This window comes from Salmo salar, chromosome 24 (genome assembly GCF_965601325.2).
Source record: "Salmo salar chromosome 24, fSalSal1, whole genome shotgun sequence".
Classification (NCBI taxonomy): Eukaryota; Metazoa; Chordata; class Actinopteri; order Salmoniformes; family Salmonidae; genus Salmo; species Salmo salar.
Window position 1 is genome coordinate 37,191,798 of NC_138314.1, and position 68,203 is coordinate 37,260,000.

The following is a 68,203-nucleotide window of genomic DNA, read 5'->3' on the forward strand; positions in this document are numbered from 1 at the left end:
ACAAGATCCCCCACTGCCATAAACCCTATATATCCCCATTACTGTGCCACTAGACAAAATCCCCCACTGCCATAAACCCTATATATCCCCATTACTGTGCCACTAGACAAGATCCCCGACTGCCATAAACCCTATATATCCCCATTACTGTGCCACTAGACAAGATCCCCCACTGCCATAAACCCTATATATCCCCATTACTGTGCCACTAGACAAGATCCCCCACTGCCATAAACCCTATATATCCCCATTACTGTGCCACTAGACAAGATCCCCGACTGCCATAAACCCTATATATCCCCATTACTGTGCCACTAGACAAGATCCCCCACTGCCATAAACCCTATATATCCCCATTACTGTGCCACTAGACAAGATCCCCCACTGCCATGAACCCTATATATCCCCATTACTGTGCCACTAGACTAGACCTCAATAATGCTTGTGTCAGAATGAAAGAAAGTCCCAGAAGCAATGTTCTAACATCTAGTGAAAAGCCTATCCAGAAGACACATTGCTGTTATAGCAGCAATGTGGGGACCAACTCCATATTCATGCCCATGACTTGGGATTGAGATGTTCGACGAGCAGGTGTCCACATACTTTCGGTCATGTAGTGTATATTTGACAAATTTGAGTTTGAGGAATGTAGAAGTTTTGAAAGGTTGTGAAGCACGTGCTTCTTCACTGACTAGACATTTCACATGAAGCTAACTACCTACACATTCCATTGACTCATGACTTCTTACCTTATCATAATCCCAAATTCATCAGTTACATGGAACTGGCACATTTGGTTTGGATAATATTTTTGGAAATGTTGTCAACTTCGTGCACTACAACCAACCGCAATTCAGGAAGTTGTATGCACATCAGCCAACTAGCCTAGTTATAAATTATAATTAGCTGCAAAATGCTGATTAGTAGCATTGCACAATATTTTTACTCAAAACATTTTTACTCAAATGCATTTATATTCCTTTGCTAGTGCGCTATGTAATTGACATTTGGCACCATATAAGGTGGACATTTTTATAATTTAGCGGTGGCCTAGCCCTTGATCATGACTCTCTGTGAGATGTTACCCCACTCTTCCACCAAGGCACCTGCAAGTTCCCAGACATTTCTGGGGGGAATGGCCCTAGCCCTCACCCTCCGATCCAACAGGTCCCAGACATGCTCAATGGGATTGAGATCCGGGCTCTTTGCCGGCCATGGCAGAACACTGACATTCCTGTCTTGCAGGAAATCACGCACAGAATGAGCAGTATGGCTGGTGGCATTGTCATGCTGGAGGGTCATGTCAGGATGAGCCTGCAGGAAGGGTACCACATGAGGGAGGAGGATGTCTTCCCTGTAACGCACAGCTTTGAGATTGCCTGCAATGACAACAAGCTCAGTCCGATGATGCTGTAACACACCACTCCAGACCATGACGGACCCTCCACCTCCAAATCGATCCCGCTCCAGAGTACAGGCCTCGGTGTAATGCTCATTCCTTCGACGATAAATGCAAATGCGACCACCACCCCTGGTGAGACAAAACCGCGACTCGTCAGTGAAGAACACTTTTTGCCAGTCCAGGGCAGGCAGAGGTCGGTAATCCAGATAGGTGGGGCAAAAGTACAGGATGGCAGGCAGGCTCAGGGCAGGCAGAATGGTCAACACCGGGTAAGCTAGGAAACAGGAACAATCGAAAGCCAGGTGCAGAGTGAAAACCGCTGGTAGGCTTGACAAAACAAAACGAACTGGCAACAGACAAACAGATAACCAGGTATAAATACACAGGGGATAATGGGGAAGATGGGCGACACCTGGAGAGGGGTGGAGACAATCACAAAGACCGGTGAAACAGATAAGGGTGTGACAGGAAGTGCAGTTTGGTCAGATGGAGGCACCCATAGCTAGATGGATCTGTAACAGGGTATTGTATGTAGATGGGTGAGAGAAAAATATATTATATATTTTTAATTCCAGCTGTAACACAACAAAATGTGGAATAAGTCAAGCGGTATGAAAACTTTCTGAAGGCACTGTAGATGGGAAGTGAGAATTCAGAATCAGATTCAGAATGGGGCAGTGTGGCTGCGTCTAACCTACAGGCCGGTGTTAATCAAAGCTCACTATCTGGTGAGGTAACCTTTCTGGGCTTTTGTTACCTCAGTGTTTTGCTGAGTTATTGTTGTGATTATTTAACGCAGCAGTCTATTTATTGTAGCTTTTTGTGAAAAATTGTATTCAATTTTAAACCTTTTTGTACAAGTTCCGGCAAGATTTTTGCCTTTTGCTATTTGGAGCGATACAAGAAAACTTTACACTTGGATTCCTCATGGCATCTATTACTTACAAAACTTAGTGCTAGGTCTCTTTCTTACAAAGGCTCTCATAAATATACAACTTCATGATATTTTACAACATCACTTCACTGCACACATGCTGTGCTGTTGTAACTGTCTTGAATATGTTCTTAAAATAGTGAAATAGTTGTTATTATGCTGTTATACACTGTATGAGTTGGCTTCACAGTGAGAATATAGCTCATATGAAACAAATCAACAAGCCAATAATGATTCCCCCAAGTTCCACGCCGGTTTCTAATGAACTGTAGATGTGATGCGAATCACTGATATTCCTCGCAACATGTTTATTTTGAATCTGCCCTCTGTACTAATTAGAGGGTTACCCTGAGTGCTCAGCTAACACACACACACACACACACACACATCTCCACTTCCCGCTATAGCAATATCGCCATCACACTCATCCAACGAATATTGGAATTTTCTGAAAGAGCAAACCAATAACCTATTACAAAACTATAAGAGATCAATAGCTAATTTCTCTGCATTGATTACCACTTGGACATTTAACATGCGCCCCGTGGCCACAATATGCGTACAGCCAACTTGGATCCCCATTGGCCCTCATGAGTATTAAACTTATTGACTCAGAGAGAGGACTAAAAATGTCAAGCTCTTCATTAATCCTAATAAAGACTGGACATGACCAAGGCACCCTCTCTCCTTAAAGCAGGGATACAATCTATCCAATCAGAAATAGGCCCAGGGGCTGCAAAAGCTGAGATATGATGTAATTAATGAATGAATCCACTATGTTGAAACATGTTGTCGCATTATTGTTTATCCATTGTGATAGTTTCAGTAGAATTATAAACAATGTGAATGTAAATCATACATTTACTAAATAAATAGCCTACATTTGCGCTCACATGTTAACTCGGAATAATTACTAGTTTGCATCATAAAACTAGAAAATGTCACCTTTTTTTTAATGGTTTGTTGTGCTTCAGCTGTCTAAAAGTGGAAGTGTGTGTGTGTGTGTGTGTGTGTGTGTGTGTGTGTGTGTGTGTGTGTGTGTGTGTGTGTGTGTGTGTGTGTGTGTGTGTGTGTGTGTGTGTGTGTGTGTGTGTGTGTGTGGCCCCATTGAATAGAATAGAATCTAGATTATATTTCTATGTATAGCCTCTCTACCTTAGCCCTTTACCAGGAGCTAAAGATCATAGTAAATAGTCATATGTTAGGATGAAACAGTCAGAGGTCACCAAGCGCAACATAACTTCAGCGTGTAAATCAGCTAGAAAGATGTGTCGGCATTGAGTAATTGTCTCTGGCCCCCTCCCAGTTAGGGGGAGTGATGAGCTCTACAGCAGAGTCTCACAACTCAATCGCTGGTTGAAAACTGTTTTCTGCCCCTCCCAAAAGATAGAATTTGTAGATAATTGGCCCTCTTTCTGGGACTCACCCACAAACAGGACCAAGCCTGGCCTGTTGAGGAGTCACGGTCTCCATCCTAGCTGGAGGGGTGCTCTCATCTTATCTATGAACATAGACAGGGCTCTAACTCCTCTAGCTCCACAATGAGATAGGGTTCAGGCCAGGCAGCCGGCTGTTAGCCAGCCTGCCAGCTTAGTGGAGTCTGCCACTAGCACAGTCAGTGTAGTCAGCTCAGCTATCCCCATTGAGACCGTGTCTGTGCCTCGACCTAGGTTGGGCAAAACTAAACATGGTGGTGTTCACCTCAGCAATCTCACTGGAATAAAGACCTCCTCCATTCCTGCCATTATTGAAAGAGATTGTGATACCTCACATCTCAAAATAGGGCTACTTAATGTTAGATCCCTCACTTCCAAGGCAGTTATAGTCAATTAACTAATCACTGATCATAATCTTGATGTGATTGGCCTGACTGAAACATGGCTTAAGCCTGATGAATTTACTGTGTTAAATGAGGCCTCACCTCCTGGTTACACTAGTGACCATATCACCCGGGCATCCCGCAAAGGCGGAGGTGTTGCTAACATTTATGATAGCAAATTTCAATTTACAAAAAAAACGACGTTTTCGTCTTTTGAGCTTCTAGTCATGAAATCTAAGCAGCCTACTCACTCACTTTTTATAGCTTCTGTTTACAGGCCTCCTGGGCCATATACAGCGTTCCTCACTGAGTTTCCTGAATTCCTATCGGACCTTGTAGTCATGGCAGATAATATTCTAATTTTTGGTGACTTTAATATTCACATGGAAAAGTCCACCGACCCACTGGAAAAAGGCTTTCGGAGCCATCATCGACTCAGTGGGTTTTGTCCAACATGTCTCCGGACCTACTCACTGCCACAGTCATACTCTGGACCTAGTTTTGTCCCATGGAATAAATGTTGTGGATCTTAATGTTTTTCCTCATAATCCTGGACTATCGGATCACCATTTTATTATGTTTGTAATCGCAACAAATCATCTGCTCAGACCCCAACCAAGGATCATCAAAAGTCGTGCTATAAATTCTCGGACAACCCAAAGATTCCTAGATGCCCTTCCAGACTCCCTCCGCCTACCCAAGGACGTCAGAGTACAAAAATCAGTTAACCACCTAACTGAGGAACTCAATTTAACCTTGCGCAATACCCTATATGCAGTCGCACCCCTAGAAACAAAAAACATTTTTCATAAGAAACTAGCTCCCTGGTACACAGAAAATACCCGAGCTCTGAAGCAAGCTTCCAGAAAATTGGAACGGAAATGGCGCCACCCCAAAATGGAAGTCTTCCGACTAGCTTGGAAAGACAGTACCGTACAGTATCGAAGAGACCTCACTGCTGCTCGATCATTCTATTTTTCCAACTTAATTGAGGAAAATAAGAACAATCCAAAATGTATTTCACTTCAGCAGTGATAAATTCATGAACTTCTTTGAGGAAAAGATCATGATCATTAGAAAGCAAATTACGGACTCCTCTTTAAATCTGCGTATTCCTCCAAAGCTCAGTTGTCCTGAGTCTGCACAACTATCGGCCTATATCGAATCTCCCATTCCTCTCAAAAAAATTTGAAAAAGCTGTTGCGGAGCCACTCACTGCCTTTCTGAAGACAATGTATACGAAACGCTTCAGTCTGGTTTTAGACCCCATCATAGCACTGAGACTGCACTTGTGAAGGTGGTAAATGACCTTTTAATGGCGTCAGACCGAGGCTCTGCATCTGTCCTCGTGCTCCTAGACCATAGTGCTGCTTTTGATACCATTGATCACCACTTTCTTTTGGAGAGATTGGAAACCCAAATTGGTCTACACGGACAAGTTCTGGCCTGGTTTAGATCTTATCTGTCGGAAAGATATCAGTTTGTCTCTGTGGATGGTTTTTCCTCTGACAAATCAACTGTAAAATGTTCCGTTTTAGGACCACTATTGTTTTCACTATATATTTTATCTCTTGGTGATGTCATTCGGAAACATAATGTTAACTTTCACTGCTATTGATAGAATAATTTGTCTGTTTTAAGATAATGGCTAAAGTGATCCACTCTGAAACGGTATGACTGTGTGAAATGTATTAGAATTATAAGACTATAATCTAATAATGTGTGTGTAAGACAAGTTAAGACAAAAAAACATTGTGTTACTTTGATGCAATGTGAACTACTGATGACCTAGTTATAACTCTGAAAACTTACGACAGGAAAGAGGCCCATTCCAAGGCCCCTCTAATCTAGGGAGGAGAGGAACGGCTAGAAACTGCCAGGGTGGTAGAAAAGTGATAAACTAGGAATGTCAACTGTGGGAAATGATACAGCCCACCTAAAAGAAAGGTGGAGTTTCTATTGATACGAATTCAGTTGTGTGTGTGTGTGTGGGTGTTATAAAGACTGTGTTCTCATTTTTGACTTGAGAGTACTCTCTGAATAAAGGATTGATCTATTGCAGATTGGGGGCTTTGTCTAATTCTTCATTAACCAGGGTCTTACAAACTTCTGGGAATTGGTCAAAGTTATAAAATAGTTCAGTTAGAACATTGGGATAAAAATTCTCGTGACAGCTATGCGGATGACACACAGCTGTACATGTCGATGAAACATGGTGAAGCCCCAAAATTCCTCTCGCTGGAAGCCTGTGTTTCAGACATAAGGAAGCGGATGGCTACAAATGTTCTACTTATAAACTCGGACAAACGAGAGATGCTTGTTCTAGGTCCCAAGAAACAAAGAAATCTTCTGTTGAATCTGACAATTAATCTTGATGGTTGTACAGTCGTCTCAAATAAAACTGTGAAGGACCTGGGTGTTACTCTGGACACTGATCTCTCTTTTGACGAACATATCAAGACTGTTTCAAGGACAGCTTTTTTCCATCTACATAACATAGCAAAAATCTGAAACTTTCTGTCCAAAAATGATGCAGAAAAATGTATCCATGCTTTTGTCACTTCTAGGTTAGACTACTACAATGCTCTACTTTCCAGCTACCCGGATAAAGCACTAAATAAACTTCAGTTAGTGCTAAACACGGCTGCTAGAATCTTGACTAGAACTAAAAGATTTGATCATATTACTCCAGTGCTAGCCGCTCTACACTGGCTTCCTGTTAAGGCAAGGGCTGATTTCAAGGTTTTACTGCTAACCTACACAGCATTACATGGGCTTGCTCCTACCTATCTTTCCGATTTGGTCCTGCTGTACATACCTACACGTACGCTACGGTCACAATACGCAGACCTCCTAACTGTCCCTAGAATTTCTAAGCAAACAGCTGGAGGCAGGGCTTTCTCCTATAGAGCTCCATTTTTATGGAATGGTCTGCCTACCCATGTGAGAGACGCAGACTTGGTCTCAACCTTTAAGTCTTTATTGAAGACTCATCTCTTCAGTAGGTCCTATGATTGAGTGTATTCTGGCCCAGGAGTGTGAAGGTGAACGGAAAGGCACTGGAGCAACGAACTGCCCTTGCTGTCTCTGCCTGGCCGGTTCCCCTCTCTCCACTGGGATTCTCTGCCTCCAACCCTATTACAGGGGCTGAGTCACTGGCTTACTGGTGCTCTTCCATGCCGACCCTAGGAGGGGTGTGTCACTTGAGTGGGTTGAGTCACTGACGTGATCTTCCTGTCTGGGTTGGCGCCCCCCTTTAGGTTGTGCCGTGGCGGAGATCTTTGTGGGCTATACTCTGCCTTGTCTCAGGATGGTAAGTTGGTGGTTGAAGCTATCCCTCTAGTGGTGTGGGGGCTGTACTTTGGAAAGTGGGTGTGGTTACATCCTGCCCCATCGTCGGATGGGGCCACAGTGTCTCCCGACCCCTCCTGTCTCATCCTCCAGTATATATGCTGCAGTAGTTTATGTGTCGGGGGGCTAGGGTCAGTCTGTTATATCTGGAGTATTTCTCCTGTCTTATCCGGTGTCCTGTGTGAATTTAAGTATGCTCTCTCTAATTCTCTCTCTCTTCTTTCTTTCTTTCTTTCTTTCTTTCTTTCATTCTTTCTCTCTCTCAGAGGACCTGAGCCCTAGGACCATGCCTCAGGACTACCTGGCCTGATGACTCCTTGCTGTCCCCAGTCCACCTGGCCGTGCTGCTGCTCCAGTTTCAACTGTTCTGCCTGCGGCTATGGAACCCTGACCTGTTCACCAGACGTGCTGCTACCTGTCCCAGCTCCTGCTGTCTCTCTAGAGAGACAGCAGGAGCGATCAAGATACTCTGAATGATCGGATATGAAAAGCCAACTGACATTTACTCCTGAGGTGCTGACCTGTTGCACCCTCGACAACCACTGTGATTATTTTTATTTGACCCTGCTGGTCATCTATGAACATTTCAACATCTTGGCCATGTTCTGTTATAATCTCCACCCGGCACAGCCAGAAGAGAACTGGCCACCCCTCATAGCCTGGTTCCTCTCTAGGTTTCTTCCTAGGTTCTGGCCTTTCTAGGTGGTTTTTCCTAGCCACCGTGCTTCTAAACTTGCATTGCTTGCTGTTTGGGGTTTTAGGCTAGGTTTCTGTACAGCACTTTGAGATATCAGCTGATGTAAGAAGGGCTTTATAAATACATTTGATTTGATAGGGAAAGAGGTTAGCCCCTAACATGATCTACCTAGGCCAGAGTTTGTCCCGGATACTCCAGAGTCCAGACTATATTAATAATAAATAGTGATCATCTCAAATTTACAGACTGGGTAGCAGTATAGTCGCCAGTACACTGGGAGGCAATGGTGTACCATGGTCTGCATTAAAAGAGTCCCAGTGTGTCCCGTCTGACACACCGTAGGCTACTGAAGACGGTGGAACCAGTGGAACAATTGTTCTATTTCTGTCATTATAGTTGCTCTACTCAGCGGAATTGACTTCAGGAAAGCAGTCGAAAATGCCTTCAATAAAAGAGTTTAACTTGAGTTACGATATAATTAATGAACATGATACATTTTCTGAAGGCGACTGTATATCTGGAAGAATTACTTTGGAGTTAATAAAGGAAACCAAAGTGGAAAGCCTTTTCATCAAAGTCAAAGGGGACGCAAATGTCAATTGGACTGTTGACAGTGATGACAACACTTGCTCTGCTCACAACAGATATTTCAAACTGAAGAAATTAATGATTAATGAAAATCCTCAAGGTAGGAGGAATAGTCTTTACTCAGTTTACTACCGGCCTAATCTATCCGTAATCCCAACTATAGTTTTGCCAATATTTATCGCACTCTTTCAGGTGCGTAGTTTGCCCGGCGCGTTAGGTGAGCGGGATTTGTAGGCTACGTAATGCAATATTTATAGTCGAGCAGGCGGTTGGTCATTGTTCGCCAGATCAAGATTTTTTTTTTGTAACGGGTTCATTAAGGTAAATTACTAATTGGATATTATGTTGACCACTGCGATTTTTTGTCATAGGTAACATACTCCCCCCTGGTATCCATATCTATCCATTTAGCTTCCAAATTCCAGAAGGGTAAGTGGAAAAGCAAGTCAAATTCATAGACAGACAAATTATATGCTCTTTTAAATCAACCTCCATGTACAAATTATGATATCTGTTCATGACATAGATTAAGCACCTTAATTAAGGTATGTGTCACTGTTTTTATATTACAGAAGCATGCCATCATCCTTCAAGGGTCCACATGGCAAGATAGTGTACAAACTGGAAGCCAAGCTGGTTAGGGGTTGGCTAAAGACACGCGACTTGGTGAAGGAAATCACCTTTGTCTCCAAGGCTGACTTGAACCATGTCCTACTAATGGTGTGTTAACTCCACTAATCTAGTCCTTTTTGTTATTTATCATATTATATGTGTGAATGTGGATGGATGGTGTTATTCATCACATATGTGTGAATGTGGATGGATGGTGTTATTCATCACATATGTGTGAATGTGGATGGATGGATGTATGGTGTTATTCATCACATTATATGTGTGAAAGTGGATGGATGGATGGATGGATGGATGGATGGATGGATGGATGAATGTGCGTTGTTATTCATCACATTATATATGTGAAAGTGGATGGATGGATGGATGAATGTACGTTGTTATTCATCACATTATATGTGTGAAAGTGGATGGATGGATGGATGGATGGATGGATGGATGGATGGATGGATGGATGCACGTTGTTATTCATCACATTATATGTGTGAAAGTGGATGGATGGATGGATGGATGTACGTTGTTATTCATCACATCATATGTGTGAAAGTGGATGGATGGATGAATGGATGTACGGTGTTATTCATCACATTATATGTGTGAAAGTGGATGGATGTATGTACGTTGTTATTCATCACATTATATGTGTGAAAGTGGATGGATGGCTGTACGCTGTTATTAATCACATTTGTTTTCCTTGTGTCATACTAGTATAGAACATAATGTAATTTCCTCATCCTGCGTTCCAGTCTCCTCAGCATGGTGTGAAGGACAAGTCAATGAGCTGTCTTACCTCAGGACATGTCATCATGGATGTCCATGTTGAAAGGATGGGTTACATGCCAGGTAATGTACAAGTGTTGTTTCAGAGCCCTCTATGTAACACAAAGCATGTTTCCTTTTGGCACCTATTTTCTGTTGAATAACATGGCCAATTCAACAGATTAGTTTACAATCTCACTGGATAAGAGAATAGCAAGTCCACACTACCTCCAGGAAGTGTCCTAAATATACAATCAACTTTCACATGCAAGGCTTTAGGCTTCGTCAACATGTATTCATGTCTTCAACATTCAGTACCTCACCTGTGCTGAAGCACTATTGTGTTGGTTATTTGGAATCTCCGATTGTCTTTAAAGGGGAAGTTCAGGATTTTACAACTTGATGTTAGATGGTTCCCAACCCAGAAAGTCTATGGGCCAGGAGAAACTGTATTCCATGGTTTTGTTTCATTTAAACAGCCACTACAAAATTAGCCAGAGGTGGCTAAAGTTATCTGAAGTTAGTAGTGGGGCTTTTTAGAGAAAACTGAACCATGGATTATAGTTTTTACAGGCCCATAGACAAAACACTTGTAGTCAAGTTGTAAAATCCTGAACTTTCCCGTTAATTTTCTGGGTGGATTTTCCCACGACAGGTGAGATGGTGAATATCTGTGCAAACATCGAGAACAACTCCTCCCGTGACCTTAAGCCCAAATTCAGTCTGAAGCAGAAAATTACTTTCATGGCTTCTGGCTGCACAAAGATAGAAGAAGAAACAGTCTGCAAAGTGGTCAGAGAACCTATGCCGTCCAAAACCCGACAAAGTGTTGCAGGGACATTGAAGATACCTGCTGACCAGGACTTGTCCATCCTGAACTGTAACATCATAAGAGTAGAGTACATACTAAAGGTACATCCAAGTGTCTGGACAATCACTTCATATTCCTGACTAGTATTAAACAAAAAAAGATTGGGGATAAAATCCCAATATTTCTCTCTAACATGCTGTTTGTTTTAAAGGTATACTTGGACATTCCTCTTGCCAAAGACCCTGAAGTCAAGTTTCCATTGGTTATTATCCCTTCCAGCTTTCAGTCTGACCTATCACCAGGCAGTCCTGTCCTCGGGTTTGAAGAATTCGGGAAAGGTGGTCCAAGCAACAGTGACTTCCCTTGTGATACAGCCTTTGGACCATATCCTCCTGTCTCGGCTCCAGGGGGAGGCCTATATCCGCCTGTCCTGCCAGTGTACCCTGAACCTGCAGCCGTGGGAGGAAGTTATCCCCCTGACCCACAGCCAACATACCCATACCCAACTGGCCCAGTTTTTCCTCCACCTACGTTTAATACATTAATATCCACCCCAACAATGCACCCACCCCTCTCTTCTCAAGAGCTAGACCAACCCCCATCGTATGGTTCCCTCTTCCCTCCATGTGCACCTGAAACATCTCACCCTAATACCCTATAAACACTCATATTTGACAGATGTGAGGCCTTATGATTAGTGCTGCTATATAACTACCTACCTGTTACAATAATCAATATTGAAGTAGGTTTGTAATGCCATTGTTATGTAACCCACAGCCTTAACTGAATTGCTATACTGTCTCAAAGACTTTTCTTTAAATAATAATGTGTCAATCCAGATCGGCCATTATGTGTCTGCAGCAAATGAGAACAATAATCAGTAAAGCTACATCTAAGAAGCTATGCAAAAAATATGACTCCAGACATATAACATCTGTATGGCTTTAATGTCATTGTTATTGGTCGAGTAAGGTGATTGTTCAGATCTAGTTTTCATCACCTGCGCTGTTCAATAAATATCTTCTGACTCTGTCTCAAGTGTTGCTGGTCAAAGACCAACTAACTAGTACACCTACGTATAAATGCACACGGTCGTTAACACATTCTGTTACTGGTGTTCTACAGCTCAGTGAGCTCAGCTTGTACTTCTGCTATTAGGTATTAAGGAGTGCAGTAGAACAGTCTATCAAAATTGTTTACATGGAAGGATGCTGCCTCACTCTTATGACCCTCATGGCAGTTTGTGCCAAGCGGGCAATTTGAGATTTTAGTTGGGTTAGCACCACACCTAACCTAGGCCAGTGCTTTCCACATACTGTAGCCGAATCCCTACGGATATAGAAAAATAATCTCAGATTCACACATTGGGTAACAGTACAGTCGTTTTACAGTGGTCATGTCTACATGGGATATTTAGTAAAATTGGACGTCAAAAGTTACATTTAGCATTTTCGCTAACCTTCAACTAATTATCCTAACCTGCTACGAAAAGTCGATTTTGACCTAAACTGTAGCCTATCCCTTCTAGACAAAACCCTTTACACTGGGGGGCAGTAGAGTATAGTCTGCGGTATATCCCTGTGTACAGTCCCACGACAATGACATCACTATTTAGGAGTAGGCTAAGCTAGCAGAAATTGGCTTCAGAAAAGTTCATGTGAAACAGTCGAAAATGCCTTCAGTAAAAACTTTTGACTTGAGTTACGATGTTATTAATGAACATGATACATTTTCCGAAGGCGACTGTATATCTGGAAGAATTACTTTGGAGTTAATAAAGGAAACCAAAGTGGAAAGCCTTTTCATCAAAGCCAAAGGGGACGCACATGTCCATTGGACGACACATACGAAAGACCACACTAGGACTTACTCTGCTCACAGTCGATATTTCAAACTTAAGACGTTTATGATTAATGAATCTCCTAAAGGTAAGTCTAGGCGAGATTTTGTGTTTTTAACCGTTTACTATAACCTAGCCTACCCATCCCAATCTGTGGACCTCAATGACCCCACCCAGTGTATCCTGCCTGCGCACAGGCGCGATGTCTGTTATCCAATGTTTTAGTTTTTTTTTATTAACTGGCGCACAACCATATACAAGTATTTATATGTAGAGGTGCTGACTAACGGCGAATAAACTATAAGCTATAAAATAAATGTAATAAAGGGAGTCGTGCACGCTATATATAAACTCCCAGTAATGTATTGAGTAAATCACTAACGTTTCGGCACCACTGTGCCTTTAATACCCAATCAATTACTTGGAGTTGATATATTGAGTGTGCGACTCTCATTATTTGTATAGCTTAGGTTAGGGGAGGAGTGAACTACATGTACTTCAATTAACTAGTAATTAAGTGTGCTTGCTGAATGCAAATCACAACTGTTTATACTTTGTATTATTATTCCGTTGCCACCTGTATGTAGCGTGCGTAGAAGCTATCAACACCAAAACAACATAAAAACGTCCTGGTCAGGTTGCTTGAAAAAAAACAGTGGTACTGCTAATACTTGTTACACTACAACCATATTTGCATCAATCCCAATGTATTTCAATGGTCATACAATTCAACTAGTCTTCCACTGTTGAAGCTAGAAACGCTATTCAAACTTTAAAACGTGCAGACCGGTCTGGAATAGGTTGTGTAAAAACGGCTAGCTGGAGCCATCTGAGCGGTTGGCTGTAGATGCCCTCACCTACTAGTGACAATGCTGACTCTACTTTGGTCTGACCCCATCACAGGCGGTCCAGCAAGAACCAGGAAGATGTGTCCATATACAGAGTTTTGTTCTCTACTTCACCACAACGCATTAGCAGACATAGACGTAATCTATGTGGTTCTATAAGGAAAGGAAAATAAACTCAGCAAAAAAGAAACATCCCTTTTTCAGGACCCTGTCTTTCAAAGATAATTTGTAAAAATCCAAATAACTTCACAGATCTTAATTGTAAAGGGTTTAAACACTGTTTCCCATGCTTGTTCAATGAACAATAAACAATTATTGAACATGCACCTGTGGAACGGTCATTAAGACACTAACAGTTTACAGACTGTAGGCAATTAAGGTCACAGTTATGAAAACTTAGGACACTAAAGCGGCCTTTCTACTGACTCTGAAATACACCAAAAGAAAGATGCCCAGGGTCCCTGCTCATCTGCGTAAACGTGCCTTAGGCATGCTGCAAGGAGGCATGAGGACTGCAGATGTGGCCAGGGCAATAAATTGCAATGTCCATACTGTGCGACGCCTAAGACAGCGCTACAGGGAGACAGCTGATTGTCTAGAATGTCATTGTATGCTGTAGCATTAAGATATCCCTTCGCTGGAACTAAGCGGCCTAGCCCGAACCCGGAAAAACATCCCCAGACCATTATTCGTCCTCCACCAAACTTTACAGTTGGCACTTTGTATTCGGGCAGGTAGCGTTCTCCTGGCATCTGCCAAACACAGATTAGTCCATTGGACTGCCAGGTAGTGAAGTGTGATTCATCACTCCAGAGAATGTGTTTCCACTGCTCCAGAGTTCAATGGCGGCGAGCTTTACACCACTCCAGCCGGCGCTTGGCATTGCACATGGTGATCTTAGGCTTGTGTGCGGCTGCTTGGCCATGGAAACCCTTTACATGAAGCTCCTGACTAACAGTTATTGTGCTGACGTTGCTCCCAGAAGCACAGACGATTTTTACTCGCTTCAGCACTCGGCGGTCCCGTTCTGTGAGCTTGTGTGGCCTACCACTTCCCAGCTGAGCCGTTGTTGCTCCTTCCACTTCACAATAACAGCACTTACAGTTGACAGGGGGAAGCTCTAGCAGGCCAGAAATTTGACAAACTGACTTGTTGGAAAGGTGGCATCCTATGACGGTGCCACGTTGAAAGTCACTGAGCTCTTAAGTAAGGCCATTCGACTGCCAATGTTTGTCTATGGAGATTGCATGGCTGTGTGCTCGATTTTAGACACCTGTCAGCAACGGGTGTGGCTGAAATAGCCAATCCACTAATTTAAAGGGGGGTGTCCACATACTTTTGGATATACAGTTGTAGTTGGAAGTTTACATACACTTAGGTTGGAATTAAATGTAGTTTTTCAACCACTACAAATTTCTTGTTAGCAAACTATAGTTTTGGCAAGTACGTTAGGACATTTACTTTGTGCATGACACAAGTCATTTTTCCAACAATTGTTTACAGAAAGATGTTTTAACTTATAATTCACTGTATCACAATTCCAGTGAGTCAGAAGTTTACATACACTAAGTTGACTGTGCCTTTAAACAGCTTGGAAAATTCCAGAAAATGATGTCATGGCTTTAGAAGCTTCTGATAGGCTAATTTACATCATTTGTGTCAATTGGAGGTGTACCTGTAGATGTATTTCAAGGCCTACCTTCAAACTCAGTGCCTCTGCTGGACATCATGGGAAAATCAATAGAAATCAGCCAAGACCTCAGAAAAAAAATTGTAGACCTTCACAAGTCTGGTTCATCCTTGGGAGCAATTTCCAAATGCCTGAAGGTACCACGTTCATCTGTACAAACAATAGTACGCAAGTTTAAACACCATGGGACCACGCAGCCGTCATACTGCTTAGGAAGGAGACGCGTTCTGTCTCCTAGAGATGAACGTACTTTGGTGCGAAGAGTGCAACTCAATCCCAGAACAACAGCAAAGGACCTTGTGAAGATGCTGGAGGAAACCGGTACAAACTATCTACAGTGAGGGAAAAAAGTATTTGATCCCCTGCTGATTTTGTACGTTTGCCCACTGACAAAGAAATGATCAGTCTTTAATTTTAATGGTAGGTTTATTTGAACAGCAAGAGACAGAATAATAACAAAGAAATCCAGAAAAACACATGTCAAAAATGTTATAAATTGATTTGCATTTTAATGAGGGAAATAAGTATTTGACCCCTCTGCAAAATATGACTTAGTACTTGGTGGCAAAACCCTTGTTGGCAATCACAGAGGTCAGACGTTTCTTGTAGTTGGCCACCAGGTTTGCACACATCTCAGGAGGGATTTTGTCCCACTCCTCTTTGCAGATCTTCGCCAAGTCATTAAGGTTTCGAGGCTGACGTTTGGCAACTCGAACCTTCAGCTCACTCCACAGATTTTCTATGGGATTAAGGTCAGGAGACTGGCTAGGCCACTCCAGGACCTTAATGTGCTTCTTCTTGAGCCACTCCTTTGTTGCCTTGGCCATGTGTTTTGGGTCATTGTCATGCTGGAATACCCATCCACAACCCATTTTCTATGCCCTGGCTGAGGGAAGGAGATTCTCACCCAAGATTTGACGGTACATGGCCCCGTCCATCGTCCCTTTGATGCGGTGAAGTTGTCCTGTCCCCTTAGCAGAAAAACACCCCCAAAGCATGGTGTTTCCACCTCCATGTTTGACGGTGGGGAGGGTGTTCTTGGGGTCATAGGCAGTATTCCTCCTCTTCCAAACACGGCGAGTTGAGTTGATGCCAAAGAGCTCCATTTTGGTCTCATCTGACCACAACACTTTCACCCAGTTGTCCTCTGAATCATTCAGATGTTCATTGGCAAACTTCAGACGGGCATGTATATGTGCTTTCTTGAGCAGGGGTGTCTTGCGGGCGCTGCAGGATTTCAGTCCTTCACGGCGTAGTGTGTTACCAATTGTTTTCTTGGTGACTATGGTCCCAGCTGCCTTGAGATCATTGACAAGATCCTCCCGTGTAGTTCTGGGCTGATTCCTCACCGTTCTCATGATCATTGCAACTCCACGAGGTGAGATCTTGCATGGAGCCCCAGGCCGAGGGAGATTGACAGTTCTTTTGTGTTTCTTCCATTTGCGAATAATCGCACCAACTGTTGTCACCTTCTCACCAAGCTGCTTGGCGATGATCTTGTAGCCCATTCCAGCCTTGTGTAGGTCTACAATCTTGTCCCTGACATCCTTGGAGAGCTCTTTGGTCTTGGCCATGGTGGAGAGTTTGGAATCTGATTGATTGATTGCTTCTGTGGACAGGTGTCTTTTACACAGGTAACAAACTGAGATTAGGAGCACTCCCTTTAAGAGTGTGCTCCTAATCTCAGCTCGTTACCTGTATAAAAGACACCTGGGAGCCACAAATCTTTCTGATTGAGAGGGGGTCAAATACTTATTTCCCTCATTAAAATGCAAATCAATTTATAACATTTTTGACATGCGTTTTTCTGGATTTTGTTGTTGTTATTCATTTTTTACATTTACATTTTAGTCATTTAGCAGACGCTCTTATCCAGAGCGACTTACAAATTGGTGCATTCACCTTATAATATCCAGTGGAACAACCACTTTACAATAGTGCATCTAAATCTTTTATTCTGTCTCTCACTGTTCAAATAAACCTACCATTAGAATTATAGACTGATCATTTCTTTGTCAGTGGGCAAACGTACAAAATCAGCAGGGGATCAAATACTTTTTTCCCCTCACTGTATATCCACAGTAAAACGAGTCCTATATTGACATAACCTGAAAGTCTGCTCTGCAGGGAGGAAGTCATTGCTCCAAAACTGCCATAAAAAAGCCAGACTACGGTTTGCAACTGCACATGGGGACAAAGATCGTTCTTTTTGGAGAAATGTCCTCTGGTCTGATGAAACAAAATAGAACTGTTTGGCCATAATGAACATTGTTATGTTTGGAGGAAAAAGGGGGAGGCTTGCAAGCCAAAGAACACCATCCCAACCGTGAAGCACGGGGGTGGCAGCATCATGTTGTGGGGTGCTTTGCTGCAGGAGGGACTGGTGCACTTCACAAAATAGATGGCATCATGAGCAAGGAAAATTGTGTATATATTGAAGCAACATCTCAAGACATCAGTCAGGAAGTTAAAGCTTGGTCCCAAGTGGGTCTTCCAAATGGACAATGACCCCAAGCATACTTCCAAAGTTGTGGCAAAATGGCTTAAGGACAACAAAGTCAAGGTATTGGAGTGGCCATCAAAAGGCCTGACCTCAATCCTATATAACATTTGTGGGCAGAACTGAAAAAGTCTGTGCGAGCAAGGAGGCCTACAAACCTGACTCAGACCAGCTCTGTCAGGAGGAATGGGCCAAAATTCACCCAACTTATTGTGGGAAGCTTGTGGAAGGCTACCCAATCGTTTTACCCAAGTTAAACAATTTAAAGGCAATGCTAGCAAATACTAATTGAGTGTATGTATACTTCTGACCCACAGGGAATGTGATGAAAGAAATAAAAGCTGAAATAAATTACTCTCTACTATTTTTCTGACATTTCACATTCTTAAAATAAAGTGGTGATCCTAATTGACCTAATACAGAACATTTTTACTAGGATTAAATGTCAGGAATTGTGAAAAACTGAGTTTGATTAACTTGTAAATTCACTTTTGAGAAAATGGTCTTTGAATATTTTGGTATCTAGTGAAGAGCTCTTCTTTGTCTACACCCATTCAGCATCGTTCACACCCTCTTAAGCTTTAGCCCCACCCATCTCGTTTCGCTCTCTGAGCGTTCAGAGCTCACAACCTGTGGTTACCTAGGTTACCCCATTGGCTCACAGCGAAAACCTAACCTTTTTCAAACGCAATTTTCTTTTCTGCTAGTTTTAGTCAATTACAAAACTACATTTAAGAAAAGTACAACATGTCTAAAGATTACTTTTCAACATTGCCTGCTCCCAAGCGTTCTCACTACTGTAATATTGTGGCTTCCCTCATGCCACGTGAGTAAGTGAGTGCTAGCTAGCTACCCAACAACACAAACAAACTGACTATACAGCTACAAGTAGTGAGTGGAGTTACAAAAGGACTATACTAAACAAGTTAAATGTCTTACCCGGAATGGAATGTTTTCCACACACATAGCTACGTGTAGCCTACTTGGACACTGTCCTCATATTTCCCAAACCGAATAGCCTGAAGCTACAGGTCTCTTCTCACAGGCTTTATTTCCTTATGTGGGATCATTGCAAACCGTAGATTGGGATTTTTTACCTGGTTACATGCAGTGGTAGAAAAAGTACCCAATTGTCATACTTGAGTAAAAGTAAAGCTGCCTTAATAGAAAATGGCCAGTGGCGACTCACTAAACACAAATGCTTAGTTTGTAAATGATGTCTGAGTGTTGGAGTGTGCCCCTGGCTATCTATAAATAAATAAAAATGTGCCTACTGGTTTGCTTAATATAAGGAATTTGAAATTATTCATATTTTTACTTTTGATACTTAAGTATATTTTAGCAATTACATGTACTTTTGATACTTAAGTATATTTAAATGGGTCATTCTTACAGTGTTCTCCCTGTACACCAAGTCAGAACCGTAGGATAAATAAATGGGGCATATAAACAAACAATATTCAATGATTACATTTATCTAAAACAGGTTATAAGCTATTTGTGCACCACCAAGTTAGAACAGTAGGCAAAATTAAGAGGTGAAAATAGACCAAATTATTAGGGTGAGGCACATTGAACGCCGTTTGGGTCTTTGCATGTCAAAGAAGATTCGTCATATAACACTATTTGACGTGTTAAATAGGCTTTTAATTTGACATGTCAAAGAACACAATTATATTATAAAATGTTGTGTGTGCTGAATTTGCACGTGCAAGCCAAGCACCACAACTACTATCAGTAGCACTGTCAAAGCTGTACAAAAAAAAGTAGCCAAACAAGCACACACGTGCCAGGAACAATGTGTTTACAATGCCGCGTTGGTGAAAATAGACCAAATTATTAGGTTGAGGTACATGGGCTACTAACAGCTTACTACACAATATGCACTTAGTATTACTTTCTTAGCTACAGAATACATTTCTCCCTTGCATATTACATCATTTATGCAGCAGCATACAATACATTTTTGGACTCTCCTTGTGAAGGTGGCACAGCGGTCCTTTGTTGGAAAATTTTGTCATCAAAGTCTGGCATTCTCTGGATTTATGGTGGGAACTCAGGGGGGAAAAAACACAATGTTAGTGGTTTCTTTGCAACACTTGCAGTTAGCCACTGATTCCTTCCAAACCACTCATTTGTTGAATTTGCGATTTCCAACTTGTTGTGTAATCTTTATGTACAATGGCCGATGAGCACCGATACGTTTTATCTATAATTTCTCTTCATATGACAAGGATTAAAAGGGATTTGCCAGTAGATTGTCAACTTGATCACAACTGATGATGACTGCTAGCTAAGACTTTGAAAGTAAGATGTTGACATGATCAGTCCAATCAAAGCTACTGTAGATATAACGTGATTTGATGTCATTCTGTGGCCAATGACCTTGAGCCTTCTTGGATGGGCACTTCTAATATAACTCTATGACAGAACCCATAGAGTTCTGACCCTAATTTTCGAGCTCTGACCTTAGAATTGGTGATGACGTACTGTCCCATGAGTGACAGAAAACTGTGCCAATCATGACAGAAAACTGAGCCAATGTCACGGCTGTTTAAAGGATCGGACCAAAGTGCAGCGTGTGTTTCGTTCCACAAATTTATTTAATCCGTGAAAACTATGCAATACATCAAATAACTGAAATATACATTTACATTTTACATTTTAGTAATTTAGCAGACGCTCTTATCCAGAGTGACTTACAGTAGTGAATACATACATTTTATACATTTCATACATTTCATTTTCATTTCATGCATTTTTGGGGGGGGGGAAATCGAACCCACAACCCTGTCGTTGCACACACCACGCTCTACCAACCGTGACGCAGAGGAGAAAGAAACACTACTCACAAATAATAACCCACAAAAACCCAGGAAGAAAACCCCTACTTAAAGATGATCTCCAATCAGAGGTAACGAGGACCAGCTGCCTCCAATTGGAGATCAACCCAAACAACCCCAACATAGAAATACAAAAACTAGAACTAAAACATAGAAATAGAAAAACACAAAACACCCCCTGTCACGCCCTGACCTACTCTACTATAGAAAATGACATCTTACTAGGGTCAGGATGTGACAGCCAATCAGGCGCAACGCTCTGTATTTTCTGCTGGCAAGCCCCACCACCACAGAAAGCACTGAGCTAGGCTGAAACACTTGCATTTTAGAGCTGCCTTACTCAAGAAAGCAAAAAATAGGCCATGTTTGTATGCGGCTTTATTAATTCAATTATTTTTTTTTAAATTACATTGTTTGCAAACTGATGTGTGGCCGGTATTAATGCCAAAAGAACAAGCAAAACAGGCAAGCCCCCCCCCCCCCCCCGACAAAACATTTTTTTGTATTGTTTTTTTTCCCTAAAAGTGTGGTGCTCAAAACAGGTGGGGCTCTGCCAGCACTGATTTAAAATATGAATAATTTCAAATTCCTTATATTAAGCAAACCAGTAGGCACAATTTTTTTTTTTTTTTTACGGATAGCCAGGGGCACACTCCAACACTCAGACATCATTTACAAACTAAGCATTTGTATTTAGTGAGTCTGCCAGATCAGAGGCAGTAGGGATGACCAGGGATGTTCTCTTGATAAGTGTGTGAATTAGCCCGTTTTCTGTCCTGCTAAGCATTCAAAATGTAACAAGTACTTTTGGGTGTCAGGGAAAATGTATGGAGGAAAAAGTACATTTATTAGATGTTTTATTTAACCAGGTAAGACCCATTGATGTTAACCTATTTTCCGAGGGCGACCTGGCAAGAAGGCATAACGGAAATAGCAGCATGTGAATTACATAGTACAGAAAAATACCAAATACACACAAAATACAATCAGAGTATTAAAAACAGGCAAGGACACTAACTCCCCTAACTTTAATATCATCTGAAGCATGTTCCAGGATGAAGGGGCATTATGGGAAAAATATTGTTTCCCCATCTCAGTTCTAGCCTTAGGAACAGACAAGGACAGCAGCGACTGAATGAAAACTGTATTGAGTGACTGATCTGGTCAGTAAGGAACAGAGATACAAAGGGAGTTGTGCTTTGTACACGTTAAAGTGTGCCAGTGCTTTAGTCTCCTGGTGGAGAGAGAGGTCCATTGCACCATAGCATACAGATCACAGTGATGGGTCAGTGATCTAGCGTTGGTAATGAATCTTAAAGCACCATGATACACTGTCCAGAGTTTTCAAGTTACTTGCTGAGGCCTGCATATAGACAATATCAGCATAATCCAGCACTAATTAAAATAAGTGAACAAGATCCTTTCTGACTAACATTGAAAAGCAAAATTTGTTCCTAAAATAGAAACCCAATTTCAACTTCAGTTTCTTGGTCAAGTTATCAATGTCCTGTTTAAAATTCAGCTTTTCATTTAACCACATCCCAAGATACTTATAGGAGGTGACCCTATCAATTTGCTGGCCTTTTATAGTTAACATCTGCATGTGACTCCATCTGTTTACTTTCAGGGAAGAGAAAATCATACATTTTGTTTTCCTTGCATGAAGCACAAGTTTAAATTTGAAAAGCTGCCTTTGAATAACATTAAAAGCCCACTGTAAGTCCTGAAAATCCTTCTCAATATTAGATGCGCTAGAATAAACAATTGTGTCATTAGCATACAGATGGAGATTTGCAGAGTCAACGGTCTTCCCTATGTCATTTATATACAGTGTAAAAAGGATCTGACTTAAAATTGAGCCCTGGGGAACTCCTTTTGTAAGCCTTCGAAACTCAAATTTCATACTCTCATACCCTGTGCTACACACCGTGTTCTGTCAGAAAGGTAGTTTTGGAACCAATCCAATGCATCACTTAAACACTTAAACCAACCTTTTTTAGTCGATACAACAGCAGGGCATGGTCAACGGTGTCGAATGCCTTCTATAAGTCAATAAAAGGTTGAAACACTGTGATTTTTCTTGTCCTGAGCATCTAGAATATCAACTACAACCTTACTTACTGCAGTAATTGTACTATGCTTGACTCTAAAACCTGACTGAAATTGAGATAAAACTGAGGTACGAGATCTTCAGTTTCTTTGCAATTTCTCACATGGAATAGCCTTCATTTCTCAGAACAAGAATAGACTGACGAGTTTCAGAAGAAAGTACTTTGTTTCTGGCCATTTTGAGCCTGTAATCGAACCCACAAATGCTGATGCTCCAGATACTCAACTAGTCTAAAGAAGGCCTCTTCTTCTTTAATCAGTACCACAGTTTTCAGCTGTGTTAACATAATTGCTAAATGGTTTTCTAATGATCAATTAGCCTTTTAAAATGATAAACTTGGATTAGCTTACACAACGTGCCATTGGAACACAGGAGTGATGGTTGCTGATAATGGGCCTCTGTACGCCTATGTAGATATTCCATTAAAAATCAGCTGTTTCCAGCTACAATAGTCATTTACAACATTAACAATGTCTACACTGTATTTCTGATAATTTTTATGTTATTTTAATTGACAAAAATGTGCTTTTCTTTCAAGAACAAAGACATTTCTAAGTGACCCCAAACTTTTGAACGGTAGTGTATATTGGTCATATTGGTCATGGCTCCAGAGTGGTGCAGTGGTCTAAGGCCCTGCATGTCAGTGCAAGAGGCATCACTACACTCCTTGGATCGAATCCAGGTTGTATCCCATCTGACCTTGTTTGAGAGTCCCATAGGGCGGTGCACAATTGGCCCAACGTCGTCCGGGTTAGTACATTTTATAAAATATCGATTATTATTATTAACCCTGCATTATAATTATATAAAAGCCCCTTAGATATTCTCACAGATCAGTTTTGCCCTAATGAAAAATGCCCCTTAGATATTAATTTAGAATCCTACAATCCTCTAAATGTAATTATTGGCGGAGAGTCATGTCATTGAAAAATATACATTTTTAGATATACCGTTGGCCTACCGTGGGTGACATGAGTCTCACTAGTGTTGAGTAATGTGCTGTTAAAAGTGTTGTAGGTCTTATTTATTTCTATTTAACCTTTATTTTACTACATATAGTTATACTTACTCTGCTGGCGTCTTGACCCAGTTTATGCCCTCATTTGCAATACAAACCATAACAAATTACTATGGGAATAAATGGAAGAGGCAAGTGGATGGGGGGAAAAGTAAGGATTTTCTTTGGCCCTAGAGGCCTTTTGAAAACATGTTTTCACAAGGGCTATTAGCAGGACAATAGACACGATGTGGTCCCAAAAACACCTCTCTGACATAGGGTCCAGCATATCTCTTGATGATGCTCGGGCTGCTCTCTATAATTTACATTTCATTATTTATTTATTTTCCCATATGTTCTCATTGTGTAGCCTACAGTAGCCTACAGTGATGCCTCTTGCATATCTCAGTGCAAGAGGCATCACTACAGTCCCTGGTTCGAATCCAGGCTGTATCACATCTGGCCGTGATTGGGAGTCCCAAAGGGCGTTACACAATTGACCCAGCGTCATCTGGGTTTTGCCGGGGTAGGCCATCATTGTAAATAAGAATTTGTTCTTGACTGACTTGCCTAGTTAAATGAAGGTTAAATTCAAAATAATGTTGCAATTTTGTAATGTGTTTTGTTTGGTAAATTCTTTTGTAAATATTAATTCACATTTGTGGTGCCACTAAACAATGAATTATTTAAATCAATATTGTCAATATTTGTATTATTATTCAAATATGTTTTTATAATGGAGGGAGGGTGAGCAGGGAGTTTAAAAAAATGAACCCCAAAAGGTTCTTTGAGGAACCATTATAAGGGGTGCTTATAGGGGTTCCCCCACAGTTTCAATTTGAAGAACCCCTAAAGGATACTCGAGGAACCTTTTATTTTTAGAGTGTAGGAGTAAATGTCAGTTGGCTTTTCATAGCCGAGCTTTCTTCACCAGTTCTCTTACCATTTTGTACAATTGTGTGATTAGCCTACCAGTTGGTGTAACTGTAATGTTAATTCTCTTGAGAAGAGTTTTGCTCTTCACTATCACAATATTAAAAACTTTCAAATGCATTCATGAATTAAATCGCTTTAGCCGACATGTTGCGGTTCATCTGATGAAGGATTGACCCCGCATCTCCATGTCGCCTGGGTTGCGCCCGACGGGCTCATCGCCCCTTTCCCCGTTAGGCATGGCCGCATGGCGCACCCCCTTTCCCCGTTAGGCATGGCTGCATGGCGCACCCCCTTTCCCCGTTAGGCATGGCCGCATGGCGCACCCCCTTTCCCCGTTAGGCATGGCCGCATGGCGCACCCCCTTTCCCCGTTAGGCATGGCCGCATGGCGCATCCCCAATATCAAAGTGCACATGGGCGTATTTATATAAGGAATATGAATTCAGAGGACAGAAATTATTAAATATTAAAGCATTAGAGTTTTAAGAATTGTGTGTATTCAATTATTTGTGACATTGTGGCATTTAAAGCATATTGAAGTTAGAAGCAATAGGATTTGAAGCAATAGCCTACCCGCTTGTGGTCAACTGTTTCCGCACCGTTTCGCACTGCTCTGAGACAAGCATGGGGACTGGTCTTGATAAATCAATGAGATTTTTATTTTCACTGAATCTCCATTTGGGTATTGGTTAGACTACAATTAGGTTGTGGACATGTTAGGATTATTTGCTCTTAGTACTAACGGAAATCCTGAGGGTTTCATTTTTCTTGGAATAGAAACACCATAATAATAATCAAATGAATTAACCTGTTGGGGGTAGGGGGCAGTATTTACACGGCCGGATAAAAAACATACCCGATTTAATCTGGTTATTACTACTGCCCGGAAACTAGAATATGCATATAATTATTGGCTTTGGATAGAAAACTCCCTAAAGTTTCTAAAACTGTTTGAATGGTGTCTGTGAGTATAACAGAACTCATATGGCAGGCAAAAACCTGAGAAGATTCCTTACAGGAAGTGCCCTCTCTGACTATTCCTTGAGCTTCTTGTCTCTGTTTATTGAAGACTGAGGATCTTTGCTGTAACGTGACACTTCCTACGGCTCCCATAGGCTCTCAGAACCCGGGAAAAAGCTGAATGATATCGAGGCAGCCTCTGGCTGAAACACATTATCGCCTTTGGCAAGTGGCCGATCAGAGGACAATGGGCTTAGGCGCGTGCACGAGTCGACCCCATGCTTTATTTTCTTTCGTCTTTTTACCTAAACGCAGATTCCCGGTCGGAATATTATCACTTTTTTACGAGAAAAATGGCATAAAAATTGATTTTAAACAGCGGTTGACATGCTTCGAAGTACGGTAATGGAATATTTAGAATTTTTTTTGTCACGAAATGTGTCGTGCTCGTCACCCTTCTTTACCATTCGGATAGTGTCTTGAACGCACTAACAAAACGCCGCTATTTGGATATAACAATGGATTATTTGGGACCAAACCAACATTTGTTATTGAAGTAGAAGTCCTGGGAGTGCATTCTGACGAAGAACACCAAAGGTAATAACATTTTTCTTATAGTAAATCGGACTTTGGTGAGTGCTAAACTTGCTTGGTGTCTAAATAGCTAGCCCTGTGATGCCGGGCTACCTACTGAGAATATTGCAAAATGTGCTTTCACCGAAAAGCTATTTTAAAATCGGACATATCGAGTGCATAGAGGAGTTCTGTATCTATAATTCTTAAAATAATTGTTATGCTTTTTGTGAACGTTTATCGTGAGTAATTTAGTAAATGTTTTGTAAATTCACCGGAAGTTTGCGGGGGTATGCTAGTTCTGAACGTCACATGCTAATGTAAAAAGCTGGTTTTTGATATAAATATGAACTTGATTGAACAAAACATGCATGTATTGTATAACATAATGTCCTAGGGTTGTCATCTGATGAAGATCAAAGGTTAGTGCTGCATTTAGCTGTCTTCTGGGTTTATGTGACATTATATGCTAGCTTGAAAAATGGGTGTCTGATTATTTCTGGCTGGGTACTCTGCTGACAATCTAATGTTTTGCTTTCGTTGTAAAGCCTTTTTGAAATCGGACAGTGTGGTTAGATTAACGAGAGTCTTGTCTTTAAATAGCTGTAAAATAGTCATATGTTTGAGAAATTGAAGTAATAGCATTTAAGGTATTTGAATAACACGCCACAGGATTCCACTGGCTGTTGAGTAGGTGGGACAATTTCGTCCCGCCGACCCTAGAGAGGTTAAGCTACATTTCTTTAAATCAATCCCATATACTATGTTCTTACAAAAAAATGGTTTAAATTCTGTAATACAGCCAATATTGAAGACTGTCAAATGCTTCTCAAAGTTACCCTCTGGTGGTCAAACTAGCATTGATGGCAGTAATGGCTGACTGCCCACAAGGTGTGCTGCAGTATGACGCAACTTTTACAGGAAGAACTACTGTAGTAGAAAACATGGAATGAAAATAGGAGAATGCCTCTTCAATGTTTGCAATTAGCGCAATCCTATCTCAGTTGCATGCATAAAGTTAATGCACGAATGTCTGCTCATAGAACTGCGTCAAATGTAGTTTGATTATGAACTGAGGGGGCACTTTGGGGATGTTACTGTCTAATGCAAGCAACTGCACAATGATCACTTAAATCATCAGGGAAAATACCAACAGCCAAGTATTTATGCAGATTGCTAGTTAGAATAACATCAATAAGTGTTGACTTAGAGATATCTTTTGGATTGAGTCTTGTGACTACATTTATAATTTGAGTAAAATTCTGTGTATTGCACAGTCCTCTTATAGCCTCGAAGTTTGGAAATAACCAGTCCCAGTTTAAATTGCCCAGTATTGCACAGTCCTCATGGCCTCGGAGTTTGGAGATAACCAGTCCGTTTAAATCACCCATAAGGACCATGTGATTTTTTCCCCCCAACCACGCATCAGTTCAACTAGAGAATCCAGGGATTCTACTTTTGCAGATGAGGTCTATAACATCCTATTAAATCTAAGTTCACAGCTTTCGATAACTGCAGTTTCAATGTTAAAAAAAAAAATCGAACTGTTTTGCCTTAGATAAAGACCATAGTTCAGTAAACACATATGTCTTTAATATAGTATATAGTGAAGTAAAAGTAAAAGTTGTCAAAATATAAATAATAAAGTAAAGTACAGATACACCCAAAAACTACTTCAGTAGTAGTTTAAATATTTTTACTTTAGTACTTTACACCACTGGTTACATATACAATGAACAACACAGAAGCTTTTCGGGCATGTTTTGTTATTTCTTTATTACAAAAAAATCGACGATGAAGTTGACTCTTTTACAATGGGGGTGAATGCAAAATAATGTTTGTTTTCCCCAATTTCTGGGTGTGGTCGAAGGGAATTCCTTATTATTACTTAAATATCGACTTGGAATATCTCAATAAAGACAGTACAGTATGAAGATAAGCAGAAACTGCTTCTCCAATAGAAATCCCCAATCACGCTTGTAGGCGATGTCATGGCGAAATTGGCTAGCTAAGCTCATGCGCAGAAACACATCATCGAGTCTAACGTCGTCTCACGCCTAACTGCGCATGTGCAGGCCGTCAAATCAAAGGCACTCCTTTGATATAAAGTTGTTTTTAACGAAAATGAAAACATGTCAGTTTGTCACTTTCACGAGGTCTGAGTAGAAAACATGTTCAACTACTTAAGACATTGGCTCGAATCTAGATTGTGCCTTTAGATTTAGAGAAAATTAACAACCAAATAATAATTTTTCACTTCTCTCATTGACATCTCAAACCCCGGCCTAGTCTGCTCAGTCTGTGTGAAGTCTTGCGATGTTGTGTCTCTGGGTTTAGAAACTCTGATTTCAACCTTCAATATGCAGCTGGATTTACTGCGGAGTTGCTCAGTGGTTGTTGGAAATAATATTAATATTTTCCATGACACCATGTGAAGCCTTGAAAATAGAATTAGAATTATAACAAAGTAAAAAACAAACATTTAGCTGTTAGCTAGGCAAGTTGTTGTATTTTGAGTCTTAAAATCAAAGCAAGATTTTGTGGTTGGAATTGCAGTATGTACAGTTGAAGTCGGAAGTTTACATACACTTAGGTTGGAGTCATTAAAACTTGTTTTTCAACCACTCCACAAATGTCTTATTAACAAACTATAGTTTTGGCAAGTCGGTTAGGACATCTACTTTGTGCATGACACAAGTCATTTTTCCAGCAATTGTTTACAGACAGATTATTTAACTTATAATTCAATGTATCACAATTCCAGTGGGTCAGAAGTTTACATACAGTCAACTTAGTGTGCCTTTAAACAGCTTTAAAAATTCCAGAAAATGATGTCCTGGCTTTAGAAGCTTCTGATAGGCTAATTGACTACATTTGAGTCAATTGGAGGTGTACCCTGTGGATGTATTTCAAGGCCTACCTTCAAACTCAGTGCCTCTTTGCTTGACATCATGGGAAAATCAAAAGAAATTAGCCAAGACCTCAGAAAAAAAAAATTGTAGACCCCCACAAGTGTGGTTCATTTCCGAATGCCTGAGCGTACCACGTTCATCTGTACAAACAATAGTATGCAAGTATAAACACCATGGGACCACACAGCCGTCATACCGCTCAGGAATGAGACGCGTTCTGTCTCCTAGAGATGAACGTACTTTGGTGCGAAAAGTGCAAAGGACCTTGTGAAGATGCTGGAGGAAACAGGTACAAAAGTATCTATATCCACAGTAAAACGAGTCCTATCGACATAACCTGAAAGGCCGCTCAGCAAGGAAGAAGCCACTGCACCAAAACCGCCATAAAATAGCCAGACTACGGTTTGCAACTGCACATGGGGACAAAGATCGTACTTTTTGAAGAAATGTCCTCTGATCTGATGAAACAAAATAGAACTGTTTGGCCATAATGACCATCATTATGTTTGGAGGAAAAAGGGAGAAGCTTGCAAGCCGAAGAACACCAACTCAACCGTGAAGCACGGGGGTGGCAGCATCATGTTGTGGGGGTACTTTCTGCAGGAGGGACTGGTGCACTTCACAAAATAGATGGCATCATGAGCAAGGAAAATTGTGTATATATTGAAGCAACATCTCAAGACACCAGTCAGGAAGTTTAAGCTTGGTCACAAATGGGTCTTCCAAATGGACAATGACCCCAAGCATACTTCCAAAGTTGTGGCAAAATGGCTTAAGGACAACAAAGTCAAGGTATTGGAGTGGCCATCAAAAGGCCTGACCTCAAGCCATTTGTGGGCAGAACTGAAAGAGCGTGTGCGAGCAAGAAGGCCTACAAACCTGACTCAGTTGCACCAGCTCTGTCAGAAGGAATGGGCCAAAATTCACCCGACTTATTGTGGAAGGCTAACCAAACGTTTTACCCAAGTTAAACAATTTAAAGGCAATGCTAGCAAATACTAATTGAGTGTATGTAAACTTCTGACCCACTGGGAATGTGAAGAAATAAAAGCTGAAAGAAATAATTCTCTCTACTATTATTCTGACATTTCACATTCTTAAAATAAAGTGGTGATCCTAATTGACCTAATACAGAACATTTTTACTAGGATTAAATGTCAGGAATTGTGAAAAACTGAGTTTAAATTTATTTGGCTAAGGTGTATGTAAACTTCCGACTTCAACTGTATTTAGTTTGAGATTTAAACCTGAGCTAGTAACTTTTGACCAACTGGTTTCGTTTGGACAAACAAAATGGCAACCGGATACCAAGGTGTTCTGTGGAGAGTAAAAAGTAAGAGTTCCAATATTTGGATAATCGTTGTGATTGGAGGATAGCTGTGAGGGTGATAGAATTTATTTGACACACTGTATAAACGGTATATCGCCCAAACCTTGATTATATATGTAATTGTATGATTAGGCCCATAAATGTTTTTGGTGTGCACACATAGGATGTCCCATTCCAGGACGAAATTAAATCTACTTTCACCCCTGCTAACACAGCTTATGAAAACCCTATTATTAGCATTGCTACTACTAACATTACTACAACTACTATTTCACAACCTAGCAAGCACACCATATTTTCCTCAGAAAATGTCATTTTTTAGTTTAAATTTGGTAGTAGCTTGGTGGTAGATCAACTAAATTAATCTTGGTTGTGTTTTCAGTAGTTAATTAGCCTACTTTTTTGACATGTAGAGGTGTAGCTAATTACTGGATCTAGTACACAATTTCATCAGCTGTTGTATAATATGATTTAAAACACAGGAAAATGGGTAGTTCTAGTGTAGCTTAACTTCTTCAAGTGTGAAGTAATTGGTAAGCTCTATTTTCAAAGTAGCTTCGACAACACTGAAATTACTAATTGGGTTTCTGTTACAGACAATATCCTCCCCCCTGGGATCCATAGATATCCATTTGGTTTCAAAATTCCTGAGGGGTAAGTGGAAATTCAAGCCAAATTCATATTCATAGCTACAGATTGAACATATTGTTTTACATGGTATGTAACACTGTTTTATATTACAGAAGCATGCCATCATCCTTCAAGGGTCCACATGGCAAGATAGTGTACAAACTGGAAGCCAAGCTGGTTAGGGGTTGGCTAAAGACACGCGACTTGGTGAAGGAAATCACCTTTGTCTCCAAGGCTGACTTGAACCATGTCCTACTAATGGTGTGTAATCTGTGCTACCATAAAACTTAAATTAATAGCCCATGTGTTTATTTGCTTCGATCACTGAACACAACTGGCGCTTATTAGAGACAGGCTTTTATTTGAGCCAAACATCTATTTCCTTAATGAAGACAGCTTTTGTTCAATAAAATGTTGAAGACTGGAAGTATGACCAGTATAAAGATTATAATAACAATTCCATCGCAGATCAGACTTGCAAAGACTAGGCTGCCTATCATACACCCCCGATTTCACGCTTCAGCACCATTATCTCACTTGTTGCGCCTCGTTGTGCCTTGTATCTCAGGTAGTTGGGCCGACCAGATCAAATGACACTGCTGTCTCATCCATGGCAATGATGTTGTTCTCCTTTATCTTATTTTGGGTAATCTTTACGGTACTCACTGAAGTTGTCATAAAATAGTTCTGCAGGAGGGGTGAAGTCAGGCGCAGGAGACTCGGGTACGTTTAACGTGTTTAATAAAGAAGGCAAGTCCAACACGAACAAGAAAGACGCGGGACGCAGCCCAGCAAACCTAATACCCAAACCGCGTAACGTAACTCAGTAACATACCTTCCCCCCCCCAAACCTACAGCAACAGACACGAAACAATCCCGCACAACCCCAAACACAAAACAGACAGACTAAACACCCCCACTAATTACTAAACACAAAACAGGTGCTACTCTAACCAGACATTACCAAACGAAACAGAAACATAGATCGATGTCAGCTAGTAGGCCGGCGACAACGACCGCCGAGCACCGCCCAAACGGGGAGAGGCGCCACCTGTGGACGTTGTGACAGACGTTCACTCATAAACAATTCATTTAGACACTGTGTTTATTTGAAACAGCCGTTTATTTGCTGAATGTGTGCCGATGCCGTCTATTAAAAGGGACAGGTGGATATTTGAGACTCAGCGTTTAATTGAAGTTTTATGGTAATGTAGTCCATTTTATTATAGGATGGATGGATGTATGCTGTTATTCATCGCATATGTGTGAAAGTGGATGGTTGGATGTACAGATCCTGGTTTGTTTTCCTTGTGTCATAGTAGTATAGAACATAATGTAATTTCCTCATCCTGTGTTCCAGTCTCCTCAGCATGGTGTGAAGAACAAGTCAGTTGGTATATTCACCTCAGGACATGTCACCATGGATGTCCGCGTTGAAAGGATGGGTTATATGCCAGGTAATGTATATCCCAGGCACTGTAATGTAGCAACATGAAAATGACTATGAAAGTGTCTCTCATAAGTGTCCTGATCACACAATTAACTTTCACATGCAAGGTTTAGTCAATATTTGTAATGCCTTCAACATAACTGTACAGGACCTGTGCCAATGCACTGTTGTGTTGGTTATTTGAAATCTCAGACTGTCTTTAATTTTGTGGTGGCTTTTTCCACTCCAGGTGAGACTGTGAATATCTGTGCAAACATCAAGAACAACTCCTCCCGTGACCTTAAGCCCAAATTCAGTCTGAAGCAGAAAATGACTTTCTTCGCTTCTGGCAACACAAAGACTGCAGAGCAGACAGTCTGCAAAGTAGTCAGAGAACCTATCCCGTCAAACACCCAAGAAAGTGTTGCTGGGTCATTGAAGATACCTTCTGACCAGGACTTGTCCATCCTGAACTGTAACATCATAAGAGTAGAGTACATACTAAAGGTACATCCAAGTGTCTGGACAATCACTTCATATTCCAAGTATTAAACAGAAGAGTAACGCTTTAACTATAAGCTTTATGCTCAAGTGACGCATATTAACTTGACATTCGTAGTCACACTCACACAGATCTCCCATTGACGTCAGTGCAAAAAGGCAGGTCAGACATGTGCATCTCGAGTTACAATTTGGCTAAAGAGATTTTGATTAATTCCCAATACTCCTCTGTAACATGCTGTTTGTTTTAAAGGTATACTTGGATGTTCCTCTTGCCACAGACCCTGAAGTCAAGTTTCCATTGGCTATTATCCCTTCCTGCTTTCGGTCTGACCTATCACCAGACAGACGTGTCAGGTTTGAAGAATTCGGGAAAGGTGGTCCAAGCAACAGTGACTTCCCTTGTGATACAGCCTTTGGACCATATCCTCCTGTCTCGGCTCCAGGGGGAGGCCTATATCCGCCTGTCCTGCCAGTGTACCCTGAACCTGCAGCCATGGGAGGAAGTTATCCCCCTGACCCACAGCCAACATACCCATACCCAACTCACTTGATGATGCATCCACCTCCAACTGCGCCACCATTTCATACACCCCCGACTGCCCCGATGATGCTTTCACACCCCTCTCCTCAAGAGATAGACCAACCCCCATCGTATTTTTCCCTTTATCCTCCGTCAGCACCTGAAACATCACCCTGATACACCATAAACACTCATCTTTGACAGAAGTTACGCAACTGATTCACTCCCAGTGTCATTGTTGCACACACCAACAGACCTGTAAACATTATGTTAATGAAGGAACAAAATGCCAGGTTTGCATCAGTGTTTCAAGTCAATAGCATTTATGTTTTTGTGTTTTGAGCCATAAAGATATTTTTTTTTACTGTAAAATACACCTGCTTTTGAGTTCTGTCTTCCAGGATTTGTGTCTGATGCAACATTTAAAAAATTATGCAATGTAATGCTCAGATCACACATGGTGCCTTCTTGACTGCCTTTATGAATGATTATTTTGTTTTGACTCCAGGTTTGCCACCACAGCAAAAAATAAAAGGAGAGCAGCACACTCTAGGTGCTCAGTTGCAATCATTTAATAACCAATGTTTCGACAGACAAGCTATCTTCATCAGGGTATAATGACAAACACTGTGCGTCACTAACTTATATAGGTTGGAAAGACACACGGGTGTCTGTAATTATAGCCGGGTGTGGCTTGATGTCATTGGTTTATTTACAGATCTAAATAGAACATATAAAAAGCATGAATGGATAGCATACGATCATAGATACAATGTGGCTGCATAGGCCTACAAACATTTACAATGAATAGCAAAATCACAATAATCACAAGAATGGCTTCAGATCAAAGTCTACGTTGAGACCGAAGGGAGTAAGGGTTTTTAAATCAAAAATCCAGGCAGCCTCTCGTTTTAACAATAAATTGTCAAGGTCACTCACTCTCCTAGGGATATAGGGAAGTGACGAAATAGAGTGGTTCGCTTCCAAATGCGAACCACTCTATTTCGTCCCTTCACTATATTGGCATCGAACACGTCACCCTCCCTATGAGATGGGGTGAACTTGACAATTTATTGGGGGGGAAGACCTTGACAACATTGGTTATTAAATTATTGCATCTGAGCTCCTAGAGAGTGCAGCTCTCCTTTTCTTTTTTAAGTGTTCTACTCCGCTAGCCAACACCTCGCCGAAAGAGGAGTGTGTTTCTTTCGCCTCCAGATTACCACCACAGTGCCCTTAGTTTGGCCATGCAAAATGTATGCATCATTAATAACTCAGTATTGTTGTGATCTAAACCCATGTACCAGGACACCTTTGCTAACACATATTCTGTACAAATGATGTATTCACTGAGATATAATACAGTATTGCACTACTACTGCCATTGCTGTTTAACTATTTAAATATATCACAGGAGGCATTGGCCTACCATTATTTCCTTTATTTATTTACAGTGCGTGTGATATTGCATTGTTTCTATTCTAATGTTTTACAGGCCACGAGGGCAGACTCCTGTTACCTATCACATTCTTTGTTCACAGTTTGTTTATGTCAGACATTTTCAGATCTGTTTCATGTTAGCCTTCCAATCATCATTATTAGATCAATATTCGTTTGCTGTTAGTTTTGCTGGCATATGACCTACTCCACATTTACTCAATTAACATAAATGGAGATGATAAATTGTATCTGTTTGTGCCATTTAATGATGTGGTTAGCTAGTGATGCATATACCGTTAACCAGTTCTGATTGGACGCATGAAGCTCTGTTCACACACCCCTCGCCCCTGTGGGGAACACATCTCTACTCAACACCCCAACGCACACATTTAGGCTGTTGCCACGGGAGACATTAAAGCACCACTTGTCATGGGGAACATGTTTTGGGGTCCCTGCGTTTTCATACTCGTTTTCCACGGTAAGAACTTGTCAGAAAGTTGCTAGCTAGTTACTAGCTAACGTTATCTGTAGTTAATGGGGAAATGTGTTGTTTTTCTCCTTTATTTTTCTATACTAGAAAACATTATAAGCTACCTAGTTTTCTGGTTTAGACTTAACAATATTGTTTGTAGTTAGCAAACTTAGCTTGTTTGCTAACGTTACAGTGGTTTGCATGCATCCACATTTGTTTTTAGCTAGCTAGCTACTATACAGTAGTTACTGTAGCAGCTCAAAAAGTTAGCTTTACAAGTATAAAGTAATCAACAACAAAAAAAAGTATAAAGAAATCTATTAAAAATAAGTTAAGTTCCATTTTAGTGCGAAGAGGCTTGTTGTAACGCAATAATTCAGCATTTAGTTACTGACTGTCTCGACTTCACAGAGTAACGTTATAGTAGGTTCCACCTCCATCACTCGATCTCGTCATTGTTATGAACCTTCTCAAGCCGCCCTCTATCGGCGTCCTAAAGTGTTAAACCCAGTCATTCTTTTATTTGACTAGGCAAGTCAGTTAAGAACGAACTCTTATTTACAATCACTGCCTACACCGGTCGAAGCTGGGTAAATTGTGCGCCGCCCTATGGGACTCCCAATCACGGCCGGTTGTGATACAGCCTAGAATCGAACCAGGGTGTCAGTAGTGACGCCTCAAGCACTGAGAAGCAGTGCATTAGCCCGCTGCGCCACTGGGGCGCCATCCTGGACAAGGCTAACGACTTATGAGTGAAAATTACAATTTAGTGCCTTAAAATACGATGATGTTGCTAAAATAGTCAAATATTTGGTTGGAAACAATTTTGCCAGCATCTTCATGTCGTCAAATGTACTTTAGACAGGTGGCAATGTTGTCATTAGCTAGCAAAGTGCTTCAAACAAATAGCTAGAACGAGAACGTTAGCTACTTAGCTAAAATCCGGTGACCTTCCTTCAATCTTAGCTAAAGTTATACTGCATCAAAAGTCAGTCTAGCGACATCAAAATGATGACAAGGTTTTCCTATTAATTGTTTGCATCCCTTTTAATGTCGTATTTCCAAGCCATTGTAAATGCTCTTTTGATGAAGTCTTCATCAGTGCTCAATAATGATGCATTGAGTAGAATGCTCAGTCGGTCATCTGTACAAAACGAATGTTCAAAACAATATTGTGACAAAACATGCAACCAATGAATAGCTACCAAAACACAACATGGGAATAATCCCTCCACTGGCCAGGACATTGTTATTTAACCAGCTCATATTACAAAATTGTCTAGTTTATAACATGGCTGTAAACCAGAGCCTTTTAGTCCTGACCCTACACCTTATAGCCAACCTCATCTGACCTGGACACATTTGTTTGTCCAAGGAGCTTTTTTCCTTTCATAGGCTAATGCACTGTAATGTTATATTATACTGTTTTTTCCCATAGAGGCGGCTGGCTTTAGCATCAGGAATGAGCTGTTGGGTAAGTGTGTGCAGGTCCTGGTCCAGGATGGGCATCCTGGGAGCAGAGTGGTGCTACAGGAGTGCATCCCTGGTTCAGCACTGCAGGAGTGGCAGTGGCTCCCTGAGCGCCTAGCCCTGAGCAGCCGGCTCACAGGAGAGTGTCTGAGTGGCCAGGAGCATGATCTGAGTGTCAGCCTGCACCACTGTGGCCCTGGGAATGAGGAGGGAGCTGGGGCTGCAGGTGGCGAGGTGGGCAGGGAGGGCCAGGCATGGGCCTGCTCTAAGAAGGGCCACCTCACTCTGCAAGGAAAGGGGCTCCACCTCAGCACTCATCACGTATCCTCTAAGTCGTCTAAGGTCTTCCTCTCTAAAGAGCGTAGACAGGCCAGCAAGTGGAGAACGCTGGGCAACCATACTGTCTGTGGGAATAGAGCCAGCCATCACCACCACCATCGCCACAGGTCCACACAAACTGCTGCTATGCCCCCCTCAACAAGTACCCCTTCCAATACAAACAGCCAACCACAGTCGAGTAAGAAGAACCGTCGACTAGGTTCCCATCATAGAGAAGGGACGTGCCTCATGTCATCCATCAGTAGCTTTCATTATAGAGCTCATTCATTTTCATCATACTGGGATATTTAACTGCCATTTTCATCGGTCTTACATTTCCTCGCTGTCAAGCGCTGAATTACATTAACACAATTGTACTTGTAGGCTACATGTCTAGGGTCATAGTCACCATTATTTCCATTGTCTCCTATGGAGTGCCTACCAAACAACGTCTAACAAGTTATTCTGTCAGTATTAGTTCTACCGATCTATCTTTTGCTATAGAAATACAGTACCAGTCAAAAGTTTGGATACACCTACTCATTCCAGAGTTTTTCTTTATTTTTACAATTTTCTACATTGTAGAATGATAATGAAAACATTAAAACTATGAAATAACACATATGGAATCATGTAGTTACCAAAAAGTGTTAAACAAATCAAAATATATTTTAGATTCTTCAAAGTATCCACCCTTTGCCTTGATAACAGCTTTGCACACTCTTGGAATTTTTTCAACCAGCTTCATGAGGTAGTCACCTGGAATACGTTTCGATTAACAGGTGTGCTTTGTTAAAAGTTCATTTGTGGACTTTCTTTCCTTAATGCGTTTGAGCCAATCAGTTGTGTTATGACAAGGTAGTGGTGGTATACAGAAGATAGCCCTATTTGGTAAAAGACCAAGTCCATATTATGGCAAGAACAGCTCAAATAAGCAAAGAGGAACGACAGTCTATCATTACTTTAATACATGAAGGTCAGTCAAAGCAGAAAATGTCAAGGACTTTAAAAGTTTATATCATATTAACATGTAAATGTTATATATTGGTAACATAATAGCAGAATAATACTGCAGCAGAATAAATAATGCTGTTTTGAAAATTGTACACTCAATGTAGGCTACTGCCCCTTTAAGAGCTAGCATTCATTTTGTGGTTAATGTTATCCGGGATCCTTGGGAAAACCATATCCTAACCAATAATGTGCATAAATCCTGGATGACTGACAGGGGGAGCTGTATTGAAGCCACTGCGCAGACATCTTGGTACTCCTCAATTTTAAAAAAGATTTTGGAACCTATAGAAATGCATTTATTAATGTCTACACAAATTTTTGACACATTTATTATATTGTGAGCTAAACATAAAAAAAAAATATAAAAACATTTTCCTTAACTATATCTTTTTTGAGAGTACTAATGTTACGGTCCCCACTACAACAACAAAAAATACTTAAGTACATGTCATTTTGTTCTTGAAGCATTTCATTGAAATACTATAGAATTACATTAATTCCTACGGAGGACTGCTCCTACTGGGTAGTGCCAATATGGCCCACCGGTGGCTTCAAAGCCTCTCAATGGACAATACATCGCGTCAGAAATCCAGGGTTTATATAGGCCATTGAGCCTCACCCTAAATTTAAAGATGCACTATGCAGAAATACGGCCCATTTCCTGATTGCTAAAATTCTAATAGTTATCTTAATTTCAGTTTATGTGGCAAAACAAGCTAGTGTAGAGAATCATTGCAACATATAAAACCGCTGTGAAATATCTTTTCCCCTAACCAAAAATATTGTATACTGCTCAAAAAAATAAAGGGAACACTTAAACAACACAATGTAACTCCAAGTCAATCACACTTCTGTGAAATCAAACTGTCCACTTAGGAAGCAACACTGATTGACAATACATTTCACATGCTGTTGTGCAAATGGAATAGACAACAGGTGGAAATTATAGGCAATAAGCAAGACACCCACAATAAAGGAGTGGTTCAGCAGGTGGTACCACAGACCACTTCTCAGTTCCTATGCTTCCTGGCTGATGTTTTGGTCACTTTTGAATGCTGGCAGTGCTTTCACTCTAGTGGTAGCATGAGACGGAGTCTACAACCCACACAAGTGGCTCAGGTAGTGCAGCTCATCCAGGATGGCACATCAATGCGAGCTGTGGCAAGAAGGTTTGCTGTGTCTGTCAGCGTAGTGTCCAGAGCATGGAGGCGCTACCAGGAGACAGGCCAGTACATCAGGAGACGTGGAGGAGGCCGTAGGAGGGCAAAAACCCAGCAGCAGGACCGCTACCTCCGCCTTTGTGCAAGGAGGAGCAGGAGGAGCACTGCCAGAGCCCTGCAAAATGACCTCCAGCAGGCCACAAATGTGCATGTGTCTGCTCAAACGGTCAGAAACAGACTCCATGAGGGTGGTATGAGGGCCCGACGTCCACAGGTGGGGGTTGTGCTTACAGCCCAACACCGTGCAGGACGTTTGGCATTTGCCAGAGAACACCAAGATTGGCAAATTCGCCACTGGCGCCCTGTGCTCTTCACAGATGAGCACGTGGTTCACACTGAGCACGTGACAGATGTGACAGAGTCTGGAGATGCCGTGGAGAACGTTCTGCTGCCTGCAACATCCTCCAGCATGACCGGTTTGGCGGTGGGTCAGTCATGGTGTGGGGTGGCATTTCTTTGGGGGGCCGCACAGCCCTCCATGTGCTCGCCAGAGGTAGCCTGACTGCCATTAGGTACCGAGATGAGATCCTCAGACCCCTTGTGAGACCATATGCTGGTGCGGTTGGCCCTGGGTTCCTCCTAATGCAAGACAATGCTAGACCTCATGTGGCTGGAGTGTGTCAGCAGTTCCTGCAAGAGGAAGGCATTGATGCTATGGACTGGCCCGCCTGTTCCCCAGACCTGAATCCAATTGAGCACATCTGGGACATCATGTCTCGCTCCATCCACCAACGCCACGTTGCACCACAGACTGTCCAGGAGTTGGCAGATGCTTTAGTCCAGGTCTGGGAGGAGATCCCTCAGGAGACCATCCGCCACCTCATCAGCAGCATGCCCAGGTGTTGTAGGGAGGTCATACAGGCACTTAGAGGCCACACACACTACTTTTTGACTTGTTTTAAGGACATTACATCAAAGTTGGATCAGCCTGTAGTGTGGTTTTCCACTTTAATTTTGAGTGTGACTCCAAATCCAGACCTCCATGGGTTGATAAATTGGATTTCCATTGATTATTTTTGTGTGATTTTGTTGTCAGCACATTCAACTATGTAAAGAAAAAAGTATTTCATAAGATTATTTCTTTCATTCAGATCTAGGATGTGTTGTTTAAGTGTTCCCTTTATTTTTTTGAGCAGTGTACTTTCAGCTGGTGTACAAAACCTAAGAACGGGAAGCATAGAAATAACGCACACACAACAGATCTACCGCTTCCTAGACTTGCTTTCAATGAGAATGACAGATCTATAACTCACATTTCGATGTGGATTTGGTTGCAGATTTTTGGGGGGGCCTGCGCTACAATAAGTCCACTAATACAGGACGAGTAAAGGCCCAGTGCACTACTTTTGTGAGAGAAACATATATATATTTTGGTATTTCTTATTTTTTTAGGGGGTGCTGCAGCACACATACTTCCCGCTGTTATGCTTTTGAGGGGTCTGAGTTCCTTTGGAGTGTTCACACTGAACAAAAAATCAAGCGAACTGCACTGAGTTCACAAAAATTGTCTGAAAGGGACCAAGTGTGAAAACACCCTTTGTTTCAGAGGCAAGCCAGCAGTGGGATGCAGGGTGGTATGATGCTGGCTCATGATGTCATTACTGTCACAATTTAAGAAATCAACATTTGAAACATATTTCTTGGACAATTGCTCTTTTGGATGGCAATTTATGAGAACTCAGCGTGCAAAAATGACACTTTTTAATTTCCCCACTGTAAAACAGTATATCGGCAGATATCAGTATCGGTTAGATGTGTCCCTTAAAAAATCAAAATCAGTATCGGACCAAAATCCCCATATCAGTAAGGCTCTATGCATCAACATATCAGAATGTTTCACAGTAGCTGTCAACACTTCCTATATTAGTAAGCAAGTATAATATGCATAATTCAGACACAAAAATATTTAGTTACTTTTCCACATTTCAACAATTTAAAATGTCATTTCACATCATATCTTCCATACAAAAGCTGTCATAATACTAGCTCTGAAAATATCATAGTTTTTGCAATGATAACATGATTATTCTCTTCTATTCTCATTTGGCTATATTAGATTGTTGACACCTCAAAACACTAGCAATTGACATCATAGCAATGCTACAAATACATCAGGACTCATACAGTATGTACAATCCACTGCTTTCTTACACCTGCTGGAAGCACATGGACATACAGTACCAGTCAAACGTTTGGACACACCTACTCATTCAAGGGTTTTTCTTTATTTTTACTATTTTCTACATTAAAAGAATAATAGTGAAGACATCAAAACTGAAATAACACATATGGAATCATGTAGTTACCAAAAAAGTGTTAAACAAATCAAAATATATTTTATATTTGAGATTCTTCAAAGTAGCCGCCCTTAGCCTTGATGACAGCTTTTCACATTCTTGGCATTCTCTCAACCAGCTTCATGAGGTAGTCACGTGGAAAGCATTTCAATTAACATGTGTGCCTTGTTAAAAGTTCATTTGTGGAATTTATTTCCTTCTTAATGTGTTTGAGCCAATCAGTTGTGTTGTGACATGGTATGAGTGGTATACAGAATATAGCCCTATTTTGTAAAAGACCAAGTCCATATTATGGCAAGAACTGCTCAAATAAGCAAAGAGAAACGAAAGTCCATCATTACTTGAAGACATTAATCTTACATCTAGACGTTCCGCTAGCGGAACACCGCTCCAATATCCAATGATAGGGCGTGGCGCGAAATACAAACTCCTTGAAAATCCGAAAACTTCAATTTTTCAAACATATGACTATTTTACATAATTTTAAAGACAAGACTCTCCTTTATATAACCACACTGTCCGATTTCAAAAAGGCTTTACAACGAAAGCAAAACATTAGATTATGTCAGGAGAGTACCCAGCCAGAAATAATCAGACACCCATTTTTCAAGCTAGCATATAATGTCACAAAAACCAAAACCACAGCTAAATGCAGCACTAACCTTTGATGATCTTCATCAGATGACACTCCTAGGACATTATGTTATACAATACATGCATGTTTTGTTCAATCAAGTACATATTTATATCAAAAACCAGCTTTTTACATTAGCATGTGACGTTCAGAACTAGCATTCCCACCGAACACTTCCGGTGAATTTACTAAATTACTCACGATAAACGTTCACAAAAAACATAACAATTATTTTAAGAATTATAGATACAGAACTCCTTTGCAATCGCGGTGTCCGATTTTAAAATAGCTTTTCGGTGAAAGCACATTTTGCAATATTCTGAGTAGATAGCCCGGCCATCACAGGCTAGCTATTTTGACACCCACCAACTTTGGTACTCACCAAACTCAGATTTACTATAAGAAAAATGTGATTACCTTTGCTGTTCTTCGTCAGAATGCACTCCCAGGACTTCTACTTCAACAAGAAATGTTGGTTTGGTTCCAAATAATCCATAGTTATATCCAAATAGCGGCGTTTTGTTCGTGCGTTCAAGACACTATCCGAAGGGTGACGCGCAGACGCGTATCGTGACAAAAAAATTCAAAATATTCCATTACCGTACTTCGAAGCATGTCAAACGCTGTTTAAAATCAATTTGTATGCGATTTTTCTCGGAAAATAGCGATAATATTCCGACCGCGAGTCGTTGTTTTCGTTCAAAGACTGGAAATGTAAAATGGCCTCTTCACGTGCACGCGCGCACCCGTCTCATTGTTCTCAGATCGACCACTATCCAAATGCGCTACTGTTTTTCAGCCAGAGACTGCAGAGTCATCATTCAACGTTCTGGCGCCTTCTGAGAGCCTATGGGAGCCTTGAAAGTGTCACGTTACAGCAGAGATCCTCTGTTTTGGATAGAGATGACAAAGAAGGCCAAGAAATGGTCAGACAGGGTACTTCCTGTACAGAATCTTCTCAGGTTTTGGCCTGCCATTTGAGTTCTGTTATACTCACAGACATCATTTAAACAGTTTTAGAAACTTTGGAGTGTTTTCTATCCAAAGCTACTAATTATATGCATATTCTAGTTTCTGGGCAGGAGTAATAACCAGATTAAATCAGGTACGTTTTTTATCCGGCCGTGAAAATACTGCCCCCTATCCATAACAAGTTAAGGTCAGTCAATCTTGAAGTTTCTTCAAGTACAGTCGCAAAAATCATCAAGCACTATGATGAAACTGCTTCTCATGAGGACCACCACAGGAAAGGAAGACCCGAGAATTTTCTCTGCTGGAGAGGATAAGTTCATTAGAGTTACCAGCCTCAGAAATTGCAGCCCAAATAAATGTTTCACAGAGTTCAAGTAACAGACACATCTCAAGATCAACTGTTCAGAGGAGACTGCGTGAATCAGGCCTTCATGGTTGAGTTGCTGAAAACAAACCACTACTTAAGGACACCAATAATAAGAAGAGACTTGCTTGGGCCAAGAAACAACAGAAATTGACATTAGAGTGGTGGAAATCTGTTCTTAGGTCTATTGAGTAGATTAACCTCTCTAGGGCCAGTGGGACGATTTCATCCCACCTACGTAACAGCCAGTGGAATCCCGTGGCGCGTTATTCAAATACCTTAGAAATGCTATTACTTCAATTTCTCAAACATATGACTATTTTACACCATTTTAAAGACAAGACTCTAGTTAATCTAACCACACTGTCCGATTTCAAAAAGGCTTTACAACGAAAGCAAAACATTAGATTATGTCAGAAGAGTACCCAGCCAGAAATAATCAGACACCCATTTTTCAAGCTAGCATATAATGTCACATAAACCCAAACCACAGCTAAATGCAGCACTAACCTTTGATGATCTTCATCAGATGACAATCTTAGGACATTATGTTATACAATACATGCATGTTTTGTTCAATCAAGTTCATATTTATATCAAAAACCAGCTTTTTACATTAGCATGTGACGTTCAGAACTAGCATACCCCCCGCAAACTTCCGGTGAATTTACTAAATTACTCACGATAAACGTTCACAAAAAACATAACAATTATTTTAAGAATTATAGATACAGAACTCCTCTATGCACTCGCTATGTCCGATTTTAAAATAGCTTTTCGGTGAAAGCACATTTTGCAATATTCTAAGTAGATAGCCCGGCTAGCTATTTAGACACCCACCAAGTTTAGACACCCACCAAGTTTAGCCCTCACCAAAGTCAGATTTACTATAAGAAAAATGTTATTACCTTTGCTGTTCTTTGTCAGAATGCCATCCCAGGACTTCTACTTCAATAACAAATGTTGGTTTGGTTCAAAATAATCCATAGTTATATCCAAATAGCGGCGTTTTGTTCGTGCATTCAAGACACTATCCGAAAGGGTAAATAAGGGTGACGCGCCCGACGCTTTTCGTGACAAAAAAAATTCTAAATATTCCATTACCGTACTTCGAAGCATGTCAACCGCTGTTTAAAATCATTTTTCTCGTAAAAAAGCGATAATATTCCGCCCGGGAATCTGTGATTTAGTACAAAGAGAGAGAAAATAAAAACATGGGGTCGCCTCGTGCACGCGCCTCAGTCTCATTTTCCTCTGATAGACCACTTACCAAAGGCGCTAATGTTTTTCAGCCAGGGGCTGCCTCGACATCATTCAGCTTTTTCCCGGGTTCTGAGAGCCTATGGGAGCCGTAGGAAGTGTCACGTTACAGCAAAGATCCTAAGTTTTCAATAAAAAGAGTCAAGAAGCCCAAGGAATGGTCAGAGAGGGCACTTCCTGTACAGAATCTTCTCAGGTTTTTGCCTGCCATATGAGTTCTGTTATACTCACAGACACCATTCAAACAGTTTTAGAAACGTTAGGGTGTTTTCTATCCAAAGCCAATAATTATATGCATATTCTAGTTTCTGGGCAGTAGTAATAACCAGATTAAATCGGGTACGTTTTTTTATCCGGCCGTGTAAATACTGCCCCCTAGCCCTAACAGGTTTATGGATGATCTCCGCCTGTGTGGTTCCCACCGTGAAGCATGGAAGAGGTGGTGTGATGGTGTGGGTGTGCTTTGCTGGTGACACTATCAGAGATTTAATTGGAGTTTAAGGCACACTGAACCAGCATGGCTACCACAGCATTCTGCAGCGATACTGCATCCCATCTGTTTGCTCTTAATGGGACTATAATTTGTTTTTCAACAGGACAATGACCCAACAAACCTCCACGCTGTGTAAGGGCTATTTGACCAAGAAGAAGAGTGATGTTGTGCTGCATCAGAGACCTGGCCTCCACAATCAACCAACCTCAACCCAATTGAGATAGTTTGGAATGAGTTGGACCTCAGAGTGAAGGAAAAGCAGCCAACAAGTGCTCAGCGTATGTGGGAATTCCTTCAAGACTGTTTGAAAAGCATTCCAGGTGAAGCTGGTTGAGAGAATGCCAAGACTGTGCAAAGCTGTCATCAAGGAAGAATCTCAAATATAAAATATATTTTGATTTGTTTAACACTTTTTTGGTTACTACATGATTCCATATGTGTTATTTCATAGTTGTGATGTCTTCACTTTTATTCTTCAATGTAGAAAATGGTACAAATAAAGAAAGCCCCTTGAATGAGTAGGTGTGCCCAAACTTTTGACTGGTACTGTACATTGTAACAAAGTCCATTTTTTTGTATCTGCTTTGAGAATACCTTGGTTTGGTCAGTGTCTTAGGCTTAACAGTGGGTGATCCAAATGGCATCTCAGCGTGGTCACATACCACTAGTTCCATCAGGGATTGTATTTCCACTGTCCTTGCTGGCTAAATCTCATTCAGCTAAGTTCCCTCCAATCAATAGGGTCCTAATATGGGCTGGTTGCCAGCAAGTCCAAAACTCTTCACTTGGGGCTCCTCCCTACGCCAGTCCTATGGGGCACTAGTCTAGACCTATGTGTAAGTCTTTTGATTCAATTCAATCTGATGGTCCTCAGTTAAGTATTTTGGTCTGGCTTTGGTGAGATGACATACTAATTGATGAACAGATGAATAAAACAAAGGGGCTATGGCTTTGAGATAATAACTAGGGTATTACTCCTGTGTTATTACACTCACATGCCGATGTGATGTACCCCCTCCAGTTCCAGGGGATGATGTTGTTGCCCCTAACACCACTGGAATGGACAGTGGGACAGAGCACTCTCATCTGGTTGAAAGCACCATGGGCCCTGAGGGCCCCTCAATGACATTCTTCAACGCTGAGTATGGTGAGTTGGGAAACCTATTGCCAGAGGGGTGTGGAAGAAAGACTATAACTGCCTTCAAAACAAACCCAGGGGCAAAACACATCTCTCTGCCCCGATGGGCTCTGGGGCCTTCTACTCTGTGCCTTATCTACCACATGGTGGTGTTAGAGGAGAAGGAAACTTACATAGGAATCTGTAGAGTGGGTGTATTGATGTCCAAGCCCACTCAGATAATTCCACTTTCTAAAGACCTTTTATATGACATTCAAGAGGTTTGCTGGAGTTTGAAAGTGGAAAGAGTTTGTTTACTCTGAACTGTCGATTATGGGAGTTTCTCCCTCTCTCTTTGTGTGTGTGTTACAGGGTTTGGCTGGAAAGTGGCCATGCTGGTGCTGAGCTCTCTGGCTCTGGTGCTGGGGACTGTCATGCTCTTACTCAACATCCACCACAACAGGTGGGTGCTTATAGTTCTCCTATTTCACACATGTACAAGTATCTATTAATACACGTGTGAATTGGATTTTTTTGGTTTTGCATATCCCACCCTCCCTGAGAGAAGTGAGGTTAAGTGCCTTGCTTAACCTCTCTGGGAAATGTGGGATGCTAGCGTCTCACCCGCGGGACACACTATTCAACAGCCAGTGAAATAGCAGGGCGGCAAATTCAAAACAACAAAAATCTCATAATTCAAATTTCTCAAACATACAACTATTATATCCCATTTTAAAGATACACTTCTCGTTAATCCCACCACATTGTCCGATTTCAAAAAGGCTTTACGGCGAAAGCATAACATTAGATTATGTTAGGACAGCGCCGAGACAAGAAAAACCACACAGCCATTTTCCAAGCAATGAGAGGCGTCACAAAAACCAGAAATACAGCTAAAATGAATCACTAACCTTTGATGATCTTCATCAGATGGCACTCATAGGACTTCATGTTACACAATACATGTATGTTTTGCTCGATGAAGTTAATATTTATATCCAAAAACCCCATTTTACATTGGCGTGTAATGTTCAGAAATGTTTTGCCTCCCAAAACCTCCGGTGAATGAGCACATCAATTTACTTAAATACTCATCATAAACATTGATAAAATATTCAGCTGTTATTCAAAGAATTATAGATACACTTCCCCTTAATGCAACCGCTGTGTCAGATTTCAAAAAAACTTTACAGCGAAAGCACACTTTGCAATAATCTGAGTACAGCGCTCAGACAACAACAACAAGCAATACAGATACCTGCCATTTTGGAGTCAACTAAAATCAGAAATAGCATTATAAATATTCACTTACCTTTGATGATCTTCATCAGAATGCACTCCCAGGAATCCCAGTTCCACAATAAATGTTTGTTTTGTTCGATAAAGTCCATCATTTATGTCCAAATACGTCCTTTTTTATCGCTCGTTTAGTCCACTACTCCAAATGCAGGAAGCGAGCGCAAAATGTCATGCCGAAAAGTCTAAAAAAGTTATATTTACGTTCGTAGAAACATGTCAAACGATGTATAGCATCAATCTTTAGGATGTTTTTATCATAAATCTTCAGTAATATTCCAATGCCTTCAGAAATGAAAAGGAACACAGCTAACTCTCATGGGAGCGCACGCCACTGAACTCATGTCATTCTCTCAGTCATCTGACTCCAGGACCTCTTATTCTCTCCCCATTCACAGTAGAAGCATGAAACAATGTTCTAAAGACTGTTGACATCTAGTGGAAGCCTTAGGCAGTGCAAAATGACCCCACAGACACTGCATACTGGATAGGGAATCACTTGAAAAACTACAAACCTCAGATTTCCACACTTCCTGGTTGGATTTTTCTCAGGTTTTTGCCTGCCATATGAGTTCTGTTATACTCACAGACATCATACAAACAGTTTTAGAAACTTCAGAGTGTTTTCTATCCAAATCTACTAATACTATGCATATCCTACCTTCTGGGCCCGAGTAGCAGGCAGTTTAATTTGGGCACGTTATTCATCTGAATTTCCGAATACTGCCCCCTGCCACCAAAAAGTTAAGGGCAAATTGCCAGATTTTTTTTCGCCATGTCGACCTGGGGCATTTGAAACAGCAACCTTTCGGTTACTGGCCCAACGTTCTAACTGCTAGGCTAACCTGCGCACTGCTGTCTTCCCACTGTACCACTACTGGTCTATTGACAAGGGGCATAAGGGGAAATACAGCTTCCCAGTAATACCATAAACATACATTTTGGATCCAGTATTATGCCTACTACATTCAAGAATTATCAAATTTCCCCACTGAATCTGAATTATGCTCCAAAGATCCTGTGGTTAGGAAGATTTTTTTCTGAAATGACAACCCAGAACTACAACTTCATCACATACTACTTTTTAAAACTACAGTAACCACAACTGCCCACACAGTTGCAAAACTACAAATTAATGATTTCCCTCTCCCAGGAAGAAGAAAGTAGTGTGTGTGCTGAAGTCGTACACTCCTACAGGGCTTGTGAGTCAGCCGGGGTCCCCTGTGGTCAGCGAGAGAGCCCCCCTCACTCAGCACCCCATGCGGCCGGCCCACTCTTCCTCGCTACAGCGGGGAGAGATCTTGATCAAGTGGAAGGACGGTACCGTCACCCCGCTGTTCGACAACAACAGCTACCTGACTGACTGAAGGAAAAATGTGTGTGTGTGTGTGTGTGTGTGTGTGTGTGCGTGCGTGCGTGCGTGCGTGCGTGCGTGCGTGCGTGCGTGCGTGTGTGTCTGTCTTTGTACTTGTAGAGAGAAAGAGAAACAAAGGGAATCTGAAAATCTATTTTAGAATCTGAGAGGTGCACAGTGAACACACACATTTCAATGCATTTCAATATTAGATTTTACAAGTGTGCTGATGTGAGTCGGCATAGCGGTCATGTTACATTTTCAACACAGGAACGTTTGGGGAAAATATGCACATCCAAGAAGCTATCAAAGAAAAAAATGTATGTCTGCAACTCTGGTATGCTCCCATGGTGATTTAATCAGACTCATAAAAAAGACAACGGTTAGATCCGAGTTGGATCTTTGTCAGGTCGCATTTTCAACCCACCCACTCTATGGAATGTCTGGAAAGCCCTCACTTCCCTTAGAAGTATCTGGCCTAACTGAGATGAAAGGTAGCAATGAAGTCCTGCCAGTAGATATAGCTGGGACTGGTTGAAGGACCGTTACGGAATATTCCAAACCCCTGATGAACTAGACTAACAGGCTTTCCCTCTAACTAAGTACTCGTCAAAGGTTTGGACACACCTACTCATTCAAGGGTTTGTCTTTATTTTTTACAATTTTCTACATTGTAGAATAATAGTGAAGACATCAAAACTATGAAATAACACATATGGAATCATGTAGTAAACAAAAAAGTGTTAAACAAATTACAATCATTTTATATTTGAGATTCTTCAAAGTAGCCACCCTTTGCGTTGATGACAGCTTTGCAGATTCTTAGCATTCTCTCAACCAACTTCACCTGGAATGCTTTTCCAACAGTCTTGAAGGAGTTCCCACATATGCTGAGCACTTGTTGGCTGCTTTTCCTTCAATCTGCGGTCCAACTCTTCCCAAACCATCTCAATTGGGTTGAGGTCGGGTGATTGTGGAGGCCAGGTCATCTGATGCAGCACTCCATCACTCTCCTTCTTGGCCAAATTGTACTTACACAGCCTGGAGGTGTGTTTTGGGTCATTGTCCTGTTGAAAAACAAATGATAGTCCCACTAAGCACAAACCAGATGGGATGGAGTATCGCTGCAGAATGCTGTGGTAGCCATGCTGGTTAAGTGTGCCTTGAATTCTAAATAAATCACAGACAGTGTCCCCAGCAAAGCACCCCCACACCATCACACCTCCTCCTCCATGCTTCACGGTGGGAACCACACATGCAGAGATCATTCGTTCACCTACGCTTTGTCTCACAAAGAAACGGCGGTTGGAACCAAAAATCTGAAATTGGGACTCATCAGACCAAAGGACAGATTTCCACCTGTCTAATGTCCATTGCTCGTGTTTATTGGCCCTAGCAAGTCTTCTTATTAGTAGTAGTGGTTTCTTTGCAGCAATTTGATCATGAAGGCCTGATTTCACGCAGTCTCCTCTGAACAGTTGATGTTGAGATGTGTCTGTTATTTGAACTCTGTGAAGCATTTATTTGGGCTGCAAAATCTAATGAACTTATCCTCTGCAGCAGAGGTAACTCTGGGTCTTCCTTTCCTTTGGCGGTCCTCATGAGAGCTTCATCTTAGCGCTTTATAGTTTTTGCAACTGCACTTGAAGAAACGTTAAACTTTCTTGAAGTTTTCCAGATTGACTGACCTTAATGTCTTCAAGTAATGATGGACTTTCATTTCTCTTTGCTTATTTGAGCAGTTTTTGCCATAATATGGACGTAGCCCTATTTGGTAAAAGACCATCTTCTGTATACCACCTCTACCTTGTCACAACACAACTGATTGTCTCAAACACATTAAGAAGGAAAGAAATTCCACAAATTAACTTTTAACAAGGCACACCTGTTAATTGAAATGTATTCCACGTGACTACCTCATGAAGCTGGCCAAGAGTGTGCAAAGCTGTCATCAAGGCAAAGGGTGGCTACTTTGAAGAATCTGAAATATAAAATATATTTTGATTTGTTTAGTACTTTTTTTGGTTACTGCATGATTCCATATGTGTTATTTCATAGTTTTGATCTCTTCACTATTATTCTACAATGTAGAAAATAGTAAAAATAAAGAAAAACCCTTGAATGAGTAGGTGTGTCCAAACTTTTGACTGGTACTGTATGTCCATGTGCTTCCAGCAGGTGAGAAAGCAGTGGATTGTACATACTGTAGTCGTAACATGTTCAAGGTGAGTCCTGAGGTATTTGTAGCATTGCTATGATATCAATTGCTAGTGTTTTGAGGTGTCAACAATGTTGTCAATCTAATATAGCCAAATGAGAATAGAAGACAATAATCATAGTTTTTGCAATGATAACATGATATTTTCAGAGCTAGTATTATGACAGCTTTTGTATGGAAGGTATGATGTGAAATGACATTTTAAATTGGTGAAATGTGGAAAAGTAACTAAATATTTTTGTGTCTGAATTATGCATATTATACTTGCTTACTAATATAGGAAGTGTTGACAGCTACTGTGCAACATTCTGATATGTTGATGCATAGAGCCTTACTGATATGGGGATTTTGGGTCCTATACTGATTTTGATTTTTTAAGGGACACATCTAACAGATACTGATATCTGCCGTGGGGAAATTAAAAAGTGTCATTTTTGCATGCTGAGTTCTCATAAATTGCTATCCAAAAGAGCAATTGTCCAAGAAATATGTTTCAAATGATGATTTCTTAAATTGTGACAGTAATGACATCATGAGCCAGCATCATACCACCCTGCATCCCACTGCTGGCTTGCCTCTGAAACGAAGGGTGTTTTCACACTTGGTCCCTTTAAGCAAATTTTTGAAGAACTAAGTGCAGTTCGCTTAATTTTTTTGTTCAGTGTGAACACTCCAAAGGAACTCAGACCCCTCAAAAGCATAACAGCGGGAAGTAGGTGTGCTGCAGCTCCCCCTAAAAAAAATAAGAAATCCAAAATATATATATATGTTTCTCTCATAAAAGTATTGCACTGGGCCTTTACTAGTCCTCTGTTAGTGGACTGATATAGCTGTCTGTGGCGCAAGCCCAAAATAAATCTGCAACCAAATCCACATCGAAATGTGAGTTATAGATCTGTCATTCTCATTGAAAGCAAGTCTAAGAAGCGGTAGATCTGTTGTGTGTGCTCTATTTCTATGCTTCCTGTTCTTAGGTTTTGGTTTTGTACACCAGCTGAAAATACAATATTTTTGGTTATGGGAAAAGATATTTCACAGCGGTTTTATATGGTGCAATGATTCTCTACACTAGCTTGTTTTGTCACATAAACTGAAATTAAGATAACTATTAGAATTTTAGCAATCAGGAAATGGGGCGAATTTCTGCATAGTGCATCTTTAAATTTAGGGTTAGGTTCAATGGTCTATATAAACCCTGGATTTCTGACGCGATGTATTGTCCATTGAGAGGCTTTATTGGCACTACCCAGTAGGAGCAGTCCTCCGTTGGAATGAATAGAATTCTATAGTATTTCAATGAAATGCTTCAAGGACAAAATGACATGTACTTAAGTATTTTTTGTTGTTGTAGTGGGGACCGTAACATTAGTACTCTCAAAAAATATATACTTTAAGGAAAATGTTTTTATATTTTTTTTTTTATGTTTAGCTCACAATATAATAAATGTGTGAAAAATGTGTGTAGACATTAATAAATGCATTTCTATAGGTTCCAAAATCTTTTTTAAAATTGAGGAGTACCAAGATGACTGCGCAGTGGCTTCAATACAGCTCCCCCTGTCAGTCATCCAGGATTTATGCACATTATTGGTTAGGATGTGGTTTTCCCAAGGATCCCGGATAACATTAACTACAAAATGAATGCTAGCTCTTAAAGGGGCAGTAGCCTACATTGAGTGTACTATTTTCAAATATAGCATTATTGAATTTGCTGCAGTATTATTCTGCTATTCTGTTACCAATCTATAATATTTACATGTTAATATGATCTTCTGATTACAAATGTCTCATCTTTAGGCCTCCTGAGTGGCGCAGCGGTCTAAGGCGCTGCATCGCTGTGCTGAGGCGTCACTGCAGACTCGGGATCAAATCTAGGCTCTGTCACAGCCGGCCGTGACCGGGAGACCCATGAGGCGGCGCACAATTGGCTCATCATCTTCCGGGTTGGGGGAGGGTTTGGCCGGCCGGGATGTCCTTCTCTCATCGTGCTCTTGCGACTCCTTTGGCAGCTGACTTCGGTCGTCAGTTGGACGGTGTTTCCGCCAACACATTGGTGTGGCTGGCTTCTGGGCTAAGCAGGCAGTGTGGCTTGGCAGGGTCGTGTTTCGGAGGACACATGGCTCTCGACCGTTGTCTCTCCCGAGTCCGTAGTGGAGTTGCAGCGATGAGACAAGACTGTAACTACCAATTGGATGCTGTAAAAAATGTATTTCTCATATTTTTAAAGGTGCTACACCTAGAATTTCTCCCCCATGTGGAAGCTAGGTGAATTGCAAGAGCACTAGACTGCATTCAAAACAAATTTCCCCCTTAAACCATTTCCATCATGGCCACCTAATCATCCCCAGCTTCCAAGGCGCTTATCCACCCCTCTCCTCCCCCTGTAGCTGTCCCCCAGTCAACTTACCTGGTAAAATAAGGGTTGAATGAGAATAGCCGCAATAAACATGAAATACATTTTTTCATCATATGTATCGAATATCGATGGAATTATCAGCCGGTATCAATATACCGGTAAAAATCAATATACCAATAACGGCTGACAATATCGGTGAATCAATATATTAGTCATGTTCTATAGTAAATTAATTTGGGTAGTCAAACGTATTACAGTGCCAGTCAAAAGTTTGGACACACCTACTCATTTAAGGGTTTTTCTTTATTTTGACTATTTTATACATTGTAGAATAATAGTGAAGACATCAATACTATGAAATAACACATAAGGAATCATGTAGCAACCAAAAAAGTGTTAAACAAATCAAAATATGTTTTATATTTGAGATTCTTCAAAGTAGCCACCCTTTGCCTTGATGACACTCTTGGAATTCTCTCAACAATTTATTTCCTTCTTAATGCATTTGAGCCAATCAGTTGTGTTGTGACAAGGCAGGAGTGGTATACAGAAGATAGCCCTATTTGATAAAAGACCAAGTACATATTATGGCAAGAACAGCTCAAATAGCAAAGAGAAACGACAGTCCATCATTACTTTAAGACATGAAGGTCAGTCAATCCGGAAAATGTCAAGAACTTTGCTGGTGACACTGTGATTTATTTAGAATTCAAGGCGCACTTAACCAGCATGGCTACCACAGCATTCTGCAGCGATACCCCAATGCCATCTGGTTTGAGCTTAGTGGGACTATCATTTGTTTTTCAACAGGACAATGACCCAACACACCTCCAGGCTGTGTAAAGGCTATTTGACCAAGAAGGAGCGTGATGCAGTGCTGCATCAGATGACCTGGCCTCCACAATCTCCCAAATTCAACCCAATTGAGATGGTTTGGGATGAGTTGGACCTCAGAGTGAAGGAAAAGCAGCCAACAAGTGCTCAGAACTCCTTCAAGACTGTTGGAAAATAATTCCAGGTGAAGCTGGTTGAGAGAATGCGAAGAGTGTGCAAAGCTGTCATCAAGGCAAAGGGTGGCTACTTTGAAACATTTCACATTTAAAATAAACTGTTTTGGTTACTACATGATTCCATATGCATTATTTCATAGTTTTGATGTCTTCTCTATTATTCTACAATGTAGAATATAGTAAAAATGAAGAAAAACCCTTGAATGAGTAGGTGTGTCCAAACTTTTGACTGGTACTGTAAATATAGATGATGGCAATAACAGTTATGGCAGGCTCTCACCACTTGTGGGTGTGATGACATGCTGTAACGCCCTCAAAAAGTATATGAACGTCTAGTTCCAAATTCTCAAACGTTTCTATGCCGCCTAGGGAAAAACATGGCTATTGTGAGTATGATTCTGTTGGATCTTGCAATCCAACTCCTCTGACTATCATTGTTATCATGCCAATAATCATGATTACATATATATTAATAATTTGGTGGGTGCTTACATTTGTCCTATTTTCACAGCATGTAATCCCAACTTCCTGAGACATCCTGGGAGAGTGGGGTCATGGCCTGCCATTATCAACAGTGACCCTGGTGCCTTGCTTGAGCACATTGACAGATTTTTCACCTTGTCGGCTCTGGGATTTAAACTATCAACCCGACCACTGCTCTAACCACTAGGCTACCTGACCTGGTATTGATAGCAGCCATGAATTATTTCACAATTTCATAAATCTTATCTATTTTTTATCTATTATCAATCTAAACTATTTTCCTGACAGTTTTTCCTGAGGCGGCAGTATAGGTGGTAATGATATTGAAACTCTTGAGTACAAGCATCAATCATACCTAGGAACACTACATGATTGAACATGCATGAACACACACCCAAACCCACATACAGATTCCTTAGGAACACAACATGAATACAAACATGCACGCACAGTCAAATAATAACACCTGGGTTTTACGGGGATAACACTGCAGCTGAGCAGTCACTCCTTCATGACTGCTACTTCACAGCTCTGTTCTCTTGCCTGAAGCACATGCAGATTTGGAACCAGACTAGGTCTGTGAGAGGTTTTGCTGAGTAAGTGATTTCCGGCTATCCTCTGGTAAACCTCGTGTTTGAGCCTCCTAACCGTAATAATAAAGTTAAACATTTTTGTTATCCTATTTATCGAATATCAGCAGAATTATCGGCAGATATCAATATATCCCTGTAAGGCCAATATCGGCCGATAATATCAGTGTAACGATATATCAGTTGGGCTCTATTAATGCACTTTATTTTTCAGAATTTAATTACGGACTGCTACAGTACTGTAACTGTTCTTCTGACAGTCCCTTATACATACTGTATAAAAAAAGTGGATTACATGTGTAAATATTATAAGACTTTTTTTAGGTGATAACCTGAGGACTTAATATATGTTTAACAACAATACAAGGTCTGTGGAGTTGACTTGTTGGTGTTTTGTGGATGATTGACACAAAGTGGTAATTACATAGCCTGGGTGCCAGTCTGTAATCCACTAGTTTTTGTGTCAGTCTGTTTTTGCTCTCTTGCAAACTCCTTATGGAATCATCATGACAAACAATGACAGTGAAGTAGAGAAAAGCTCAAACAGATCTGGGACCAGGTTATTAATAACAGTTCCTACCAGAGGTGGCACCACAAGTCCCCAGAGAGGTGTGAGAAAAATAATTCTGGGGTCCATAGTTTTACCTAATCTGGTAACCTAACCAGGTGAAACTCTGGACCTTATATAGTATGACGTGATTAATCTGTTTTAAAAAGGTTTAATATGGGCTTAGATAGGACCAGAGTTTTTCTAATCAGGTTACATGGTTTTAAAAAAACTGCCCTTGGGGAGGATGAAAACCCTGTCAAACCGCAGCAATCTTGTACTTGTTCATATGAATTATGTTTTAAAGAAAGGACTAGGGAGGTTCTTATACACAGACACAGAGAAAGCATGATTGGACAATGAAACTCAAAGGGCTTGCTTTGTGCATGTTTGCATCATGTAATCCTGCCCTATGCTACTGTAGACCTAATAAAACATTAAATCAGTCTATGTCAGCTACTGTGTTAACTTTTAGTTTTTTGCCCTAGCACTACACAGCATATTCAACTAACCAACTCATTATCAAGCTTTGTTTTTTTTTAATCAGCTGTGTTGTGCTACGGAAAAAAACGGGACCTAGTTTGGGAAATCCGGTAGCAGCTAGAAGTGCTAGCACAGGGCTGCCCAACCCTCTTCCTGGAGATCTACCTTCCTGTAGGTTTTCAGTCCAACCCTAATTTAGCATATATGATTCAGCTAGTTAAGGTCTTGTTGAGCAGCTAATAAAAAGAATCAGGTGTGTTAAATTAGGGTTGGACTGAAAACCTGCAGGAAGGTAGATCTCCAGGAAGAGGGTTGGGCAGCCCTGTGCTAGAATATGCAGCTGCTGTTGTTAGAATGCCTACAGTTGATTAGTCTGAAGAAATTGTCTCGTTTCCATGCAATACAGCATGTCAGATCGCTAATGATAAGGCGTATAGGCTGTTACATTTATGTAAGTTTATGTGAGTTTTTGCTTGTGTCTGTGGGGAGTGATGTGTTATCACGCTTGCTAAATAAATATCTGAGAAAGTGTTGAGCGTGCCTTCAGCTTTGTGCGTGGTGCCCTGCCCGCACGATCTGCAATTTCTGTGAATCTGATTGTTCAAGACACAAAAATCCCGCAGCAGCACTCAGATGTAAAGGACAGAGAATGTGCGCAAGTTGACAAATCATGAGGCAAGTCTGTCTAAAAAAACAGCACTTTGGCCCTCTTAACATTTTGCGTCGTTATAATTTATTTAACTGAATCAAACGGATTGAAAATTGCTGTGGCAAACAGTAGTGGTGCGTGGGTAAAATCACCAGGGAAGCCAAGCTAGGGAAAAAAAGGCATTTTACAACCTATGTGTTGTGATAATTGTGTTGTTTGCTCTATAACCTGTTAGTTCATATGCCTTGACACCATGATATATAGGCCAAGGCCGCGACAATAAGAAGACACAGTGGCAGAATAATTTCAACCACACCTTTGTTTCATCACAAAACCGGAGAGAAAGATCTGTCCAGTGAAGTTCATAAAACATATTGAATGTAACCAACAGCTACATAAACTACAGCATGGTCAAGAAAGGTAATGTTACCAACATTTTCAGACTACTAAACAACTATTGATTTCGAACCATGGAGAGTTACCGCAGGTCGCAAAGAAAACAGGAGCTGCCTCCACTATTCCAGCACCGTTTCTACATCATCTAATCACCTATGCTTAGTGTAATACAGTGACAAATTAAAAATACCAAAAACGATTTAGTCCAATCAACGTAAACTATATATGATGTGCCTGTCCATGGTACTGTAACGGTCGTCGTATGTAGTAGACCAAGGCGCAGCGGGTTGAGTGCTCATATTAAACTTTTATTGAACACTTAAATAACAAAACAAGAAAACTAATGACAGCTTGACAGTCTTGCAGGCTAAACACAGCAGTGCAAAAACAACTTCCCACCAGGGACATGTGAAAACAGGGCTACCTAAGTATGACTCCCAATCAGCAACAACGATGTACAGCTGTTCCTGATTGAGAGCCATACCAGGCCAACACAAAGAAATACACAACATAGACAGATCATAGAAATTTAAAACATAGAACATAACCAAAAACCCCGGAATACTCTAAACAAACACCCCTCTACATAACCACATATCCCAACAAACCCCGAACCACATAAAACAAACACCCCTCTGCCACGTCCTGACCAAACTACAATAACAAATAACCCCTTTACTGGTCAGGACGTGACAGTACCCCCCCCCCCCCCCAAAGGTGCAGACCCCGGATGCACCTCACACAAAAATAAACCACCCAAACTAAAGGGAGGGAAGGGAGGGTGGCTGCCGTCACTGACGGTTCCTGTGCTATACCCCCTCTCCCCAAACCTCCTACTGTGGAGGTGGCTCAGGCTCTGGCTCTGGCCTTAGTCCTCCACTTAACCTGTCCACCCCATCGGCCTCGACGCCGTGCACATCCCCCCATAGCACGGGGCCTGACCAGTAACATGCTGCCTCCGGTAAGCACGGGGGGTTGGCTTGGGGCTTAACCCTGGCCCAGCCAAACTACCCGTGTGCCCCCCAAAAAAATGTATTGGGGCTGCCTCTCAGGCTTAAATGCCAACCGTGTACCAATATAACAGTCCCGGTCCACTCCAGCCTTCCTCCATGGTCCAGCCCCAGCTAAAATCTCCTCCCAGGTCCACGACTCCCGATAGCCTTTCTCCAGCTCCTTACCCCGCTGCTTGGTCCATTGTTGGTGGTGGGAAGTTCTGTAATGGCCGTCATATGTAGTAGACCAAGGCGCAGCGGGTTGAGTGCTCATATGAAACTTTTATTGAACACTTAAATAACAAAACAAGAAAACAAACAAAACAAGAAAAATAACCAAAAACCCCGGAATACTCTAAACAAACACCCCTCTACATAACCACATATCCCAACAAACCCCGAACCACATAAAACAAACACCCCTCTGCCACGTCCTGACCAAACTACATTAACAAATAACCCCTTTACTGGTCAGGACGTGACAGGTACTGATTTCTGTGTGTGTGCGCATGTGTGCATGCAAGTAAAAAAAAACATGTTGACTCACCCTACTTGTAGAGAAATGCCAATGCCATCCTCTTTCATGTTGCCTAAATGGTCTATGACTCTGTAATACACGCTTTTAGTTTTTGTTGTCCTTGGCTACCTGGCTAAAATGTTTTCTTGCTAGCCTAACTTCCTTTCATGAGCAACAATGCGCCAGGCCAGCTAGTTAACATTAGCCTAACGTTAGCTGCATATTGAACTTCCATCTTCTCAGGCCAGGCGCACAATGTATGGATTTATGGTTGGATCAGAATCGGCATTATAATCATTGAACTTTACGGAGAATTAAATAAAACCACAAGTTCAACTCCCTATCTCCATCCATGGATAATTTAGGAAAGGGGTGATTTTAGCTAGCTAGCTAGTCATGGGAGGACGACATGCAACAATTCAAGTTGACTTTTTGCTTCTCAACCTGGTCTTAGAGCTTCTAATGTGATGTGATTGGTGTGAAGCCAAATCCAAACTGGCTACCCTTGACCCTTTTTTTTGTTGCTCCATATAATAAAAATAATATATTTATTTTGTACAGTGCTTTCATTATACAGATCATTTCAAAAATGCTTGGGATAGGCAATATTGATTTGTAACTCAGTTTTGGTGGCAACAACCCCAACGCTATACTTGCGACTTGTTTCTGCTATATCCAAGATTATACATTTTTCAACATGAGCTTCAGTATCCAGCAATTTCACCACTCCATACCATGGATGGCACAGGTACATCAGTGTCTTCCTGCAAGACTATGAAATATCATCATCAATGGTAAGAATCAGATAGTGTAGTCTCACAAGCATTTGGTTCATTGCTGAATTTGGTGTGTTTCTCAACATTCCTTGCTTAGAATGCATTTAGGTGCATCTAGAACTGTCACGCCCTGACCTGAGAGAGACGTTTTGTTTCTATTTTGGTTAGGTCAGGTTGTGATTTGTAGTTCTTTGTTCTATTCTATGTTTTCTATTTCTATGTTGTCAGGTTCTAGTTTGGTATTTCTATGTTGGGTTTTGTTTGGGATGATCTCCAATTAGAGGCAGCAGGTCCTCGTTGTCTCTAATTGGAGATCATACTTAAGTAGGGTTTTTTTCCACCTGGGTTTGTGGGAGATTGTTTTTGAGTACCTGTTTGTTAACTCTGCGTCACGGTTTGTTATTTTTGTTATTCAGTTTATTTATATGTATTGCATAGTTTCACAGTGTAAATAAAATGTGGAACGACACACGCTGCACTTTGGTCTGCTCCTCCTTTCGACAACCGTGACAAGAACTCCTTTTATGTGTGAATTTAGGTCAAGTCCTCCCAAGTTTCTCAAGAGATATTGCACTGTGAGTAGTACTGGAAGTCCCGGTCCCTAAACATGGCCAGCTTTCGCCACAACAACTGGCACCTGCATGAGCAGGAGAAACAATGACTGTTCCACAAGCACATAGAGATGAGGTGCAAGGTGGAGTTTTACGAGCAGTGTGTAAGCTCAGGAAACCAGTTGCTTTTTTCTGATAAAGAGAGAACCTGGAAACCATGTTGGAGTTGGCTACAGCTTCCTGTGAAACTGATTTATTTTGTAGTAGTAAAATAGAATACGATACAATTCATAAGTAAAAGTTTGATAAGTGTAGGTTATTATTTTAATTAAGATTTCTAAAAGTATAATGTGTTTTTTTTGTGTGTGTTTGTGTACTTCCAGACATAGAAGCCACAGAGGTAAGGAAGATACCTAGTCAGTTGTACAACTGAATGCGTTCAACTGAAATATGTCTTCCACATTTAACCCAACCCCTCTGAATCAGAGAGGTACAGGGGGCTGCCTTAATCAACATCCATTTCATCGGCACCCGGGAAATAGTGGGTTAACTGCCTTGCTCAGGGGAAGAACAACAGATTTTCACCTTGTCAGCTCTGTGATTTGATCCAGCAACTTTTCAGTTACTGGCCCAATGCTCCTACCCACCAGGCTACCTAGACAGATTGATGTTTTATTTATGGAGCCTGGTATTTCCCAGGTTATTGTTAATTTTATTTCAATAAAAGTGTGTGTGTACATACAGACATAGAAGTCGCAGAGGTAGTCAGACTGGAACTCGGTATTACCCTGCGGCACGGAAATGTCCCAGCTCCCAGCAGGAGGGTTCTGTTTACTGCTCCATGTCGTTTGTTGTTTTAGGAGAGACTGGTGTCGAGGTTTTAGTCTTTAATGTTGAATAATTAGTGTTAAGAAAAGGAATGAGGGACTGGCTTAAAGCCATTAGCATTTGTCATAGAATGACATTATGTTAATCACATTACTTTTATATCAGAATGCATTTCCTATATTAGTATTCACACTCTGTTTTTCTTAGAGGCAACAGAATGGGTTTCTTAGAACTCTCATGTGTCTGTGTGAAGAGAGAGAAGCCTCTTGAGATTTAACGTTGACATTAGATTTACGATGACTTGGTGATAAGACAGCATTCCATTCCATGATTAGTGTCTGTGTGCCTGTCGGTCAGTACCAGGGAGACCCAATCTCCAGTTTATTTAAGGAAAGGTCCTAGTATCTATGTTGCATTAGTATTTCTGTATAAGCAAGCAGTAAATGAACTAGAGACAGATATTTGGTGCCATGTAAATCTTAATGTCTGTTGCATGAGAGCAAAATGTACCTTTGTATAAATTCTCTCATCTGTGATTTGTCATGAACATCCAGGAGGATGGACTTTGATATAAAATGCTGTGGCTCAGTCCTGCTGGTTGGGCTCTCAACAAATCACCTACGGGAGGGTGGTTGACAAGCTCCATTACTGCACTAATTAAATAATGAAGTTTGATTGTTTTTAAGAAATCTAAAAGTCTCCTTTTGATTAGAATAATTCCACGACACATTGTTTATTGGAAATTGTGATTTGCGAAAGGATTACAGAAAGGGGAGTTCTCTGACCCCCAACATGTCATTATGTACTGTAAATGTTACAGCTGAGCTGGGAATGTGTACATCCTTTCACACGGAAGTAGGTATCGTCTCCATCAACAGTTTTCCTCCCCTGACCGTTGACCTGGTGGTGGAGAAAGTACAGTAATGCTTTGGGAATGCCCGCGTTCCCTTTTCTCTCCTGCTGTTTAAATATACCTTAATGAGAGGGCCAGATGGATTCAAACTGCAGTAAAGAGCAGGTTGACGTTAAGCACCAACCCCCCTGACTACATGAACATGCCAACTTCTATACTCTACTGAGTGGAGACGTGTATTTGTTATTTAAATACTTATTTTATGTGTATTTGAGTATTTTCAAATAATGTGGCCCTAATCAACTACTTCTATTGGAAGTATTTGAAAATATTTTCTAATACTTATTTCAAATATTATTTTCAGATTCCTGGGTTAAATGCATGGGAGTATATTTGTGTCAGTGTATTTAAGTATTTTCAAATACATGCAAATACTTTCCAAGTGTATTTCCAAATACATTCCATATTTGAACTACTTGTCCCCCCAACAACAAAAACATCTGAATATTTACTTCAAAATGTATGTGAAAGTAATTGAGCTATTTGAAATAGTATTTGAACCCAGTTCTAGGTTCAAATACAAGGCCCATAGGGCTCTGGTCAAAAGTAGTGCAATATGTAGGAAATAGGGTGCCATTTGGAATGGAAGTCCATGTCCTCTATATGACTTCAGTGGAAAATACACTGTATAGTATTTGTTGCCCCAGAGCAGATACGGTACATTTCTTGGTTTGAATGGAAAATAATAGGTGCCTTAAAGCTGCTTCTCCTTTGATGTTTTGATGTAAGTCTAGTGTTGTCAGTGGTTGTCACGGGAACACTTTAGAACTGTATCTCCCTTGGTAACATTATATCTGAGATGCAATAAATCTAAGAAATAACCAGCTGGTGGCTATGAACAACTTGTAATGTGCTTTAATCTCTTTACAAATGTCAAATAATTCTGTGAGAATGTGTTGATAAAAGTGACTTTGTTAATATAAAAATATAAGTTGTTCCTTCATTCTTTATTCAACAGCATTAAACAGTGACTTCAGTTATACTAGACTAGTCTCCCTAGGCAGACGGGTTGCCTCCCACAATGTAAACAAGATGATCTTTATTTTTCTTATCCGATTGGCTGTTACCCATTTGACAACAAGATCCTACAAAAATGCTATGGTGGAGGTCGCTCTCATACAGGAACAATAATGGAAAACCTTATAGTTGATATAGTGGAGCGGCTTTCATGAGGGACTGTAGTACAGACAGGCAGTTCACCCAGGGAGCAGAGTTCTTCACGTGTTAAAAAGGGGAAAATAGACTGCACTTGGACACACAAAACACCACACCCTATATATCAGTGAATAGGTGTGGGAAGTGCTGGACTTTTTTTCTTGTAAATTAGCAGACGCTCTTATACAGATCAACTGACAATAGTGGTGCATACTTTTACATACTTGTTCCCTGCAGGAATCAAACCCATAGCCCTGGTGTTGCAAGTGCCATGCTCTACCAACTGAGCTACATGGGACTTAGACTGTTTATATTTAGGTGCAGGAACTGCAAGTATAAATGATTTCTTATTCCTTATATTAAGCAAACCAGACTGTAACAAGTTTTTTTTTAGATAGCCAGGGCCACACTCCAACACTTGGACATCATTTACAAATGAAGAATTTGTGTTTAGTGAGTGTGCCAGATCAGAGGCGGTAGGGATGACCAGGGATGTTCTCTTGATAAGTGCTCTTGATAAGTGTGTTAGTTGGACCATTTTCCTGTCCTGCTAAGCCTTCAAAATGTAACGAGTACTTTTGTGTGTCGGGGAAAATGTTTGGAGTAAAAAGTACATTATTTTCTTGTCACGTCCTGACCATAGTAAGATGTTATTTTCTATGGTAGAGTAGGTCAGGGCGTGACAGGGGGTGTTTTTCTATGTTTTGTATTTCTATGTTCATGTTCCTAGTTTTGAATTTCTATGTTGGTTTTGTTTGGGATGATCTCCAATTAGAAGCAGCTGGTCCTCGTCTCTAATTGGAGATCATACTTAAGTAGGGTTTTTTTTCCACCTGGTGTTGTGGGATCTTGTTTTTGTATTGCTCAGTGAAGCCTGCAGAACGTGACGGTCGTGTTTCTTTGTTTATTGTTTCGTATTAGTGTTCTGAGTATAATAATAAATATTTATCATGAGCACTCAACACGCTGCACCTTGGTCTACTCCTTACGAAGATCGTCACATTTCTTTAGGAATGTAGTGAAGTAAAAGTAGTAAAAAAAATATATAAATAGTAAAGACTTAAGTAGTACTTTAAAGTATTTTTACTTAAGAACCTCACACCACTGGCAATAGGTCCCTACAGCATGTCAGATTGCTAAAGTTTAGGTTTAATAGGCTGCTACGTTTATGCAAAAGTTTTTGCTTGTGTTTGTCTGTCAGGAGTGATGTGTTATCACGCTTACTAAGTAAATACCAGAGGAAAGTGGAGAGCGCGGCTTGAGCTTTGTATGTTGTGCACGACCTGCAGTTTCCATTAATCTGATTGGTCAAGACACACAAAGAGCCTGCAGCAGCACTCCGATGTGAAGGACAGAGCATGAGTTGACAAATCATGAGGCAAATCTGTAAAAAAAACATCACTTTGCCCCTGTTAATGCTTTGCATCATTATGTTTTATTAAACTAAATCAAAAGTGGTGTGGCCATCTTGCCACACGCTTTCCAGCAGCCCTGCTGCTAATGCTTGCATGACAGACCCAGGGCCCATACCCTTTTGTGTACAGCTAGGCTGGCTAGATGACCTGTCAAATGGCCAAAGATGGCTGCTTTTGTATTATCTCATTCTCTGTTCTTTCCACTGGTTCTTGGACAGAGCTTTGATGTATATTATAGACAGAGTGCTGGTACAAAAGGCTTTTGGGTCGGCACACATGGCAGGCACATGGCATCATCCATCCCCCCTGGGGTCTGATGGTCAGAGGCACTAGATCCAAAACCTACTAAGCTTCAGAGGCTGCTTGGAGTAGAGACACTGTGCAGCCAGTGGGAGACAACTCACTTAAACAACACAAACACGTTGGTTTTTACAGCCAAAACAGGAAGCAATATACTGACTGTAGATCAGGGTACAACTGATTTGAAATGCTCTCTGTAGAATGCATACTGTCACAACACACCTAGTGGTCTGAGCTACCAATTGTTAGTAGTATTAGTTTTGACAGAAAACATTTACAGGTTATTAAATGACACATTCCCGTTACTGAATCGGATATTGGATTCATTTCTTGTCTAAAGGGCACATTCTTGTCTGCCAGTAACCATGTTTTCATACACAGTTTTTATGCGAATAAAGTCATACCTATAAAAGGTATTTACCCGTGCTATATTGGTCCTCTAATACAGGACTAGTAAAGGCCCAGTGCACTACTTTTGTGAAAAAATGAAATGTATATTTTATTTCTAATAATATATTTGTTGATTCAAACTTTTCAGGGGATGCTGCAGCACCCTCAGCACCCCTACGTCCTGCAGCTATGACCAGAGCAAGGCACATTTGCTATTTAACACAACAGTTAAAGTTGAAAATGCAATGGAAACACACTGAACATTAGATTTTCATTCAGTACATGAAAACTTAAACAAAAAAGGACATTTTTGTGCTCTATGTCATCACGCACTGATTTTGATCGGCAATAAGTCAGTTTGGTGGAAACACACTGTTGGGAGAATGATCAGATTTTATTTATGCAGATCTTAGAATATTCACATGAAAATCTGTCGTCAATTGGATGGAAACTTAGCTAGTGATGCAAATCTTCCAAATGTAGCATCACAGAAAATAATTAGTGTATACAATGAAGTTGATAGAATTTTTCTAATGTATTGAGTTTAGGGCTACAGTTGCCAGGACAATGGCTTAGACATGAAAGGTTACAGTAAACCATTGAGATATTTATAGGAGAGTTTTTAGAATAATTCATTCTCAGTTGGGACAGCTTCTGTCTTCTTGAATTTCTTCTGCAATGATATCATGTGATTAAAGCCAGATTCAAGAACATTTGCCTTGTGTACTCAGAAAAAGTGCAATATACTCAGCAAAAAAAGAAACGTCCCTTTTTCAGGACCCTGTCTTTCAAAGATAATTTGTATAAATCAAAATAACTTCACAGATCTTCATTGTAAAGGGTTTAAACACTGTTTCCCATGCTTGTTCATTGAACCATAAACAATTAATGAACATGCACCTGTGGAACGGTCATTAAGACTAACAGGATACAGACCGTAGGCAAGTAAGGTCACAGTTATGAAAACTTAGGACACTAAAGAGGCCTTTCTACTGACTGAAAAAAAAAAAAAAGAAAGATGCTCATCTGTGTGAACGTGCCTTAGGCATGCTGCAAGGAGGCATGAGGACTGCAGATGTGGCCAGGGCAATAAATTGCAATGTCCGTACTGTGAGACTTCTAAGACAGCAGTACAGGGAGACAGGACGTCTTCGCAGTGGTAGACCAGGTGTAACAACACCTGCATAGGATCAGTACATCCGAACATCACACCTGCGGGACAGGTACAGGATGGCAACAATAACTGTCCGAGTTACACCAGGAACACACAATCCCTCCATCAGTGCTCAGACTGTCTGCAATAGGCTAAGAGAGGCTGGACTGAGGGCTTGTAGGCCTGTTGTAAGGCAGGTCCTCACCAGACATCACCGGCAACAACGTCGTCTATGGGCACCCACTGTCGCTGAACCAGACAGGACTGGCAAAAAGTGGTCTTCACTGACGAGTCACGGTTTTGTCTCACCAGGGGTGATGGTCGGATTCGCGTTTATCATTGAAGGAATGAGCATTACACCGAGGCCTGTACTCTGGAGCGGGATCGATTTGGAGGTGGAGGGTCTGTCAAGGTCTGGGGCGGTGTGTCACAGCATCATCGGACTGAGCTTGTTGTCATTTCAGGCAATCTCAACGCTGTGCGTTACAGGGAAGACATCCTCCTCCCTCATGTGGTACCCTTCCTGCAGGCTCATCCTGACATGACCCTCCAGCATGACAATGCCACCAGCCATACTGCTCGTTCTGTGCAGGATTTTCTGCAAGACAGGAATGTTAGTGTTCTGCCATGGCCAGCGAAGAGCCCTTATCTTAATCCCATTGAGCACGTCAGGGACCTGTTGGATCGGAGGGTGAGGGCTAGGGCCATTCCCCCCAGAAATGTCTGGGAACTTACAGGTGCCTTGTTGGAAGAGTGGGGTAACATCTCACAGCAGAACTGGCAAATCTGGTGCAGTCCATGAGGAGGAGATGCACTGCAGTACTTAATGAAGCTGGTGGCCACACCAGATACTGAGGACAGACGATGGAGGTGCCTGCATGAATGGAGAGCAGGGTATATCCAGCCCCTTTACTGTTGGGGATATTGGGGATAAGAAGCCATGTTGCTTTGGTTTATGTACTCAGTAAAAGTGTTATACAATTCTGACATCAGGCCAGGTGCAAATACTTTGATCCTTTGCTGGCACAACCTGGCTTAAGGGAAATACTAGGCGGTTCTGTCCCAGCATGTACAGTAGGCGTACAGTAGGCATACTTTCTGTTCAATTGAACCACTGACTTTAACAACAAACCTTAAACAAGAAGGCA

The 68,203-nt window shown here is 41.1% G+C and overlaps 3 protein-coding genes and 1 long non-coding RNA gene across 5 annotated transcripts; all 4 read left to right on the forward strand.

Moving 5' to 3' along the window:
• The first annotated feature begins 8,542 nt into the window (after positions 1-8,542).
• On the forward strand, positions 8,543-12,023 carry LOC106585796 (arrestin domain-containing protein 3). The gene is made up of 6 exons (XM_014172425.3): positions 8,543-8,891; positions 9,163-9,220; positions 9,364-9,511; positions 10,168-10,264; positions 10,836-11,092; positions 11,203-12,023. The coding sequence occupies exons 1-6, from the start codon at positions 8,642-8,644 to the stop codon at positions 11,650-11,652; spliced, it is 1,260 nt and encodes a 419-aa protein (XP_014027900.2). The 5' UTR covers positions 8,543-8,641; the 3' UTR covers positions 11,653-12,023.
• Positions 12,024-12,582: 559 nt separating this feature from the next.
• LOC123723671 (arrestin domain-containing protein 3) lies at positions 12,583-35,300 on the forward strand. Of its 2 annotated transcripts, XM_014172424.2 has the most exons (6): positions 12,583-12,919; positions 31,126-31,183; positions 31,273-31,420; positions 32,520-32,616; positions 32,839-33,095; positions 33,343-35,300. In XM_014172424.2, the coding sequence occupies exons 1-6, from the start codon at positions 12,664-12,666 to the stop codon at positions 33,787-33,789; spliced, it is 1,263 nt and encodes a 420-aa protein (XP_014027899.2). In that variant the 5' UTR covers positions 12,583-12,663; the 3' UTR covers positions 33,790-35,300. The 2 variants fall into 2 exon arrangements, with proteins under 2 accessions (XP_014027899.2, XP_014027903.2); XM_014172428.3 differs by lacking the exons at positions 31,126-31,183; positions 31,273-31,420 and having other exon boundaries at positions 12,767-12,919.
• Positions 35,301-35,403: 103 nt separating this feature from the next.
• LOC106585797 (uncharacterized) lies at positions 35,404-50,011 on the forward strand. Its single transcript, XM_014172433.3, has 5 exons — positions 35,404-35,530; positions 36,963-37,511; positions 46,588-46,713; positions 47,056-47,146; positions 49,133-50,011. The coding sequence occupies exons 1-5, from the start codon at positions 35,482-35,484 to the stop codon at positions 49,344-49,346; spliced, it is 1,029 nt and encodes a 342-aa protein (XP_014027908.1). The 5' UTR covers positions 35,404-35,481; the 3' UTR covers positions 49,347-50,011.
• Positions 50,012-51,447: 1,436 nt separating this feature from the next.
• On the forward strand, positions 51,448-56,983 carry LOC145863977 (uncharacterized). Its single transcript, XR_014382563.1, has 2 exons — positions 51,448-51,558; positions 53,349-56,983. It is a non-coding gene; the product is annotated as an uncharacterized LOC145863977 (long non-coding RNA).
• Positions 56,984-68,203: the final 11,220 nt, after the last annotated feature.

Bases quoted from the DNA above. Each gene is read 5' to 3' on its own strand.
- LOC106585796 (XM_014172425.3), top strand. From the start codon at position 8,642: ATGCCTTCAATAAAAGAGTTTAACTTGAGTTACGATATAATTAATGAA. The intron at 9,221-9,363 runs GTAAGTGGAAAA...TTTATATTACAG, and splicing joins AGCTTCCAAATTCCAGAAGG to AAGCATGCCATCATCCTTCA. The intron at 10,265-10,835 runs GTAATGTACAAG...TTCCCACGACAG, and splicing joins AAGGATGGGTTACATGCCAG to GTGAGATGGTGAATATCTGT.
- LOC123723671 (XM_014172424.2), top strand. From the start codon at position 12,664: ATGCCTTCAGTAAAAACTTTTGACTTGAGTTACGATGTTATTAATGAA. The intron at 12,920-31,125 runs GTAAGTCTAGGC...TTTCTGTTACAG, and splicing joins GATTAATGAATCTCCTAAAG to ACAATATCCTCCCCCCTGGG. The intron at 32,617-32,838 runs GTAATGTATATC...TTTCCACTCCAG, and splicing joins AAGGATGGGTTATATGCCAG to GTGAGACTGTGAATATCTGT.
- LOC106585797 (XM_014172433.3), top strand. From the start codon at position 35,482: ATGGGGAACATGTTTTGGGGTCCCTGCGTTTTCATACTCGTTTTCCAC. The intron at 35,531-36,962 runs GTAAGAACTTGT...TTTTTCCCATAG, and splicing joins TTTCATACTCGTTTTCCACG to AGGCGGCTGGCTTTAGCATC. The intron at 47,147-49,132 runs GTGGGTGCTTAT...TCCCTCTCCCAG, and splicing joins CTCAACATCCACCACAACAG to GAAGAAGAAAGTAGTGTGTG.